Here is a 71,188-nt window from a genome sequence, read left to right on the forward strand (position 1 = left end):
AGTGTATCAATGTGTCCATATGACAGTGCTCTGGGCATAGTTTAATTTGAACTTTTAGTTTTGATCATTTTACTATGATTAAACACGTGACAATGATTTTGAGAAAGGAAAACGTTATTGTTTAAATTGAACTGTTCGAAGAAAATGCACATAAAAAAATAATCATAACTGGCACGCAGATCGGTAGAAACTCACGAGCTGCCTATGTTATTTAGTCTTTACTACTACATCCAATAAACGAATTGTGAACGCGCAAGTGCGTGCACACATAGGAGGTCCCGTGAAAAAGCGTGCCCCCCTATGGAAATCAAAGGCCCGTCCAACTGATTCGTTCTGTGGCCATGGACACCATTAACTCTATAGTCTAAAATTCACCTGGGAAATCCTCACGTGACTCATTGGGCGGTATAACGGGACAAGACCAAGGGACTCCGCTGCAATTACACTGAGATAATTAACACATGCCATACGGACCTGCAGAACTGCAATCAAGCGTAGAAGAAATCAGTCATGTACCTGTTGTTCGCAACAGTTGTGGTATTTACAGGTGCATTCAGCGCTCCGGTTAACCAACCAGTTGGAATAACGTGAAACTTAAAGGGTATTCTTTACAACTGAATCAACTTGCTAAACGTCTCTTAATTGAGGTAAGTTGATTATCATCAGTATTCCGTAGCTATTGATAATGGTAGGGTGATGATAGAACTGAATTGAAGTAGGCTAGGCTAGCCTAGTTCTTGATGCTTTTGTGGGACCTTGGTAGTCAGACAGTTTTAAGTAGAATTTAAAAGTCCCTGCCGCAGGTAGGTTACTTAAACGGAATTTGTGTCAAACTTTCCATCATGTCTTGCAGGAGCTCAGTCGTTTGAAAACGGTGGAAAGAGTTGTCAAATGGCCAAGAGTACTGGTGGAAGCCACAGACCAATGTGATCCAACAAATCTAAGAGCAGATTCAACGGTAAGTCACAACTTTCATTCTGTTGGTGGAATCCATGGACAAATGTGATACAAAGAAAATCTGATCATGAGTTAACTTGGACCAACAAGGTCAACAAGACACATACGTGGTCAATGGTTATACACATGCACATTTTTCAGAATTTTTAAAGCACTAACCAGTTCCATCATTTGTCACACACAAAATATGAATTGGTTGAGAAACACTTTTACAAAATGAAGACGATTAATAATATTTGGTCTTTTTACCATGATCCATAAAGCCTTGACTTAAGAAGATGGTTTCTGCTCTGAAGAACTACATGGTAGTATTTGGGATAATTAGTCAGTTCAAGAGTAGCTGTACAAAAGTTGGAGAGAAGTTGTGTAACATTCTTGTGTAATTTCGGCAAAGTATAGAAAGTGGCAATTTTAGGGTGTTGAATAGCCAAAAAATATATATTTTGGTTATCTGACCAGAACTTAAATACACATCTAGGATAGTAAAGATAGTATTCTGAAATTGGGAAGTAGGGTCACTTCTGAGTTTCTTGTAAAAGGTGTTGTCAAGCAGCTGTCTATGACACACATGTACATAAACTGTACATAATCCATGAGTACAACCGACCCACCCTTATCAGCAGGACGAATAAGGACTGACGTATCGGATTGTAAATCAAGCAAAGCTTGTTTTTCATCCTTAGGTAAATTATGGAAAGATTTGGACCCCTGTTTATTCTTAAGGAGATGTCCAACATCATTTTCCACAATTCTGCAATATAGAGTGATTGCGATTGGCTGGAGGTATAAAATAACTCTTGCTTCTAAAAGGAGTCGGAGTATGTGCAGGAGAGCAACCTACTGGTTCAATAGAAGTGTCAGAATTAGGGGAGCTAAAGTATTCCCTTAAACGGATATTTCAAAAAATAAAATAAACTTAAACATGTCTACCTTAACATCAACATCGTTGCACTGGGTTGTAGGCACAAAATATAACCCTTTATTAAGCAAAGAGACATGGGCAGGGCTCAATATATTGCTTGATAGATTAAAGACACTCAGTCCCGTGGGTTCTGGGACCGTATGAACGGTCTCCTCTGCCTCTGATAGTCGTTTCTTCTTACTCCGTCGGGTGCGGCATCTCGTCGATGCGCGTGCCTGCGGCCACCTCCGTCCGTCCAGTCTCTCGTTGAATAAAAAACGACTACTGGAAGCCGATGAGGCGCTGGTTGTAGAGCGTTGATCAGACAAGGGTGGATCGAAGTAAGCGGCATCCCTCCTGCGTCTGTCAGGGAGAGGGGGAGCAGGACCTCTTTTGTCAGGGTTTCTCCAGAAGTAGACTTTACCATTGTCTTTTTTGTCTTGGGTTAAAATTCTTGATTTTAAATTACTTTATTTCTGTAGACAACTTGTCCTGGAGCGCTTGGTTCGTTTTCATCAGTTCATTGAATATGCCATCATCAACATTAACAGCTGTTTGTAGAGCTGTGCGTTTGTCTTTAATCCTGTTTATCATTTCAATAAAATCCTTCTTCAACTGATCAACAATTAATGTCATTAAATCAATCGAGCATTTGTTCAGGATGGCACACCAGCGCTCACAGAAATCATCTGTGCGCTGTCCCAATGATGGTTCTTTTTGCCACCTGAGTCCCCGTTTTACATTTTACACTCAGAACTACACTTTTAATAGCCTATATTTGTTTAAATAGATGGTCTATGAAATGTTTGGTAGGGCAACAGTGGACAAGGGGGATTGTTTTATTTTAAAATATTATCAACAACCACCATTTGAATACAGTTATTTTGTATTTTCTTTTTCCCTTTTAACATTGGGTAAAAATATGTTTAATGTATATTTGGATTTTCTGTCCACTCATAATAACGTTATTATAACGGAAGATGTGTGATAAATAACGTGAAACCATTAAAGCTAATCCAAAACGAACAGGGGCGGGGTTGAACATGTTTAGGGATTTCCTGGTTACAACATAAGGTGAGTTTCTAACTAGCTAGGTGAGTTTCTAGCTACATTGTCAGGAAAGTTTGATATAAAATGCTAAATGTAATGGATTAGCACACGAGTTGACAGAATCTAACGCACTGTAAGTAGATTTTGCAGATGCATCTACGTTTTCACGGCGCAAACAGCTGTTGTTATTTAGTTAGCTAGCTAGTAACGTTAGCTAGTTTAGCCAGTTAATCGACTAGTGTTTCCAGTAGTTAAACTTGGCTATATCGTAAAGATCCATGAAAACAATAATGAGCTTTTTGGTCTTAATTGAAGGTTAGGGTTTGGCATAATGTTAGCAGTGTGGTTAAGGTTAAGAATCATATTTTAAGAAGATCAGTTGAAGAAATAGGCTGGGTTTATGACTTTGTGGCTGTGGTAACTAGTGACGACCCGAGTGTATTGGCCAAATCAGGCCTAAAGTTGCTTGAGCTACTCAGTCAGATGAGTTAAAGCTAGACCCACTTGCTATATATTCACAACAAGGTATTAGCTAACGTTAGTTTTAGACTTCTCTTAATTAGTCTGTGAGGGAAGCATTATGGCTGTGGGGATCAGTGGCAAAATTTAGGGAATTCTCAGTTTCCCAAATCCACTTTGATTGGAATTGGAAAAGATTTACAATATGTTAATAGCTAGCTACCTACAATAATAGTATGCAATCAAATATGGTCACTCACCTGGCCTAGTGGCTTACTGGGAATGAGAACTAAGCTAGATTTCTACTTCCCCTTGACATCAACTTTCTGTATCTGACATAGCCTACCTCATCTTCTCTTGTTGTGATCTGTGAAATGAGTAGTTGAGGGAACTCTGTGAAATATGCAAATTATGTACTCATTCTCCTTTTATTTTGTAAAATTTTAGGATAATTTAATTATAGATTTTCTGTTAACACCATTATCTGGCGAGGGACAAGCCATAGGCCTAGTTCCTTTAGATTCCTTTCCTCTATTAAGCATCAATGTTTTCTGTATCAAGCCTGTATCAAGCTTCAATGTCCAATGCCCATCATGTGTAATCCTCCCGTTCCCTCAAGATGAATGTGGGCGTGGCTCACAGTGAGGTAAACCCCAACACGAGGGTGATGAACAGCAGAGGGATCTGGCTGGCCTACCTGTTGTTGGTCACCGTGCTGCACGTCGTCCTGTTGAGCATCCCTGTCCTCACGGTGCCTCTTGTCTGGACCCTCACAAATGTCATCCATAATCTGGTCAGCCCAAGTATTTATAGTTTGTTTATCATTTTTCCAATCAAATGTTCTCATTTAAATACATTTCTATTTCAACTACATCATGAAAAATGAGGGCTTGTATTATGACATTGTAATGACTAATGAGTGTGTCTGTTGATCTAATAGAGGTGTGTTTATGTGTGATCTGTCCACCACAGGTGATGTACTTATTTCTGCACACGGTAAAGGGCACACCTTTTGAGACACCGGACCAGGGCAAAGCTCGCCTACTCACACACTGGGAACAGATGGACTACGGCATTCAGTTTACATCCTCACGCAAATTCCTCACCATCTCACCCATTGTGCTGTAAGACTGAAAATCTGTACATACTAGATTTTGTTATGTTAAGTTTTCCTTATGGCTTGCAATGATACATTAATGTGGAAGAGTAACTATTGAATTATTGCATCCTTGTTTGTTATCAGCATTGAATAATAACCCTAAACTAGCTGTTAATTCTTCAGGTATATTCTTGCCAGTTTCTACACCAAGTACGATGCCACACATTTCCTGGTCAATACAGGCTCTCTCCTCAGCGTCCTCCTTCCAAAGCTGCCCCTGTTCCATGGAGTACGAATATTTGGGATCAATAGGTATTGACTAACACAGGTGGATAATATCAGAGTTATATTCTATTTATGTGTACTTTACTTGTGAGGTCCAGAGGCGGAAGTGAATAAGAAATGTTTGGTAACTTTATGAGCTGTTTGAAGGGCATTGTTGTTTTTATTGCACAGTTCATTTTCGCTCTGTGACTAAAAACAAAGAACCAAAATGCACTGAACGCCAAGCTATATGATTAAGTTACTGAGTGCCTCTGCTTTATTTCATTTAATTTATTTTCGTGATGTATGTGTGCAATGTGCTTGTATCCTCAAACCATTACCATTACTTTCTCTCATTACTTTCTCTTTTTGTCAGATGACATGTATTTGACATTGTTTTCTAGAAAGAGCTATATTGTGAACGTCATCACCTTCAAACCTAAGTCTCTATAGGATGACTTGTATATGTCCACACATTGGAATGTGTGATTACATAGTTTAGGATAGTGGCATCCATATAAATATAATGTTGGATGCCATACAAATTGAATGTTGCCAGTCTTTGCAGTGCCTTAAATGTTTCACTTGGCTGATACATTTTTTCCATTTAGTTTGGTAACAATCAATCCATGTGATGACTCTTATTGGAGGTCAATTTCCATGTGAGCATTCTCAATAAATTATAGTGTCTAATAATAAACTTTCAATATCAGGATTGATTTGTCAGTGTAAATCTAAATACTTTGTCTTTGTATGGAAATTTGGGGTACATCCCGGGGCATACATCATTGTCATTTTGTGTACAAACACAAGTGCAGCAAATTAATAGATACACCCAAGACAAAGAAAATTGTTGCATTGATTGTTCTCATCTAATTCCATAATGCTCCAAGTGTGAAACCTAAGGGGAGTGTTCAGCAGTGAGTGACAACAGCAGCACAGGTGTAAAGTGACGTTGCAGGGGACTGAGGGGTCGGACCATCATGTAAATTCTCAGATTACTTGTGTAGGCGTGGCTGTGAGGATTCTGGGAAACTCCACACACTTTATATGAGGCCTGTGTGGAGGGATATACCAATTCCTATGATGTGCTGATAGACTGGAGGGATGCCCCCCGGTAATAAACCTGGTAATATTGAAGGCTGTCAAGGTAGAAATTGGAGTTAGACAAAGCGGGGATGTTTGTCCCAAAATACCAGAGGATACCCAATGATGACCCTAGTATCAGCCTTATACCAAGTAGCCATACCTCCTGGATACCATATACAGGGGTGTAAAGTACTTAAGTAGTTTTTGGGGGTATCTTTACTGTTTATATTTTGACTACTTTTACTCTACTACATTCCTAAAGAAAATATGTACTTTTGCCGCCCATACATTTTCCCTGAAACCCAAAAGTACTCATTACATTTCGAATGTTCAGACAGGACAGCAATATCGTCCAATTTACACACCTATCAATATAATGCTTTGTCATCCCTACTTCCTCTGATCTGGCGAACTTAACACAAATACTGTGTTTGTAAATTATGTCTGAGTGTTGGAGTGTGCCCGTCTGTAAAAATAAATAAAAAATAACATTTGGGCTGTCTGGTTGCATTTACTTTTTACTTTTGTTCAAGTATGACAATTGAGTACGTTTTCCACCACTGTACTTAGGTATGTTTAAAATGAGATACTTTGACCTTTACTCAAGTATTTTTTTACTGGGTGACACTTTTTCTTGAGTCATTTTCTATTAAGGTATCTTTACTTTTACTCAAGTATGACAATTGAGTACTTTTTCCACCACTGACCAGATACATGTAGATATCTCCATTTACAACCATATTACCTGAAGATTAGCCAATAATTTACCCTAAAACCAGCTAATAGAGCAATAGGTACTCGAAAATGGTTCTACTTCCAGTTTTTTAAATTTTACAACCATTGATTTGATGCATGCCTTTGAACTACTACATGCAAAAATCACCAAGCCGGTATTGACTATGGATATAAATAGCATTGTTAGATACAGTTTTCCATCATTATTGACAGAATTTCTGAGTATAGGTTTTTGTCTAAAGTATCCTAGAAGTTTCAAATAAAGCTGGATGTTCCTCTACGGTTTCTATGAAACCACAACTCCTTATAAAACTAGAGATATTTTCCCCAAATTATAAAATATTCAGTTTGCACATCATTTTCAGAAATCTGTGCACTTACTCATCAGTAAAACTTGGGGGATTTCATGTAACTGTCCTAGAGTAGCTTGAGAACCACTCAAATAAAAATAGGTGGGTAAAGATAAGTCTATGCTGCAAGTAATCAAACCAGAAAACTGAAGTACACGGTATATAGATAAAGAAAAGGTATATTGCACCCGCTGTTTGTGTACAGTAGTTTCAACATAACGCATAGAGACTACATCATTCTTTTGAGGTTGTTCTACTCTGTATTCCCCTTCTACGGGCAACAGGCTAGTGGAAATGTCTCAAGATTAAGTGGCGTTTTACAATATCATGAATTTATTAACTTCCACATGATTATTTACAGTTTCAACCTTTTAGTTGATAAAGAACAAGATGGACAGAGTGGTCCTGATCCTAGATCAGCACTCCTACTCTGAGAAGCTTTGGCCCAGATCTGTAAAGGTATATGCAAGACAAATTACACAACATAATACAGAATTGCAGCCAGGATACTAAAGTACAATATCTCATAGTATAAAAATATTATCCATTTCAACACGTTTTGTCTAAAATAAAAATAAAATAAAGGCAATGCTTGTGGTATGAAACCTAGAAATCTCAGTACAAATAAAACAAGAAAAAAGATTCAAGTTAAAAAGAACTAACAACCAATATGTGATGTGTCACACACGTCAAAGAACGATTAAACTACTTGCAATGATATCCTTAAACATTACATATATAAATGGTATCCTTAAACAAACATGTGTATATATATATATATACACACTCAATCAATGGCTGTAAACATGCTGCTTCAAATACCAAAATACACTGAACAAATATGTAAACGCAACATGTAAAGTGTTGGTCCCATGTTTCATGAGCTGAAATAAAAGATCACAGAAATTTTCCATACGCACAAAAAGCTTATTTCTCTCAAATTCTGTGTACAAATTTGGTTCCATCCCTTTTAGTGAGCATTTCTCCTTTGCCAAGAGAATCCATCCACCTGACAGGTGTGACTTATCAAGAAGCTCATTAAACAGCATGATCACTACACAGGAGACAATAAAAGGCCACTCTAAAATGGGCAGTTTTGTCACACAACACCACAGATGTTTTGAGGGAGTGTACAATTGGCATGCTGACTGCAGGAATGTCCACCTGAGTTGTTGCCAGAGAATTGAATGCTGATCCCTCTACCATAAGCCACCTCCAACATTGTTTTAGAGACTAGCAGTATGTCCAATCGGCCTCACAACCGCAGACCACGTGTAACCACGCCAGCCCAGGACCTCCACATCTGGCTCCTTCAACTTCAGGATTGTCTGAGACCAGCCACCCGGACAGCTGATGAAACTGAGGTGTATTTCTGTCCGTAATATATCCCATTTGTAGGGAAAAACTCATACGGATTGGCTGGGCCTGGCTCTCAAGCAGCCCACCCATGGCTGCACCCCTGACCAGTCATGTGAAATCCATAGCTGAGGGGCTAATGAATTTATTTCAATTGACAAATTTCCTGATATGAACTGTAACTCAGTAAAATTGTTATAGTTGCTGCATTTATATTTTTGCTCAGTACACTAACTTATTCCCAACAGATGTCAGCTACGAAATCATTTCCTGTTTTACGTCAACGCTTTTCACAACGCAAAGTCAGTTATTTCACATCAACAATAAGACCAAAGATTTTTTTTTTATACATTAAAACATCTCCAAAATTGTGCCCTGGCAATTTACTAATGAGGAAAGATAACAAAATAATGTTCTGTCATTGCTCCCAGAAAATGAAATGCCAAACATTCTTATTCTTCATAAACTTGCTCTTGCTGAGGAGTGTAACACAACAAAGCATGACCAATGACTTAGCAAGCTGATTTGCAAGAATATTCTGATATAACTTTATTTGTTTAGAAAGACTAGCATGAAATGTGCATTGTCTAATTGACTCAATAACCAAAACACATACTGTACCCAAGCTTAGCTTTCTTAATGAAACCGAAAATCTAGTTATTTCTGCTTGTTTATCAAGGTTAGCTAGCTACCTCATTAATCCTGCTTTGTAGTATACCCCTGTGGTCAAGTTTCTCAGCTGAAATTAAAACACTGGGATAAATCCAAACTTTATAAATATGCCCCTAACTCGAGGGAGTTCTCCACATGAATTAGATTTACATTTTCAGTTCAGTACATTGCACTCAGGGTCTGGCTTTAAGTGTCAATTTACAAAACTGGTGGTTGCCATCAGCAATCTACAGTAGGATCTATGCCTCAACTTGGATGCAAGACATTCTCACAGGCATACTAATGGCAAGATTCCACTATCTCCTGGTGATTCATGAACACCTGTCTTCGGGTTGGAGGAGAGCTGTGAGGGTTAAAGGCCAGTCAGCACTTTGCTCCATCAACCTTGCTGCTACAGGGAAAAACACCCATCTATGCATCATCACAAGTCTCTGTCATTCCACCCAAGGTCTCCTCTTTTCAAACCGTTCACCATATTCTCCTCATCATGGTCCTCATCGGTATCAAAGAAATCATCCTCAAAGAAGGATCCATATTCCTGTGCATGCACAGAAACCTCATTTGATATCAGGTGAGGTGAGCCCTCCACAAAATCTGCAAACCTGTGGATCAGACAAAGCATTGTCTTTATTCCCATGTACTGTACCACACTGACACACATTTTTAGTTAAAACAATGAATGGGAAAGAGAGTTATATGACTAGTTGACCTAAAAAGACAACCATCACCCACAGACCAGAAGCTAGCTTTTCGATCCAGCAGTAGCCAATGTACATTTGACTTGTTTAGAGCACAGACAACCAGGGGTTAATACCAGATCATTAAAAGCAGAATGAACATCATTAGTCAGTATTTCAATGCAACAAAGGTTCTAGGTTCTGTCACCTTTTTGGGGACTGAAGTCGAGAGACTGTCTTCCAGGTGCTGAAGTCTGGACTGCTGCAGTACTTTCTCAGCTCCTCCAGGGCATGTTGCGTCTCCTCCTCCCCCTGTTTCTGGAACTCTTCTTCAGTCAGCAGTCGACGAGGCTCTGGCTTCCAGCGTAGAGTTGGCTTGACCTTACTTCACAAGAGGATTGTACACTATAACAGCAGCAGACATGTCACTTGACACCAATACAGGAATGTACACATGTTACCTTGAGAGTAGTACTACAAACTAACACCTACTGCCATGCAAGAAGGAGCAATGAAACAGGGTACTCCAGGTTCTTAGAGCAGAATGTAGCAATGATGGTGGCCAACGCCACTTGCTGAACCTGGATACCAGCATAGATCAGCAGCAGGCCAAAAAACTGCAGCGTCCAGGACAGGATATTGATACTCCTCTCCTCCACAAGAGGGCCATGACGATAGCACACAGCAAAACTGATAAAACCAACCACTGCAGCATAGCCTAGGGCACACAGAAACAATTAATGTAACTGTTCCTATTACAAACATGGAGCAATGGTTGTGAACTAATAACAGATGTTAAAAGTTTGAGAGGCAATGTAGTTCTCAGAGTTTGTTGTGATTGTGTTTAATACAATCAATATTTACCAAAAGCCACATGCCAGTGCTCTTTCAGAATCAGCTGCAGGTTCCTGAACACAAGCTGGATGACGTAAACAGAGAAGGACCAGCCACCAACTATCACCACGTAAAATGGGCTTTTCTGAGAAAAGAAAAAGATGATATGGGTTGTGAAATCTAAACATATATTTGTATGACTCTCACACACATTATAGAAATCAGAAAGGTCACCAAAACATTAACTATCTGGGTACTCTGACTTGTTATTGCTTTGTTCAAATCAAACTGTTAGTAGTGGGTGTGATTAGCTATGAGACTTTGAAATAGAAGTGTTGACTTCTTACCTTTGGCAAAAACCGTGCCATGATGAAGATGAGAATGATGAGGGAGGCAATCATACCTGTGCTCATGCCAGCAGAGTAATAGAATACCTGACTCCTGTTAGATAGGAACAAAAAAACATAGCCAATATTATCTGGACCATGTCATTTATAAAGAGGGGGTAAAATGTGAACACAATCCATTTAGTTACCTGCTGAGCGAGTCTGCAAAGATGAACAGCAGCACTCCAGCCAAGAATGTCACAAATAGGAAAATGTCAAACTCTGTGGGAGTGAAGCACAGACAGCAAAGATAACAAAATGAATGGGTAATAGACATGTAACTAACAAAGCAACCCCACCTTTCCCTTCACTTACTTCGTGTGGGCTTTACAGTGTATATTGCTGTAGGGTCGATGGGTTTGATCTTGAAGCAGGTCTTTGGGCTGAACAGGCTGATGCTGAGGGTGGTTTCATTGGTCTGCTCATGCATTAGGTACTGCACCAGACCCCAGACACTGAAATGTTCTAGCTCCTGCAGCTTCTCCTCATCCTCCACAACAGTTACCTTCAGCTGTTTTGAGCTCCATACTCGAACCTATCGGCAATACAACACAAGTATTAGCTACACCCAAATACACACATTACATACATACATACAGGCTCGCTTTCAAATAAGAGACTTATCATCAAACCTTGAGGTCCGATCTGTTTGTGCCACCATGCCAACCCTTTTGTCACTCTAGCAATGGACATGACAAGAGCACAAATAGACCTGGGAAGAGGAAATTGTTCTCTTGCCTGGATTCTTGTCCATGTTTCCTTCCAACCTGGGACAATGGGGTTGAGATAGCAGTAGTGATTTGACCCTGTTTTGGCAGACTCTTGGCCATCTTTGATATTGACTATGTTGATCTTACTTCCTGTGAGAATGATAAGATGTTAGGGTCAGCTTCGTGCATTTACCATCCAGCAAATCAAATTGTATTTGTCAAATGCACAGGATACAGCAGGTATTAGTAGTACAGTGAAATGCTTAACCAGCTAGCAAACTCTCCTCAACAATGCAGTAATATTAAATCACAAGTCAGCACGGACTGTATTCACCAGTAAACTTCTGTATGCTTTACACATCTGCTAGCAAGCCAACTAAAGCTGGACATTGGCTTTCATAGGACTGGACTTAGCTAGTTATCCAGCTAGTAGTAACTACTACTAGCAAGTGGTAACTAACGTTACTACTAGGTTATGTAACGTTAGTGAGCCACCAGAAATAAACCACGAACTATTTGGCTAACGAGGTTAGCTGACTAGCTAGAAAAGCAAGCTGACGTTGTGGAAAGTGAAGGGCGACACCAGCTGGCTAGCTAACTAGTTTCTGGTAACAGCTCAACTTTCAATTAATCTCTTAGAATTAAAATGTATTAGTTCATGTCTAATCACCTGGCTACTGACAGACTAGCTAACGTTAGCAGACTGGCTAGATAGTTCACCTGGGACAGTTAACGTTTGCTAGCTCAGTTCATTTAAGCCTTGTTAATGCCTTGGGTCTCAAGAACAACAGTAACTACGCTAGCTGGCCTCATCGTAAACGAAAAGTTCGCCTCTCACATTTCATATTGGCTATCAAATTCCCTGAACAAAATGACCTAGCTAGAAACAACTCTACCTGAGGTTTGTTGCGTACTTAATATACAAAAAAGCACAATTATAAAAACTATTTCGGAGAGAGGTCCATTTTTCCACTTCAGGAATCCCGCCATGACAGACGACTATATGGAAGTCACATGGTTCTTGTTACAACAACTAACCAATCACATAAGTAAACTGTTCCGATACGTTGAAGATGCGAAAATGGCATGGATGTTTATGAAATTGTAAAAAAAAATATATGGGAAATAAGACATTATGGGGTATATTTTCTAATTAGGATGAATTTATTTGAAATAATTTAGGTAAATAAATCACACGTCTTTGTGTGAAATAAATACTTTAAAGAAATCTCGTATGCATCATAATCCAGAAATGACAACATTTCCGGTTGTCTCTTTCTGCCACAGGAGGCCCTCCCCGTAACGTTAAAATAACCGCGGGAAAGCAATCCCCGGCAGGCGAGGCAAACAAAGGACAGTGTGTGCCGGTTTCCAATGGCAGTAGATGCAGCATCTAATAAGCGTGACTAACAAAAATTGAATAATGTCTCCCTGAACAAAGGGGGATCAAATTAAGAGTAACACTCAGTATCTGGTGTGGCCACCAGTTGCATTACTCTCCTTCCAGACCCATATCAAACATCTCCAATCTTAAATTAAATCTAGAATTGGCTTCCTATTTCGCAACAAAGCATCCTTCACCCATGCTGCCAAACATACCCTTGTAAAACTGACCATCCTACCAATCCTCGACTTTGGCGATGTCATTTACAAAATAGCCTCCAATACCCTACTCAACAAATTGGATGCAGTCTATCACAGTGCAATCCGTTTTGTCACCAAAGCCCCATATACTACCCACCATTGCGACCTGTACACTCTCGTTGGCTGGCCCTCGCTTCATACTCGTCGCCAAACCCACTGGCTCCATGTCATCTACAAGACCCTGCTAGGTAAAGTCCCCCCTTATCTCAGCTCGCTGGTCACCATAGCATCTCCCACCTGTAGCACACGCTCCAGCAGGTATATCTCTCTAGTCACCCCCAAAACCAATTCTTTCTTTGGCCGCCTCTCCTTCCAGTTCTCTGCTGCCAATGACTGGAACGAACTACAAAAATCTCTGAAACTGGAAACACTTATCTCCCTCACTAGCTTTAAGCACCAACTGTCAGAGCAGCTCACAGATTACTGCACCTGTACATAGCGCACCTATAATTTAGCCCAAACAACTACCTCTTTCCCAACTGTATTTAATTAATTAATTAATTTAGCTCCTTTGCACCCTATTATTTTTATTTCTACTTTGCACATTCTTCCACAAACTACCATTCCAGTGTTTTACTTGCTATATTGTATTTACTTTACCTCCCTTCTCACCTCATTTGCTCACATTGTGTATAGACTTGTTTATACTATATTATTGACTGTATGTTTGTTTTACTCCATGTGTAACCCTGTGTCGTTGTATGTGTCGAACTGCTTTGCTTTATCTTGGCCAGGTCGCAATTGTAAATGAGAACTTGTTCTCAACTTGCCTACCTGGTTAAATAAAGGTGAAATAAAAAATAAATAAAAAATAAGTACTGCTCATGGACTGCACCAGAGTTGTCAGTTCTTGCTGTGAGATGTTACCCCACTCTTCCACCAAGGCACCTGCAAGTGCCTTGGTGGGGGGGGGGTGGGGGGGGGGTCACAGCATCATTGGACTGAGCCTAGCCCTCACCCTCCGATCCAACAGGTCCCAGACGTGCTCAATGGGATTGAGATCTGAGCTCTTGCCTGGCCAAGGCAGAACACTGACATTCCTGTCTTGCAGGACATCATGCACAGAACGAGCAGTATGGCTGGTGGCATTGTCATGCTGGAGGTTCATATCAGGATGAGCCTGCAAGAAGGGTACCACATGAGGGAGGAGGATGTATTTCCTGTAACGCATAGCGTGGAGATTGCCTGCAATGACAACAAGCTCAGTCCGATGATGCTGTGACACACCTCCCCTGGACATGACTGACCCTCCACCTTCAAATCGATCCCACTCCAGAGTACAGGCCTCGGTGTAACGCTCATTCCTTCGACAATAAACGTGAATCCGATCATCACCCCTAGGTGAGACAAAACCGTGACTCGTCAGTGAAGAGCACTTTTTGCCAGTCCTGTCTGGTCTAGCGGCGGTGGGTTTATGCCCATAGGCGAAGTTGTTGCCGGTGATGTCTGGTGAGGACCTGCCTTACAACAGGCCTACAAGCACTCGGTCCAGCCTCTCTCAGCCTATTGCAGACAGTCTAAGCACTGATGGGGGGATTGTGCATTCCTGGTGTAACTCGGGCAGTTGTTGTTGCCATCCTGTACCTGTCCCACAGGTGTGATGTTGGGATGTTCTGATCCTGTGCAGGTGTTTTTACACATGGTCTGCCACTGCGAAGACGATCAGCTGTCCGCCCCATCTCCCTGTAGGTCTGTCTTAGGCGTCTCAAAGTACGGACATTGCAATTTATTGCCCTGGCCACATTTGCAGTCCCCATGCCTCCTTGCAGCATGCCTAAGGCATGTTCACGCAGATGAGCAGGGACCCTGGGCATCTTTCTTTTGGTGTTTTTCAAAGTCAGTAGAAATGCCTCTTTAGTGTCCTAAGTTTTCATAACTGTGACCTTAATTGCCTACCGTCGGTAAGCTGTTAGTGTCTTAACGACCATTCCACAGGTGCATGTTCATTAATTGTTTATGGTTCATTGAACAAGCATGGGAATCAGTGTTTAAACCCTTTACAATGAAGATCTGTGAAGTTATTTGGATGTTACGAATTATCTTTGAAAGACAGGGTCCTGAAAAAGGGGCGAAGTTCATTCATGCATTTTTTTTGCTGAGTTTACCACATCCCCGTTTGATGTTGTAAATTATCACATCACATAACATAAAGGCCTTTATTCACAGGCACTTCATTTTCTGCTCCTATGCTGACCAGTTGGTCCCTCAACTCAGATGGTAACTACCACGGATTAGTCCTTTAATGTAGGCCTAAGTGGTCATCAATGAAAGACCATAGAGCTCGGTAGAGCTCACTCGTCCTAAAACCTGGAAATGAGTTACCTCTGGTTCGTTCAACCATCCCTATGGGGAAAATGAATGGGGAAAGAATAGGGTTTTGGGATGAACGCCAAAAGTAAGTCCAAACCAGGCTTAGGAGATCTCCTATGTTTTGTTCTATTAGATAATATCAGTCAGTTAACATGACCTTTATGAATGATTAAGCCTTTATGTGCTTTTTCAAAATGACATAAATGCTTAAAATTCACAGAAATGTACTATAGCTGATGGCGATTATCTCATAGAACAAAACGTATAAGATCTCCTAAACCTGTTACCGCAGACCTTATTTTTCGCGTTGATCCAAAAACCCTACAAAAACATAACTCATTTCTCTATAGACCTTGTCCAACGAACCATGGCGGAGTTAGTGCCAACAAAAAGATGCCATTAGCCTAGCGGTTAACTGCTTCCCTGGGCACGGATGATGTTGATTAAGGCAGCACCCCGCACCTCTCTGATTCAGAGGGGTTTGGTCAAATGTGGAAGACTGAATGCAGTTGTGCAACTAACTAGGTATTCCCTTTTTGGATTTAAACATTTATTATATGTACACTTTGATTCTTGAAGAATATCGCTTATAAATTTCTCATGAGCTTAGTTCAACTGTTTATATTGGTGGCAAATCTGATGACCGAATGGTAAAGAACATCTCGTCGCTCGAGAGCTCCCTTACCTGCCGAACTATAAATGATGTCTCTGTAATCTAGCATGGGTAGGATGGTCATCTGAATCAGGGTTAGTTTGGCAGCTGGGGTGAAAGAGGAGCGATTACGATAGAGGAAACCAAGTCTAGATTTAACTTTAGCCTGTAGCTTTGATATGTGCTGAGAGAAGGACAGTGTACCATCTAGCCATACTCCCAACTACTTGTATGAGGTGACTACCTCAACCTCTAAACCCTCAGAGGTAATAATCACACCTGTGGGGAGAGGGGCATTCTTCTTACCAAACCACATAACCTTTGTTTTGGAGGTGTTCAGAACAAGGTCAAGGGTAGCTTGTTGGAAAGCTTTGTTGTAAAATCATTTAAAACAAAATCTGGGGAGGGGCCAGCTGAGTATAAGACTATCATCTGCATATAAATGGATGAGAGAGCTTCCTACTGCCTGAGCTACAGGAAGTCCCATTGCTTTAGGACTTGGTCAGGTGGTTTAAGCATGTCCTAGTTTAGGTCACCTAGCAGGACAAATTCAGACTTAGTGTAAGGGGCCAGGAGAGAGCTTAAGGGCAGGTAAGGTACAGGCGGGTGCTGATGGAGGACGATAGCACCCAGTAACAGTCAAATATCTATTTGAAATTGTAATATTTAAAACCAGAAAATCAAATTGTTTGGGGACAGACTTGGTGGAGACAACCGAGCACTGAAGGTGATCCTTGGTAAAGATTGCCACTCCCCAACCTTTGGAAGATATGTCTTGCTAAAAAAGGTTATAACAAGAAAAGGTTAACATCAGTTTTCAAAACACTCTTCCTTACCCACGTCGCAGTAATGAAAATATATCATATATGCATAGTCAATTTAACTATACATTAATGTACATACTACCTAAATTGGGCCGACCAATAAGTGCTCCCGCACATTGAACTAAAATAAATATTTCAGATATCTGCATTTGAAATAAATAGTGCTTCACCTTAAAAGAGTACAGGCTCCGCTCAACTGATAACTGCTACTGTGTGTTGGTGTACTGTAGATGAAAGTGAATCTTGGCTTGTGTTGACTTCTCGGTCATTTTCCACGATCATGTTAACGATTGCTGGATCAGACGTAGAGAGGGAGGGGCTTATAAAACGGAGAATTGCGTCGCTTACTTCACCAGTTTGTTTCCAAATTTCAACCATTGCCTCGAATTATTTTGACGCCTCTACTATTTTCTTGTTGGGAAAAAGGTAAATAGTACACCTATTTAATCCATATATTGTTTTGGTTAACGTTGTAGCCTATAGTCATTATGAAATTACATTTAAAAAAAGAAGGTACGAGAGATAAATAGAGGTTCGTTTTGAGAATGCGCAATCGACACGTTGAACTAAGATTGAAGCCTAATATAATAACCTTCTGTCTTTACGGTTACTTAGTAGTAATTGAATTTAGCTACAAAAACTGTACAACAAATCAAATTTGGCTACAACAATAGTTAACTTCGTATCCTCTGCCCCGGTGTGTTTTGTTGTGTGGTTGGTGGTTCACTGCTGTGGCGAGCAATGGATGTCGCAGTCTTGTAAAGTAAACTTTCAGTCAAAATGCTATAAGGCTTCTCACGTAGTAATCGTTACAATATCCATTGCTTTTTCCCATTGTTGTTTTGTGTCCATTTGTCATATTAATTAATAGCAGGCCTACATAGCTAATGCAGATAATTAGATGTGAATTGAACTAATCTGAAACAGGAAAGCAAAAAAGCAAAATATTTTTATGAACCTGTCACCCACTATTAGAACCAACATTATTTTTATGAACCATAGCCTAAATTACAGACCATTCTGGATGCTAATCGAGCACAAAACAGGGGATTTTTCATGTTGCCTAATGAAATCCAATGAGATTACATTTACCCCAGATTTGAACGCATATAGTGTTGCGCACTAAACTCTTGAAACAAATGTGGTTTTATGGTGTAATGTTAATATGATGCGGAAAAAGGCCTTTAACTGTCAGCAAGCCTGTGATTCTCAACTGTCGATCAGACATCACACCCTTGTGAATTTATGAGTAATATTTGACTGGACAGTTTCTATATGTTATGTGTGTTGACTCACTTTTCCCTTAGGTGACAATTTAAAATGTTCCCCCACACATCAACTGATTCCTTTCATTGACACTCTTTAAAAAATGTTTTTACATCAAATGATTACTGGCCTACCCGTCAATATTTTCCTTTCATTCGTACATATTCTCAGCATACCATGCCAGTTTTCTGTCACCATTGGCACTATAAAATGTGAGCCGAGCTAAACACACTAGGCCTAGACGATGCAGCAACAAGCGATAACCTGAAACTATATCACACTATTTGTAATAAAGTTATTTAATGTCTCTGGTTCAAATGGATTTTTCTTTGTGTTGATCCAGGGACTTGATACGGACTAACCATGGGTGTTGAGGGGGGAATGAAATGTGTGAAGTACCTACTCTTCTTTTTCAACTTCATCTTCTGGGTGAGTAATGCAGATGGAAGTTTGGAATCCCGACTGGCTAGGATGTGCTGCTTCTGTCCTGTGACGTCTGTTAAGTGTTAACTTGTGGCTCTAATACAGCTCAGCATCTGAATTGATTGTGAAATGACACTTGGTTAAGCCATCTCATGAGTAATTCAGGGAGTTCAGTTCCTCAAACTTCTGCAGAGCAATTCCATGGTTACGTAATTACGCTGAGATCAGATTTGTCAATGAAAAATGTATACCAAACAAAACCCCTGGATTTAAGAGTTTAACAAACCAAAGAACTCTATGCACTTGGACTACTTTTAATATTTTCCACTGAACATTTACAGGAAGAACTGTACAGATAACAAATCTTTGTAGCAGAATAAAACTGAGGGAGATTTGACTAATTCTGACTTTCAGATGAGCCTGAATTAAGATGACGATTAATATTGACTGCTATTGATGTAAGATATTACTAGGTCTTTCAGAGTTTATTCAGAAGATAACAGCTCTATAAATATTATTTTGTGGTGCACGACTCTCGTTAATTACATTTACATGATTAGCTCAATCAGGTAATATTAATTATGGACAAAAAGCATGTCATATCACTTAATCTGGCATAGCCAAAGACACCACACAGTGGTTAGATTCACAAGAAGTTAATCTTTAAACCTATGTAAAATATGTTTTGTTTTCTGAATTTTTATGAGTATTTCTGTATTTGAATTTGGCGCTCTGCAATCTCACTGGATGTTGGCCAGATGGGACGCTAGCGTCCCACATACCCTAGAGAGGCTAATGATGGTGTTGGAGTCGTGTTTGGCCACGCAGTTGTGGTGAATGGAGTACAGGAGGGGACTAAGTACACACTGCTGAGGGGCCCCAGTGTTGAGGATCAGCATGGCAGACGTGTTGTTGCCTACCCATACCACCTGGGGCCGGCCCATCAGGAAGTCCAGGATCCAGTTGCAGAGGGAGGTGTTTAGTCCCAGGGTCCTTAGCTTAGTGATGAGCTATGTGGTGTAGTTAATGAACAGTATTCTCACATAGGTGTTCCTTATGTCCAGTGAGATTGCGTCATCTGTGGATCTGTTGGGGCGGTATGGGAATTGGCGTGCGTCTAGGGTATCCGGGAGGATGCTTTTATCAGATTTTAACACTTCATGGCTACCAACGTAAGTGCTATGGGGCTGTAATAATTTAGGCAGGTTACATTTGCTTCCTTTGCCACAGGGATTATGGTGGTCTGCTTGAAACATGTAGATTTTACAGACTCTGTCAGGGAGAAGTTGAAAATGTCAGTGAAGACATTTGCCAGTTGGTCCGCGCATGCTTTGAGTACACGTCCTGGTAATCCGGCTTTGTGCTTGTTGACCTGTTTTTTTTATTTTTTTGTTTTTTTTGTTTTTTTAAAGGTCTTGCTCACATCGGCTACCGAGAGCGTTATCAGTCATCCACAACAGCTGATGCTCTCGTGCATGCTTTGGTGTTGCTTGTCACTGGACAGCTCACGTCTGGGTTTCCCTTTGTAGTCCGTAATAGTTTTCAAGCCCTGCCACATATGAAAAGGACTCAATTTTAATACTGTCTTGACACTTTGCTTGTTTGATGGTTCGTCTGAGGGCATAGTGGGATTTCTTATAAGTGTCTGGATTAGTGTCCGGCTCCTTGAAAGTGGCAGCTTTTGCCTTTAGCTCGATGAGGGTGTTACCTGTAATCCATGGCTTCTGGTTGGAATATGTACGTACGTCACTATGACTGAGGTGGTACTCAACCAACTCGATAAGGCCATAAGCAAACAAGAAAAGTGGCACTCCTATGCAGGCATACTTAAATCAGTTACCAGCATGTCACATGTGCAACCAGAGGGGGGAAAAACAACCATCTTTTCTCCACACATGCATGCATACATACAAAGCTCTTCCCTGCAAATCGGACCATAATTCTATCCTCCTGATTCCTGCTTACAAGCTAAAAAACTAAAGTAGGAAGTACCAGTGACACTCAATACGTAAGTGGTCAGATGACGCAGATGCAACCGGACTGTTTTGCTAGCACAGACTGGAGTAAGTTGCGGAATTCATCCAATGGCGTTGAGGTACTCCTTATAGCCTCATCGAGTTGGTTGAGTGTGGTCTTAGTGCCAGCATCGGGCTGTGGTGGTAAATAGACGGCTACGAATAATATAGATAGTGTCGTCTACAGCTTACCATAATGTACTCTACCTCAGGCGAGCAATACCCTGAGACTTCTTTAATATTAGACATCGCGCACCAGCTGTTATTGACAAACCCCCACTCCTCGGTTTACCAGACGTAGCTTCTCTGTTCTGCCGGTGCATGGAAAATCCCGCCAGCTCTATATTATCTGTGTTGTCGTTCAGCAACGACTCGGTGAAACATAAGATATTATAGTTTTTAATGCCCCCTTGGTAGGATAATTGTAATACATTTTATATATATATAATTGTCCAATGATTGCTTGTTAGCCATTTAGAACGGATGGCAGTGGGAGTTTACTCGCTCTCCTACGGATTCTTAGAAGGCAAATGATGGGGATTTGGACCTGTTCCCGGGAAGGCAGTATATCCTTCTCGTCGGACTTGTTGAAGGAAAGCATATTCCAGTTTGTGTTGATTAATCGCTGTTCTGATGTCCAGAGGTTATTTACGGTCATAAGAGAGGGTAGCAGCAACATTATGTTCAAAATAAGTTACAAATAACGCAAAAAAACAACCAACAAAATAGTAGTTGGTTAGGAGCATGTAAAACGTCAGCCAACCTATTCGGCACCATCTTAAAACCAGCATATCAAGATCCGGATATGGACCTCTGCCAAGAGAAGCATATCTGGAATCAATATAGCTTAATCTATTGAATGTGCTAAGAACACATGCAATGTATTTGTCACCATGCAACATCCTATTTTCTCTCTTCATATCTCAGGATATTGAACAAGTCCATATCCTGCCATAGGAAATGTCCATGTGTGATATTCGGAGTAATCCCAATATCATGTGTGTAAAGGAGAAAGGGGGTGTGGTGGTGAGGAGGAGAGAAAATCAGAGGCTAAAAGTGGAATCTGAGTCTTGTGACCATTTCAGTGTTATGACAATATCATGTGACTTGTTCACTGATACAAAGCGTTTGTGTGAAAAGTTAAGATCGCTGGTCTAATCCCTTACTGTGTAGATTTCCAGACTAATTCTGGGTCTTCTCTCTTCTTGAGAGAAGGCATGTACATAGTCAATGGTAGGCTTCGACGGGGCCTCTTATGGTAGGTACACCTATAGCTCATCTACTTTATCACTGACCTCAACCCAGAGTCTCTTAGGGGTGTCAGAGCATTCAATTCAGTCAGTCCACTATCAGAACATAGCAAAATCACACTACTACTTGAACAGAGCTCTGCTCAATCATGCAGCATCAATGCCAAATGAACTGAATAATATTAAGAAATGCTATAGATGGAAGGAAAGTAATGTGGAAATCTACCAAACAACATTCAATCCATTCAAGACAATTTCTTGAGCAAAATATTTCACTGTAATAGGGAAGGTAGAAACTTGGCAGTAGAAAACCTAAACAGTATATTTGACCTCTCAGCTTCCCTATCAAATCTAAAAAATCTCAAATAGAAAACTGAAGAAAATTAACAATGATAAAGAATGGAAAAACCTAAGAAAGCAATTGAGAAATCTATCCAACCAAAAACGGGGAGACAGAACCTGAGCCTACTTCTTAACTATGGTCAATCACTAAAACAATACAGAAATACAGTATGGAAAAGAAGGAACAGCACGTCAGAAATTGGCTCAATGTAATTGAAGAATTCATAGACTCTAACCACTTCTGGGAAAATTGGAAAACATATATCTATCCAAAATGGAGGTGTATGGATAAACCACATCTCCAATCTTTGTGGCTCTATAACCAAAGAACAGCAAAAACATATACATGATCAAATACAAATCTTAGAATCAACTACAGTTGAAGTCAGAAGTTTACATACACCTTTGCCAAATACATTTAACTTTATGGCTGCAGGGGCAGTCTTGAGTAGCTTAGATGAAAAGTGCCCATATCAAATTGCCTGCTCCTCAGTCATAGTTCCTAATATTTGCATATTAGTATTGGATAGAAAACACTCTGAAGTTTCTAAAACTGTTTGAATGATGTCTGTGAGCATAACACAACTCATATTGGCAGGCATAATTCTGAGTTGAAATCAAAACAGGAATTCAGAAATCTGAGTTTGTATGTATTCACCAGAGTCCCCAATGAAATCCCCTTGAGATATGAATGATGTTGCACTGCCTAGGGGTTACACTAGATGTCAACCATCAATATAAATTATAATGAGGCTTCTATGTTGTTGTGGGAGTAAATGAGAGCAGAATATATCTGATGTCCATCAAGCAGCCATTTTGATCGCATTTGTTCCTCATGGTAGTCACTTGCGTTCCATTGCTCACGGAGACGAGAAGGAATACTCCGGTTGGAACTTTATTGAAGCTATATGTTAACATCCTAATGATTTGATTCTGTACTTAGTTTGAAATGTAATATCACTTTTTGAAGTTTTTGTCCGATATAACGCTGAACAGAAGAAGGTATTTGGACATAAATAAATAACGGACATTTTCGAACAAAACAAACATTTATTGTGGACCTGGGATTCCTGGAGTGCTTTCTGATGTAGATCATCAAAGGTAAGGGAATATTTAACATGTAATTTCTTGTTTATGTTGACGCCATCTTTGCGGCTGTGGTGTTTTTACTTTTGAGCGCGTTCTCAGATTATTGCATGCGTTTCTTTTTTCCGTAAAGTTTTTAAAAAATCTGACACAGGGGTTGCATTAAGGAGAGGTATATATGTATATCTATAATTCCATGTGTATAACTATATTATCATCTACATTTATGATGAGTATTTCTGTTGAATGATGTGGCTATGCAAAATTACTTCATGTTTTTGGAACTAGTGAATCTAACGCGCCAATGTAAACTCAGATTGTTTTATATAAATATGAACTTTATCAAACAAAAAGTCCTATGAGTGTCATCTGATGAAGAGAATTAATCACTAACATTGAATTATCTTTATTTCTGGTTTTTGTGAATGCTATATTTTGCTGGAAAATGGCTGTGCTTATTGTGGTTTGGTGGAGACCTAACATGATCGTTTGTAGTGCTTTCGCTGAAAAGCCTATTTGAAATCAGACACTTTGGTGGGATTAACAACGAGAATAGCTTTCAAATGATATAAAACACACGTATGTTTTAGGAATTGTAATTGAGATTTCTGTGGTTTGAATTTGGCGCCCTCTATTTTCACTGGTAGTTGTCATATCGATCCCGGTATCGGGATTGCAGCCATAACAGGTTAAACTCAGTTTTTCACAATTCCTCACATTTAATCCTAGTAAACATTCCCTGTCTTAGGTCAGTTAGGATCACCACTTTTATTTTAAGATGTGAAATGTCAGAATAATAAGAGTTATTTTATTTCTTTAATCACATTCCAAGTAGGTCAGAAGTTTACATGCACTCAAATAGTATTTGGTAGCATTGCCTTTAAATTGTTTAACTTGGGTCAAATGTTTCAGGTAGCCTTCCACAAGCTTCCCATAATATGTTGGGGGAATTTTGGCCCATTCCTCCTGACCGAGCTGGTGTAACTGAGTCAGGTTTGTAGGCCTCCTCGCACATGCTTTTTCAGTTCTGTCCACAGATTTTCTTTAGGGTTGAGGTCAGGGCTTTCTGATGGCCACCCCAAACCTTGACTTTGTTGTCCGTAAGCCATTTTGCCACAACTTAGGAAGTATGCTTGGGGTCATTGTCCATTTGGAAGACCCATTTGCGACCAAGCTTTAACTTCCTGGCTGATGTCTTGAGATGTTGCTTCAATATATACACCATTTTCTTCCCTCATGATGCCATCTATTTTGTGAAGTGCACCAGTCCCTCATGCAGCAAAGCACCCCCACAACATGATGCTGCCACCCACGTGCTTCACGGTTGGGATGGTGTTCTTTGGCTTGCAAGCCTCCCCCTTTTTCCTCCAAACATAACGATGGTCATTATGGCCAAACAGTTCAATTTTTGTTTCATCAGACCAGAGGACATTTCTCCAAAAAGTAAAAAAAGTTTTTATCCCCATTGTAGTTGCAAACCGTAGTCTGGCATTTTTATGGTGGTTTTGGAACAGAGGTTTCATCCTTGCTGAGCGGCCTTTCAGGTTGTCGATATAGGACTCGTTTTACTGTGGATATAGATACTTTTGGACCTGTTTCCTCCAGCATCTTCACAAGGTCTTTTGCTGTTGTTCTGGGATTGATTTGCACCTTTCGCACCAAAGTACGTTCATCTCTAGGTGACAATGTGTCTCCTTGCTGAGCGGTATAACGTCTGCGTGGTCTCATGGTGTGTAAATTTGCGTACTATTGTTTGTACAAATGAACGTGGTACCTTCAGGCGTTTGGAAATTGCTCCCAAGGATGAACGAGACTTGTGGATGTCTACTTTTTTTGTGGCAGTCTACGTCAAATATTTCTGAGGTCTTGGTTGATTTTCTTTTGAATTTCTGATGATGTCAAGCAAAGAGGCACTGAGTTTGAAGGTAGGCCTTGAAATGCATCCACAGGTACACCTCCAATTGACTCAGGCTAATTGACATCATTTATCTGAAGCCATGACATAATTTTCTGAAATTTTCCAAGCGGTTTATAGGCACAGTCAACTCGGTGTATGTAAACTTCTGACCCACTGGAATTGTGATACAGTGAAATAATCTGTCTGTAAACAATTGTTGGAAAAATTACTTGTGTCATGCACAAAGTAGATGTCCTTAACCGACTTGCCAAAACTATAGTTTGTTAACTTCTTATGGCTACCATCCCGTTAACGGGATAATTGTCATCAACAACCACTGAATTGCGTAGCACCACATTCAAATAATATTACTAAAAATATTTATATTCATGAAATCACAAGTGCAATCTAGCAAAACACAGCTTAGCCTTTTGTTAATCCACCTGTCGTGTCAGATTTTGAAAAGATGCTTTACAGCGAAAGCAATCCAAGCGTTTGTGTAAATTTGTCGATCGCGCGACAAAACATTATGTACACATATCAAGTAGCTTGGTCACAAATCAGAAAAGCAATCAAATTAATCGTTTACCTTTGATCTTCGGATGTTTTCACTCACAAGACTCCCAGTTACACAAATGTTCCTTTTGTTCCAAAAATATTATTTTTTATATCCAAAATACCTCAGTTTGTTTGGCGCGTTATGTTCAGAAATCCACAGGAAAGAGCGGTCACGACAACAGACAAATTCCAAATGGTATGTATCCGTAATGTCCACATTTTTAATAATCAATCCCCAGGTTATTTTTAAAATATATAATCGATAATATATCAACCGCAACTGTATTTTTCAGTCGGAGAGGGAATGGCCATGGCTGCCCAAACTCTGTTACGCATACAAAAGGCTGCTGGCACACGGCCATACAATGACGCGATGTTATCTTTCTCGCTCATTTTTCAAAATAAAAGCCTGAAACTGTCTAAAGACTGACACCTTGAGGAAGCGATAGGAAAAGGAATCTGGTTGATATCCCTTTAAATGGAGCAAAGGAGGCTATGGAACATGGAGTTTTCAAAATAAAAGCCACTTCCTGTTTTGATTTTCCTCAGGGTTTCACCTGCAATATCAGTTCTGTTATACTCAGACAATATTTTGACAGTTTTGGAAACTTTAGTGTTTTCTATCCAATAATAATATGCATATATTCGCAACTGAGACTGGGGAGCAGACCGTTTTATAGTTTGGGCAACTTATTCATCCAAGCTACTCAATACTGCCCCCCAGCCATAAGAAGTTAAGAAATGTGTGGAGTGGTTGAGAAACTAGTTTTAATGACACCAACCGAAGGGTATGTAAACTTATGATTTCAACTGTATTAGGCTCCCGGAACCCACTGGATTCTGCAATTACATTGAATGAACTACAGGACAAAATGCAAACCCTCCAATCCAAAAATGCCTGTGGTGTTGATGGTATCCTAAATTAAATGATAAAATAGACAGACTACAAATTCCACTTGGCTATATTTAAACTCTTAACATCCTCAGCTCTGGCATATTCCTCTATCTGGAACCAAGGACTGATCACCCAATCCACGAAAGTGGAGACAAATTTGACCCCAATAACTACCATGGGATATACGTCAACAGCAACCTTGGAAATATTCTCTGCATTATCATTAACAGCTGACTCGTACATTTCCTCAGTGAAAACAATGTACTGAGCAAATGTCAAATTGGCTTTTTACCAAATTACTGTACAACAGACCACGTATTCACCTTGCACACCATAATTGACAAACAAACCAAAGGCAAAGTTTTCTTATGCTTTGTTGATTTCAAAAAAGCTTTCGACTCAATTTGGCATTAGGGCCTGCTTTACAAATTGATGGAACGTGGTGTTGGGGGGGTAAAAACATACGACATTATAAAATCCATGTACACAATTTATTTAGCTAGTCAGTTAAGTACAAATTCTTATTTACAATGACTGCCTAGCCCGGACGACGTGGGGTTAATTGTGCACCCTCATATGGGACTCCCAATCACAGCCGGTTGTGATACAGCCTGGAATCAAACCAGGGTCTGTAGTGACGTCTCTAGAATTGAAATGGAGTGCCTTAGACCACTGTGCCACTCGGGAGCCCACAAACAACAAGTATGCGGTTAAATGACAGTGGGTGAGACAGGGATGCAACTTAACACCCACCCTCTTCAATATATATATCTCAACGAATTGGCGAGGGAACTAGAACAGTCTGCAGCACCCGGCCTTACCGTACTAGAATCTGAAGTCAAATGTCTACTATTTGCTGATGATCCTGTCTCCAACCAAGGACGGTGTACAGCAGCACCTAGATCTTCTGTGCAGATCTTGTCAGACCTGGGCCCTGACAGTAAATCTCAGTAAGACAAAAACAGAAGTGTTCCAAAAAAGGTCCAGTTTCCAGGACCACGAATACCAATTACATCTAGACACCATTGTCCTAAGAGCACACAAACTATACATACCTCAGCCTAAACATTAGCGCCACAGCTACCTTCCACCAAGCTGTGAAAAATCAGAGACAATGCAAGAAGGGGCTTCTATGCCATCAAAAGAAACATAAAATTTGACATACCGTTTAGAATCTGGCTAAAAATACTTGAATCAGTTATGGAACCCATTGCCCTTTATGGTTGAGGTCTGGGGTCTGTTCACAAACAGAGCCCCAGGACAGCAACACAATTAGACCCAACCAAATCATGAGAGAACCGAAAGGTAATTACTTGACACATTGGAAAGAATTTACAAAAAAACAGCGCAAACTAGAATGCTATTTGGCCCTAAACGGAGTACACAGTGGCAGAATGCCTGACCATTGTGACTGACCCAAAATTGAGAATCTTTGTGTACAGACTCTGTGAGCATAGCCTTGTTATTTAGAGAGGCTGCTGAAGACAGACCTGGCTCTCAAGGGAAGACAGCCTATGTGCACACTGCCCACAAAATGAGGTGGAAGTTGAGTTGCACTTCCTAAAATCCTGCCAAATGTATGACCATATTAGAGAAACACACTTCCCGCAGATTACAGACCTACAAAGAATTTGAAAACAAACTCCAGCTCAAATAACCTCTCATATCTATTGGGTGAAATGCCACAGTGTGCAATTACAGTAGGATGTGACCTGTTGCCACAAGAAAAGGGCAACCGGTGAAGAACAAACACCATTGTAAATACAACCTATATTTGTTTATTTTCTAACTATTTGCACATCATTACAACACTGTATATAGATAGGCATTACATTTGAATGGTCTTTTATTCTTTTGGAACTTTTGTGAGTAATGTTTACTGTAAAAAAATATATATATATATTTCACTTGCTTTGGCAATGTAAACATATGCTTCCCATGCCAAGAGAGCCCCTTAAATTGAGAGGGAGATTTCCCTCCTTCTTTTTAGGTGTTTTAATAGCACACAGTTCATTTGATTTTTACATGATAATCTTAGTGAGTGATGTGTTCTATTTAAAAAAAAAAAATAAACATTTGTATTGACATGTAGGCCTATTTTAGTTTCATGGCCTCTCTCCTGTGTTATCATGTTTGTGTCTGTGTACCTACCTCTGAACTATATAGAAACCAGGCAGCGAATAATCCTAATCATAACCCATGTCAAGTATTTACATTGGTGTTACCAATGATGAAAGGACCTAAGTGGGGGCTGGATGTACCTAGATAAAAATATATATATATATGGCAATGACTTCACAGAACTGACCTGCCATTGTGGGAAGAAGTAGATTTTGTTGGGTTCTTCCTCCTGTATCTTGAATCACAACTTTAATTAATGATGATCCATAATGGTAGCATCCACGATTTGTGACTCAAATTACACAACATTATTCAACATTCAGTTCCTATTGAGCAAAGCACAATCTGAAAAACAAACTGGAAATGCATCCAACAAGTTTGTAGAGTCACAAGCTTGATGTAGTCATTGCATGCTAGGAATATGGGACCAAATACTAAGGTTTTGAATTTGTCTAAATACTCTTCAAATGGGGGGAGAACTAAGTACTAATTTTCAAATGATTACCATCTATTTTAAAGTAAAGATGCAGCAAATGTGACTACATGGTTACCTCAAAGTATTTTCTCGTTTGTGTCCTGGATCCATATTAGTTCATTTGAATGCTAATTTAGGACCCAGTAACCTGACTGGTTCCAGCATTCCTGAGTGACAAGGGGTTACTAGAAGTTGCTCTGGGTCTGAATGCTATTCTGAACCCATTACAGGACCTGAAACATCTTTTGATTGAGACTGGGTTAAGCCAGGATCTGATGTACATTAGTCTTACATACACTTTAGTACTTTCTTGCCATTTTAAAATTATGGCCTCTTACAATAACAAATGTATAATTCAGTTGTACAGATTATGAAATTGTCTTCACATGCTTTGGTTTAGACTAGGATCCTATTCACATATTTCAAAACGTTTGAATATCTTATGTTGTACAATGGTTGTAGAAAACCGTGCGTGAAGATGTCAATTTGTGACTTCTAATCATGTACTCTATCTCTCCGCTTCTTTCTCTTTAGCTGTGTGGTCTGACTCTAATAGTTCTGGGAGTCTTGGTTCAGGTGGCTGTCCACAACACCGTAGTGATCAATAATGTCTCAGCCTCGTCAGCCCCCATTGTCCTCATTGTGGTGGGGGTCGTTGTCTTCTTCATCGCCTTTTTCGGCTGCTGTGGAGCCTGGAAGGAGAGCTACTGCATGGTCACCATGGTATGTTCACGTATAACACGCATGACACGCATGATAGACACGCATGACACGCATGATAGAACCTCTATGCCGTAGAACTGCTGCATAGTGGTCACCATGATATAACCTCTATGCTGTAGAACTGCTGCATAGTGGTCACCATGATATTCCAAACAAATGTGTTGTATACATGTTTGATCTTGTGTCCACATAGGGCTGTGGCGGTCATTCAATTATGTCGGCTGGTGATTTATCAAGCAAACAACTGCCAGTCTCACAGTAATTGACTGTTAATTAACATAAACACATTTAGCATCTCCTGGCTTCTCCACACAGCCTGCAGACCATAGGAACATCTACATTTTTTAAGTCTAATAAATCCATGTAATATAGCCTACACCTTCACAATAAATCCATTTATTTCAGACGGGTCTAAAGAAACTTTATATGAAGATAATGTAGTCTATTTCAGAAGAACAGAATAGCATACTCTGATTTGTCCTTATGTTAGGCCCTGATCTGGCTATGCCATTTGGCTGTGGGCTACACTAGTTAATATAGCAGACGAGATTTGCTTATAATTCTGTGGCATTTTATAGTATGAAGAATATAATTGAACATAGCTGAATAAAATAGGAAGCATACTTTCTCCAAACGATTTGAGGGGTTAACAAAGCGACAGGTCCTCATATGCTTAATTTAGAGATTTATTTAACTTTAGTTGTGATAAAAACGCCGGGCTATATGTTTTAGATTTTCAAATCATTGTCAGGCTGCATGATGTGACTGATTTGGAAAAAGTGTACATGAAAAGTACACGACGTGGACACCCCTTCAAACTAGTGGATTCTGCTACTTCAGCCACACCCGTTGCTGACAGGTGTAAAGAATTGAGCACACAGTCATGCAATCTCCATAGACAAACATTGGCAGTAGAATGGCCCTACTCGAGCTCAGTGATTTTGAATGTGACACCTTTTTATAGGACGCCACCTTTCCAACAAGTCCGTTTGTCAAATTTCTGCCCTGCTAGAGCTGCCTTGGCCAATTGTTAGTTCATGTCCTCTGTTACAGCTGTCCTCCGTTGCAACACTCACTAGAGTTCCAAACTGCCTCTGGAAGCAATGTCAGCACGATAACTGTTGAGAGGGAGCTTCATAAAAAAAATGGAAGCCATTTTAATGTGTTTCCATGACCGAGCAGCTGCACACAAGCCTAAGATGACCATGCACAATGCCAAGCATCGGCTGGAGTGGTATAAAGCTCAAAGCCATTGGACTCTGGAGCAGTGGAATTGCGTTCTCTGGAGTGTTAAATCACACTTCACCATCTGGCAATCCGACAGACAAATCTGGGTTTGGCGGAAGGCAAGAGAATGAATAGTGCCAAATGTAAAATTTTGTGGAGGAGGAATAATGGTCTGGGGCTGTTTCATGGTTTGGGCTAGGCCCCTTAGTTCCAGTGAAGGGAAATAAATGATATCCTAGACAATTCTGTGCTTCTAACTTTTTGGCAACAGTTCGGGGAATGCCGTTCCTGTTTCAGCATGACAATACCCCCGTGCACAAAGAGATCCATACAGAAATGGTTTGTTGAGATTTGGTGTGGAATAATTTGACTGGCCTGAACAGAGCACTGACCTCAACACCATCGAACGAACACCTTTGGGATGAATTGGAACACCGACTGCAAGCCAGGCCTAATCGCTCAACATCCGTGCCCAACACTCTTGTGGTTGAATGCTGCAGGGCCTTGCTTCCAATGTTCCAACATCTAGTGAAAAGCCTTACCAGACGAGTGGAGGATGTTATCGCAGCAAAGGGAGGACCAACTCCATTAATGCCCATGATTTTGTAATGTTAAGAGCATGAGTCTACATACTTTTTGCCATGTAATATATTTTACAATAGCTCAATCTAAATCCGTATAAATTTTTTTGCTTATTTGTTTAAATCCTTTAATCTTCCAAAAATAGCTAATATTTTTCATCTGTATATTTTCTCCCAAGTTCTCTCTCCTTCTGGGTCTGATCATTATCACGGAGATTGGTGCGGCCATCACTGGATATGTCTTCAGAGGCAACGTGAGTATACTCGTATTTCAGGCAGCTTTTTTTTTTCTTTTTTTACATGTCTAATTATCTATACTGTAACGTATGTACAGTCTACACCTATCAACTTAATTTTGTAATTACACAAGTTAACCATGTTTTTCTTTATTTAGCTGACAGTCATTGTCCATGAGAGTCTCAATGACATGGTCACCAAATACAGCAACGGCACCGCCGAATTCCAGAAGGCCCTGGATAACCTGCAGATTGATGTTGGTATCAACCATTAAGTATTGGTAGATGCTAGATCTATATACTTTGGAACAAAAGAAACAATTGACATACCCTAGCTAGTTTTCCATCCAATTGGAGATTGGTTTTCATGCGAATATTCAAAAATCTGCATAATGACAATGTACACACTTTTATACCAGAGATGTTTCCATCAAATTGACTTGTTGCAGATAAAAGGCTGTGCGTGAGGACGTAGTGCACATAAAAATACATTTTTCGGTTAAATTCCCCAAAATAAAAAGGTTAAATGGGTTTCCATCACATTTTCAACTCTACTGATATTTTCTTCACAATTTTTGTGCCCACTCTGGTATTGGCACCTGTGCTCTAGCCAACAGCTGGCATGTAGTGCGGTTATAGCCTACATGAGATTATTACACACAAGTGTTTTTGTTTGTCAAATGACAGCCAAGCATCGACGATCACCAGAATAAGACGCTCAATATTTATTGGAAAGGAACATCAAGCTCATCACATTGCACATTCACCACCTTGTGAAGTTCATCATAACTTATTTCATCTGTAGCTGAATAAACTGCATGCTTTCCCAACGAGTCATAGTTGGCGGACCACAAATGTCATCGCATGACTCCAAGTTTACTTCGAATTGATGGTTATATAAATATTTCCACATTAAAGCATTTCCACTGACATTTCATGCTAATTCATTTTACCGTTTTGTCGACGTTTGGAAAGTTTACCGACAAATGTTTCCATCAGGACTGTCATTACATTTTTTTGTTGTTGAGCCAACGTACTTTACTCACATAAAGTTGAATGGAAACCTACTTACTGACACTTGTGACGCCACCTTCAGGGAAGTTGCAACATACTACTGCAAATCTAGACATTTTACTGCACTCGATCCTGCATCTTACATTTGTCGTAAATGTGAAGAGTTTGCATTCTGTGTGTCTTAATTTATTTGCTTAATTTGGCACCTCGTGTAACATGACTATCTTGTTAGTGTGTCTACTATGCCACAATGTTTATCTTGTCTTTATCTTCTGTTGACATTGAGGAATATCCTGGCCTGATCCGGTCTGTTTCCCCCGTTGAACTTACTAACCTTACTACCTAATTTTGCTGTTGTCTCTTCCTCTATCTGGCTTTCCCTGTATACCTTTCATGTTCAAACTCATTCTCAACCTTCTTGCTGTTCTTCATCCAGCTGAAATGCTGTGGAGTGATCAACGCCACTGATTGGAGAGGAAACTTTGGGCCTGGCACAAACTCTGTGCCAGACTCCTGCTGTGTCAATAACACCGCTGGCTGTGGTCAGGGGGCCATGGAGGATTCAAGTAAGGTGCACCAGATGGTAAGGTTCAACCCAGTGGTTGATTTGTTTGTTTTTTGCGTGAAATGAAAACACCAATTCATCCAAGCAAAAAGACCTCCAGAACAGTGTATTGGAGTCGGGAATGACATTTCTCTGATTGCTATCTAGGGGTGTCAGACTGTTGTGGAGGAGCTGTTGAAGAAGAACATCATGTGGGTCATTGTAGCGGCACTGGTGATCGCTTTCCTGCAGGTAGGAACAAACACAAAGCATATACATTTGCACACACACACATCCTGGGCTCAGAAGACTCATAGATTGTAGATGCTAGTTCAACACACACACAGTGCCTTCGGAACATATTCAGACCATGACTTTTTCAACATTTTGTTAGGGTACAGCCTTATTCCTCAATCTACACACAATACCCCATAATGACAAAGCAAAAACTTATTTTTTTCATGTTTTTAATATATAGCAAATACAAAACTGATCACATTTACATAAGTATTTAGACCCTTTACTCAGTACTTTGTTGAAGCACCTTTGGCAGCGATTACAGTCTTGGGTGTGACTCTACAAGCTTGGCACACCTGTATTTGGGCAGTTTCTCCCATTCTTCTCAAGCTCTGAGGTTGGATGGGGAGTGTTGTTGCACACAACTATTTTCTTGTCTCTAGTAGATGTTTGATTGGGTTCAAGTCTGTGCGCTGGCTGGGCCACTCAAGGACATTCAGAGACTTGTCCCAAAGCCACTCCAACGTTTTGGCTGTGTGCTTAGGGTCGTTGTCCTGTTAGGTGACCCTTTGCCCCAAGTCTGCTCTGGAGCAGGTTTTCATCAAGGATCTCTCTCTGTACTTTGCTCTGTTCATCTTTCCCTCGATCCTGACTAGTCTCCCAGTCCCTGCTGCTGAAAAACATCCCCACAGCATGATGATCCACCACCATGCTTCACCGTAGGGATGGTGCCAGGTTTCCTCCAGACTTTGGCATTAAGGCCAAAGAGTTCAATCTTGGTTTCATTAGACCAGAGAATCTTGTTTCTCATGGTCTGAGTTTTTAGGTGCCTTTTGGCAAACTTCAAGTGGGCTGTCATGTGCCTTTTCAGTGAGGAGTCTCTTCCGTCTGGCCCCTATCATAAAGGCTTGATTGGTGGAGTGCTGCAGAGATGGTTGTCCTTCTGGTAGGTTCTCCCATCTCCACAGAAGAACTCAAAAGCTCTGTCAGAGTGACCATCGGGTTCTTGGTCACCTCCCTGACCAAGGCCTTTCTCCTCCGATTGCTCAGTTTGGCTGGGCGGCCAGCTCTAGGAAGAGTTGGTGGTTCCAAACTTCTTCCATTTAAGAATGATGGATGCCACTGTTCTTGGGACCCATGCTGCAGAATTATTTTGGTACCCGTCCCCAGATCTGTGCCTCGACACAAACCAGTCTCTGAACGCTATGGACAATTCCAAGGCTGCAACACATAGCTGCAGCCTTGGCAGCAGCTAATGGGGATCCATAATAAATATAATCAAGTTGTAAAAACATCTCAAAGTTGATCAATGGAAACAGGATGCAGTTTTGAGTTTCATAGCAAAGGGTCTGAATACTTATGTAAATATGGTATGTTTTTTGTTGAGTAAATTTGCAAAAATTTCTATACCCGTTTTAACTTTGTCATTCTGGTGTATTGTCGATTGCTGAGGAAATGGTTATATTTAATTCATTTTCGAATAAGGCTGTAATGTAACAAAGTGGGAAAAGTCAAGGTGTCTGAATACTTTCCGAAGGCACTTTATTTATTTAATATATATTATACTGTGTTTTCTAACAGATTTTGTGTGTTTTCAGATCATGGGCATCATATTCGCCTGTATGTTGATGAGGGGCATTCGCAGTGGCTACGAAGTCATGTGATCATTCTGCCAATGAGGGGAGTGGCTCAGTCTGCTGCTCTCTTATGTCAAATTATGTTCCAATATTTGTGATTGAGAGTAACATCTATCATTTCTTTACAAATGTCTTATTCTCAATGTAAACAAACAACAGGTGACTTTGCATTGAGGCCAAAATGTAACCTGCCAAGAATATCAATGTTGAGTCATTTTGAGAAAATTATGTATTTAAATAGAGCAGCATTCTGAAATTGGAGTTTGCACTTGTTTTTGTTGACTCACATTTTTAACCTTGATTTTATCAACATTTTTCTACTCAATACTTTTTCTGATAAATACATTCTAGTCTAATGTTCTTGCTGATTCACATTAAAGATTTCAGTTAATGTTTCACCTTTGTTGATTGACTCCGATGCGCTCTAGTGTTGTCCAATTGGAACATTCTTTGTGGCTCCTCACTGAATCTACACTGAACAAAAATAAACGCAACATGTAAAATGTTTTCATGAGCTGAAATAAAAGATCCCAGTAATGTTCCATTGGCACAAAAAGCTAATTTCTCTCAAATGTTGTGCATACATTTGTTTACATCCCTGTTAGTGAGCATTTCTCCTTTCACAAAATAATCAATTCAACTGACAGGTGTGGCATTTCAAGAAGCTGATTAAACAGCATGATCATTACATGTGCGTGCACCTTATGGTCTCCAGCACAAGGCCACTTTAAAATGTGCAGTTTTGTCACACCACAATGCCAGAGATGTCTCAAGTTGAGGGAGTGTGCAATTGGCATGCTGACTGCAGGAATGTCTACCAGAGCTGTTGCAGGAGTTTAATGTTAATTTCTCAACCATAAGCTGCCTCAATGTCATTTTAGAGACTGGCAGTACGTACAACCAACTTCACAACCATGTGTAACCATGCCAGCCCAGAACCTCCACATTGGGCTTCACCTGCAGGATCATCTGAGACCAGCCACTAGGACAGCTGATAAAACTGTAGGTTTGCACAGCCCCAGAATTTCTGCACAAGCTGTCAGAAACTGTCTCCGGAAGCTCATCTGCGTGCTCCTCTTCCTCAACAGGGTCTTGACCCAACTGTAGTTCAGTTTTGACTTCAGTGGGCAAATGCTCACCTTCGATGGCCACCGGCACGCTGGAGAAATGTGATCTTCAGATTCCCGGTTTCAACTACCGGGCAAATTGCAGACAATGTGTATGGCGTTGTGTGGGCAACTGGTTTGCTGATAACATTGTGAACAGAGTGCCCCATGGTGGTATGGGCAGGCATAAGCTACAGACAACACAATTGCATTTTATCCATGGCAATTTGAATGCAGACACCGATCCTCAGTGCCATTCATCCGCTGCCGTCACCATGTTTCAACAATGCACAGCCTCATGTTGCAAGGATCTGTACACAATTCCTGGAGGCTGAACATGTCTCAGTTCTTCCATGGCCTGCATACTCACCAGACATGTCACCCATTTGAGATGTTCTGGATCAACGTGTACGACAGTGTGTTCCAGTTCCCGCCAATATTCAGCATACAGCCATTGAAGAGTGGGACAACATTGCACAGGCCACAATCAACAGCCAGATCAACTCTATGCAAAGGAGATGCTGCATGAGGCAAATGGTCACACCAGACACGAATTGATTTCTGATCCACGCCCAAACCTCTAAGGTATGTGACTGATTTCCTTAAGAACTGTAACTCAGTGAAATTGTTGCATTGATATTTAAGTATGTTCAGTAAATTTGCATTCAAGGACAAGGCTGTAGGTTTATTTAAATAATTGGTGATGACAATGCTTGTAAACATGCAATGTGCAGGTCAACTGGTTCTTACTGTAAATAAGAGCATTTCTCTACATTGACAAGTACTTTAGGTGGTACATTTTATTTCAGAAACATGACCTTAATACACCAGATAATGGATTCCAAAGCCCCAAAGGAGTTGAATAAGTAGATCAAATGCATTTTGTAAAAAATACAAAACCGTTTGCATATTTATCTGAGAATCTTATTGGCAACTTCAAAATGACTGACTAGCATTCCCATACATTTTTAAATGGATTGCACCCATCCACCAGCAAGGCACATTGATTGAGAGGGCATTTGCCATCTACTGTAGCTGTGCAGTTTGTCACTGGTTGGTGAATAAAGTTCTAACAATATTTCCAACATGAAATGCATTTCCTATCAACTAAACAATGCTTGAACAAGTAAAGTGCCATCATAGCTGAAACATTTTTAAATATGTCTAATGGCCTGTTGAATTGCAGTGATTATTCACCAGTATCACCTTACTACAGCATTGGCAAGCAACATTAGGTGCTAATGTAAAGCAACATTCTATAAAACATTGCACTTACTACTCTACTATCAGTAGTTGCTCTTTGCTTTTCCCCAATGTCAAAAGCATCCTTATTACAACCCACTGTACAGGGTTGGGTAGGTTACTTTCTAAATGTAATCTGTTCGTTACTGGTTACCTGTCCAATTGTAATCGGATTACTCCCCTCAAACTATTTTGGTATTTTTTTTCTTCATTAGTCCACTGAGTTTTTCATGTCAGCAGTCAAATTAAAGATTTGATTTGGAGCCTGAAATTATCGACCAGTTTGAGACTTTGCAATGTTATCACATTTGTCACAATCACCACAGAAATGCAATGTATCAAGTAAGCACTTTGCCCTAAAAGTGAGATGAGTTGTAAAGCTTGGTGTTTATTCCATTGCGTTGGTAGACTGCAGATGTTGACGGCCTATAGGAAAGTTGCCCTGCCCAGCATGGTGAGAGATGGCTGAATTAATGGAAGTGGCAGATCACTCCTTGTTCCTTCCTGTTAATGTTGGTAGGGCTTTGGGTAGTTGGTAGAGAGCAAGACCATGCTATGCACAAGCAGAGAGACCTCTGACTCTGGGACATAGAGGCATGAGGACAATAAGCCATATTTACATCGGTCTCCCCACAAAGAAAGAAAAACACTGTCGGGAGAGGGACACAGAGAGAGAGAGAATAGATCCCTTTCAGACGAGAGGAGAACTGGAGCCACTGAAAGCCATTCCAGGCACTGGTTGATGCTGAGACTGCCAGAGTCAAGCCCCTTGACAGCAGGCCTGACAAGAACAGGGTTGAGTTATCAATTTAACTAGTGGCAAATTACTAGTATTTGATCCATTTGGGTTTTTGCTGACAGAGTGCATTCTGAAAGTATTCAGACCCTTTGACTAGGGCTGTTACGTTGACCGTAATACCAGTGACCGTTTAGTGACGATAATTAGGCTTCTCCAAGCTCTGATGCTGCTGATGGTCATTAGTACCCTACCAAACTTGCTAACTGCCTGGTACTCAGCACCCCATTGTCCCTGTAATCACTTGACATCAATGCAAAATTAATCTAAAATCTAAAACACTTAGAGCTCATGTTGCGCAACATTTCTATAGGCTATGCAATTGCTGAGAAAACAGAGTGATGACCTCTACTAAAAAGAGGATCCCATCAGCTTTTTAATAGGCTAGACATACTATTTATTTCTCAACTTCTCTAATATTAAGCACATTGCTTACCTTTACAACAGGAGTATAGCCTACCTACCTGGCTGGCATGAAAATGAACCACGGGTGCATAAGTGCATAGATGACATGTCTTTTTTCCCCCCATGCCCCTGTTTCGAGACGGGTGCATGATAATGGTCCATTCTAAAATCAAAACAATTTCACATGATTTAGTATATGTAAAGACAAGATTAAATCAAGAACAGTCTGATGGGTCTGATGACAATATTAGCCTATCACTTGTGAATGACGCCCAGCATAAGAAACAATGCCTTTTTGCAACTTTAAAAAAAATCAGTCACACATTTCATGTAACCTAGCCCATAGGCCTATATGTTTTGATAAGGTTATCAAAACTAAAGTGGCCAAAATTACTTTAAAATTAGGCACATTTCATCTGCTTTACAAGGGGCATAGAGCCTGACTGGCATACATAAGCAGTGCGTGAGTTTCAAGTTTGGGGAAGATTATTTTCACCATAAATGTACCTTATTTATAATAAATACATGCATAATTGCATTTATGGTGTTTTCCAATGGAACATTCACGCTTATAGCCTAGTGCCATGTGTGAATTGCTGTGCTTATAAAGTGAAGAAATAGCCTAAGTTTAAACGTTCTGATCTGTTGCGTCAGCCACATTGCTTAAAAAGTTTGATGCTAGTGGTTGTATTAATTTGGGATCGATCGCATCCCACAACTGTCCCAGACGGTTTGGAATATTTATCTCGCACAGAAATGAATAGAGACTTTTGTACTATGGAGGATAGATTCATATTGGCTAGTGATTTTGCTGTTCGTTAGGCCTACTTATCTTGTTGGCTGACAAAGTAAATGTGGACAGTTCTTCCAATATCTTCACTACGCTCCTTGGAATTGGATAAGGATGCGTGCAGTGGTGTCCCCGATCTGTCTGTCTTCACCTGTAGCCTGTGAGAGAGACCTGATCACGTGATGGAGAGCCATGCGAGTGAGCGGCGCTTCGAGGCGCGCACCACTCTGGAATAATAGCGCAATGCAGCACTCTGGGCCAAGGGCACAATGGCCACTGGCTACAAAAGGCATGGCTTTTTTGGGGGTGCATTACGGCCACACAAAGGGGATGCCTCCATCATTTAAGGCATTATCAAGTGCTTGTCAAATTGGGAATGAGAGACTTATGACGTGTGTGTATAGTCTGCTCAAAAAAGAAAGCAGAGCTCATGCAATTCAAGCGATTTTTTTCTAATCATCATTAGTCACATCATGCAGCCTTACAATGTATTAAAAATCAAAACCTATAGCCCAACGTTTGTAGAACTAAAGTTACATAAATTCTAAATTAAGCAGGAATACCTGTTTTTGTTAATTGAAATTTCCACCACACCATTCAACAGAATAGCCACACTCCCTCAAATCGTTTGGAGAAAATATCCTTTACTTTATTCAGCTTTGTTCAATTGTATTCTTCATAATATAAAATGCTACGGAATTCTAAGCAAATCTTGTCTGCTAAGTGAACTAGTATAGCCCACAGTTATTTGGTATAGCCAGATCAGGACCAAACATAAGGACAACTCAGAGTATGCTATTCTGAAATGGACTACATTCTTTATATCATGCTACTTTAGACCTGTAAAATAAATGACAGATTTATTGTGAAGGTGTAGGCTATATTACATGGATTTATTAGACTGTTTAAATATAGATGTTCCAAAGGTCTGCATCAGTGGCTTGTAGGCTCTGTGTGGAAGCCAGGACATGCTAAATGTGTTTGATAATTACTGTGAGACCGCCACCCTTGACTTTTTCCACATTTCATTACGTTACAGCCGTATTCTAAAATGGTTTACAAGTGTTTTCCCCCCTTCAATCTACACACAATACCCCATAATTACTTTTTTCATTTGTGCAAATTTATAAAAATAACTGATCACATTTATTCAGACCCTTAACTCAGTACTTTATTGAAGCACCTTTGGCAGCGATTACAGCCTTGAGTCTTCTTGGGTATGACGCTACAAGTTTGGGCCACCTGTATTTGGGGAATTTCTCCCATTCTTTTCTACAGATCCTCAAGCTCTGTCAGGTTGAACGGGGAGCGTTGCGGCACAGCTATTTTCAGGTCCCTCCAGAGATGTTCGATCGGGTTCAAGTCCAGGCTCTGGCTGGGCCACTCAAGGACATCCATAGACTTGTCCCAAAGCCACTCCTGCGTTGTCTTGGCTGTGTGCTTAGGGTCGTTGTCCTGTTGGAAGGTGAACCTTTGCCGCAGTCTAAGGTCCTGAGTGCTCTGGAGCAGTTTCATCAAGGATCACACTGTACTTTGCTCCATTCATCTTTCCTTCGAGCTTGACTGGTCTCTGTCCATGCCACTGAAAAACATCCCCACAGCATGATCATGGTCTGAGAGTCCTTTAGGTGCCTTTTGGCTAACTCCAAGCGAGCTGCCATGTGCCTTTTACTCTGGAGTGGCTTCCGTCTGGCCACTACCATAAAGGCCTTATTTGGTGAAGTGCTCAGAGATAGTTGCCCTTATGGAAGGTTCCTCCATCTCCACAGAGGAACTCTGGAGCTCTGTCAGTGGCCATCAGGTTATTGGTCACCTCCCTGACCAAGGCCCTTCTCCCCCGATTGGTCAGTTTGGCCTGGGCGGCCAGCTCTAGGAAGAGTCTTAGTTGTTCCAAACTTCTTCCATTTAAGAATGATGGCGGTCACTGTGTTCTTGGGGACCTTCGCTGCAGACATTTTTTGGTTCCCTTCCACCAATTCCTTCAACTTCATTGCTTGGTTTTTGCTCTGTCAACTGTGGGACCTTTTTATATAGACAGAGATGTGCCTTTCCAAATAATGTCCAATCAATTGAAGACTCCAATCAAGTTGTAGAAACATCAAGGATGATCAATGGAAACAGGATGTACCTGATCTCAAATTCGAGTCTCATAGCATAGGGTCTGAATACTTAATAAAAACACCTTTTATTTACATGTTTTAATAAATATGCAAAAATGTATACAAACCTGTTTTGCTTTGTCATTGTGGTGTATTGTGTGTAGATTATTTGAAAAATGAATGTAATCCTTTTTAGAATAAGGCTGTAACATAACAAAATGTGGAAAAGGGAAGGGGTCTCAATACTATCTGAATGCACTGTATGAATCCGATTACATGTAGATCTTAAGAATGAGGTCCAGTGATGTGCACTGACCTGTCTCAGCTCTGAGTCATCCAACTGGTGCAGGCCATGTCTGCTGAGAGCACGGTCCAGCTGTAGTAGCTCTATGCCGTGGCTGTTCAGTCGAGTGGCAATCATGGGAGTTGGGAAGCGGGGAGTCAGGAAGAACAGGGGACAGAGTTGCCTCTGGAGACAAAGAGTATGGATGAAAATAACTTCAAATTAAATCTGACAGTCGAAACTTTAACCTCAGTCATTGTATTATTTCAAATCCAAAGTATTAGAGTACAGAGCCCCAACAATAAAAGTGTCACTGTCCTAATACTTTGAGCTCACTGTATGTTGTGTATTTCTGACGAGGCAAATCCAGTAGGATTGATATCCATTCCGTAAACTCAGGAAATTTCTGAATAAAAGGAAGCACTGACCATCTGATCTGCGTTCATTCTCTTGATACCCAGGGGAGGTCCAGAAAACAAGTCTCGAATTGCCTGGATGTCAGATATGTACCCCAATTTGCACCTAAAAACACAAGGACCGGTCAGACATCAATGTCTGCATTACAGTCACCCATGGAAAAACATATCCATATTTGCCCAACAAAATGTTGGACAGTGAACACATTGGAACATGGGAGTAACATTATTATATATATATATATATATATACACACTGCTCAAAAAAGAAAGGGAACACTAAAATAACACATCCTAGATCTGAATGAATGAAAAATTCTTATTAAATACTTTTTTCTTTACATAGTTGAATGTGCTGACAACAAAATCACAAATTATCAATGGAGATCAAATGTATCAACCCATGGAGGTCTGGATTTGGAGTCACTCTCAAAATTAAAGTGGAAAACCACACTACAGGCTGATCCAACTTTGATGTAATGTCAAAATGAGGCTCAGTAGTGTGTGTGGCCTCCACGTGCCTGTATGACCTCCGTACAACGCCTGGGCATGCTCCTGATGAAGTGGTGGATGGTCTCCTGAGGGATCTCCCAGACCTGGACTAAAGTATCCGCCAACTCCTGGACAGTCTGTGGTGCAACGTGGCATTGGTGGATGGAGCGAGAAATGATGTCCCAGATGCGCTCAATTGGATTCAGGTCTGGGGAACAGTCCATAGCATCAATGCCTTCCTCTTGCAGGAACTGCTGACACACTCCAGCCACATGAGGTCTAGCATTATCTTGCATTAGGAGGAACCCATGGCCAACCGCACCAGCATATGGTCTCACAAGGGGTCTGAGGATCTCATCTCGGTACCTTTTGGCAGTCAGGCTACCTCTGGCGAGCACATGGAGGGCTGTGCGGCCCCCCAAAGAAATGCCACCCCACACCATGACTGACCCACCGCCAAACCGGTCATGCTGGAGGATGTTGCAGGCAGCAGAACGTTCTCCACGGCGTCTCCAGACTGTCACGTCTGTCACATGTGCTCAGTGTGAACCTGCTTTCATCTGTGAAGAGCACAGGGCGCCAGTGGCGAATTTGCCAATCTTGGTGTTCTCTGGCAAATGCCAAACGTCCTGCACGGTGTTGGGCTGTAAGCACAACCCCCAAATGTGGACGTCGGGCCCTCATACCACCCTCATGGAGTCTGTTTCTGACCGTTTGAGCAGACACATGCACATTTGTGGCCTGCTGGAGGTCATTTTGCAGGGCTCTGGCAGTGCTCCTCCTGCTCCTCCTTGCACACAGGCAGAGGTAGCGGTCCTGCTGCTGGGTTGTTGCCATCCTACCGCCTCCTCCACGTCTCCTGATGTACTGGCCTGTCTCCTGGTAGCGCCTCCATGCTCTGGACACTACGCTGACAGACACAGCAAACCTTCTTGCCACAGCTCGCATTGATGTGCCATCCTGGATGAGCTGCACTACCTGAGACACTTGTGTGGGTTGTAGACTCCGTCTCATGCTACCACTAGAGTGAAAGCGCCGCCAGCATTCAAAAGTGACCAAAACATCAGCCAGGAAGCATAGGAATTGAGAAGTGGTCTGTGGTCACCACCTGCAGAACCACTCCTTTATTGGGGGTGTCTTGCTAATTGCCTAGCATTTCTACCTGTTGTCTATTCCATTTGCACAACAGCATGTGAAATGTATTGTCAATCAATGTTGCTTCCTAAGTGGACAGTTTGATTTCACAGAAGTGTGATTGACTTGGAGTTACATTGTGTTGTTTAAGTGTTCCCTTTATTTTTTTGAGCAGTGTATGTATATGCAAGGGAGTGGTTTAATTATTCTGTATCATTCACCCACCTTGTGGCAGAGGTCTAGTAGGCGGCTGTCTTTGACATGTGAACCTGCACTCTCAAGCCCCTTCACCACTGCCCAGTGGTGTTGGACCCTGTGGGAATGGTTCACTTCCTGGAACTCTGTCTGCTGCTGGCGGGTCCAGAAGTGGCGGATCAGGAGCTGGCGGGGGAAAAGGTACCTGGTCGTAAAAAGGAGAGGGAAGCAGAGAGAAGAAACATGACACATGAACAAAGAGGGTTTCAATACATTGTAGAGGGGGCACAATGTATTATCATTGAGGGCATAAATGCACAATTATTTGACCTTTTAACTGCCATTTAGTTGATCATTAAGATATTTGCTAACTGAATATGAGTCAAGAGGAGGATGTTGATGACTTAAGTGAACTCACATTAGGACAAACACCAGATAGTTGGCAAATGGAGGAATAGAAATTAAAAGCAGCGGAATGGCTTTAATCATGTCTCTGCGAAACTGAGAAAAACAAACATCGAAAAAGTTACCATTTACATACTAAGGAGAACTTTTCAGACAATACTATTAATACTACTACTACTAGGCAGATTATAAAGAAAGACTGCTAACCACATAAGAACTTTCCTTGTTATTCAAGTGTATGCCCTAGCCTCCACCGACCTGCCAGAGTTTCTCCATATCACGATAGGTTAAGTCCTGGACTTTGACACTGTTGGTGAGCATCCTTGTTTTTATCACCTTCACCTCTTTGGCATCTTGGAAAAAGAGCCGAAGTCCTGAAGAATGGTAATACAAAAGATGGCTTCATTGTAATGGCAGCACAGAAGCTGCCAGAAGCCAAATTAACTAGGCTACATCTTTGTGTTTCTTTTGCCTTCAAACGTGAAGTCTTATTGGTTGACCGAATCCAAATAATTTTGCTACAGTATGGTAGATCTGTATAAATAGAGATGCCAAACAAAGGCTTGATGACAAAACAACACATTTACATTTACATTTAAGTCATTTAGCAGACGCTCTTATCCAGAGCGACTTACAAATTGGTGCATTCACCTTATGACATCTAGTGGAACAGCCACTTTACAATAGTGCATCTAAATCTTTTAAGGGGGGGGGGGTGAGAAGGATTACTTTATCCTATCCTAGGTATTCCTTAAAGAGGCAATTTATGTACCCACTTATGAGAGTTTAACATGGTGCTGTGGCGAGCTGAGTTTTTACCTTTCGTAAAAGTGCTATAGAGAACATAAAAGCGAGGAACGTCTTTGGAGGAAGTGCTCATATTTGGCATTGACCCTTTGAAGCCTGGACACAACTTGCTGGCCATTCCCTAGCCTGGATTTGGAGGATGAGCAGTGTCTATACAGCCGCAGTCTAAAAGACACAAAAAAATGGTAATGAAAGTACATTACATAACCAAAAGTATGTGGACACCTGCTTGTCGTACATCCGATTCCAAAATGATGGGCATTAATATGGAGTTGGTCCCTCCTTTGCTGCTATAACAGCCTCCTCTTCTGTGAAGGCTTTCCACTAGATGTTAGAACCTTGCTGTGGGGACTTGCTTCCCTTCAGCCACAAGAGCATTAGTGAGGTCGTGCAATTAGGCCTGGTTCGCAATCGGCGTTCCAATTTATCCCAAAGGTGTTTGATGGGGTGAGGTCAAGGCTCTGTGCAGGCAGGCCAGTCAAGTTATTCCACACCGATCTCGTCAAACCATTTCTGTATGTTCCCCACTTTGTGCACAGGGGCAATGTCATGCTGAAACAGGAAAGGGCCTTCCCCAAACTGTTGCCACAAAGTTGGAAGCACAGAATAGTCTAGAACAGGGGTTCTTAAACCTTTTCAGCCTGGGACCCAAATTAGAAATGTGTTTTCCTGGCACCCAAGCATAGGAAAATATGGCACCCAAGCTTAGGAAAATGACTATATGTAAATATCAGTACAGTTCATTGCCCTTACACCGAAAACAAATGCAATATAGACAAAAACAAATAATGAAATATCTATTAATGTTTAATTTCCCCGTTAAAAACACTTACATACCTGTCTCGGTTGTAACTGTTGCTGTTAAAATACAAGCAATTTCCATTCTGAACAGGAATAAACTGATTGATCACATCACACAGATGAACACACTCACAGGCTTTTTGATAGGGTTGTACTAACAGTACAGTACTGTAGAAATTATTGTTGAAAGAGATGGAACTGTTGCTGTAAAAATACAATACATATGTTTTTATTCTGAACTGAAATAAACTGATTGATCACATCACACAGATGTAGAACAAAACACACACACAGTCCTAATGTGAGGTGTGTGGCTGGTTGAAGTTTTCAACAAGCATTTCTAATCTGGGATCAGTTTTTGACAGTGCAACACTGAGGTGATGCTCAGCCTTAACTGTTTCTGTACTTGAGAACCCTGACTTGCATAGGTATGTGGTGCCAAACTGGATCTGAACATCTACTGCTTTCTCAGTCAGGCAGGAGATCGCTTCCTGCTGAAGATGAGCAACCCAGAACTGTGTTAGTCTCAAAAAACATCTTGCTTCAATCAGTTTATTCCAGTTCAGAATAAAAAGTAGTATTGTTTTATTTTAAAACTGCAACAGTTCCAACCTAGACTAGTTTAACAATTTCTACAGTAAGATGTACAGCAGGCCTAATTTTCCATCTGTACAGTTACCGGGGATTGCATCAGTAGCTAGCTAGGTTGCTTTGGCTAATGCTAGCTATTAGCTGTGTACAAGTCCTGGGGACTGATGGAAAGAGAAACTCATATCTACTACTATGAGAGATAGTACTCCCTTATTTATGCTTATCATCACCTGTTATAAAATGACAATGCCTTGCTAGCTGACTTAGTTTTCCACTGTCAAAGCACTGAAGCATTCTGCCCTGTTCTGAAAGTATTCCCTGGGTTTAGCAATATGCTGTGGATATTAGGTCAGGACGTGTCGTTTTTATTAATTTGTTCGTTTTGAGATACTGTTGGATCCTGTATTTTACATTATAGCCATTACCATATATATGATTGAATATTATCTTCTGTTGGATGGTGTGGATGTATGTATGTGTTATGCAACATAGCTGATTTGAAACATTGTTAAAAGTATCAGGGCCATGGGCCTTTCTCATGATGGAAAAATACAGAGTAGCATGACGACGAACTGTTCAAATGAGTTGGGAGGGGGGCACATTCAGAGCAGGGTGTTGCGAGAACAAGCGGTCTTTTGTTAGATAACAGGAGCCATGTGCGAGATAACGGTATGGAGCATGAGCGCATGGATGTTCTTCACAGCAACACTTACATCTATCAACAGAAGCGCCAAGAGGCGGGGACCCGCCTGAGCGCCTGCAATAGGCTGAGCAAGTTTAAACCACGCCCAGTCTCTACTGTGATAGACATAGTTCCAACCCGTCTGTTGGCCTATCACAGTATAAAGAATACGGTTTTACATACGTCTTGTCAGTTCTCTGTTCTGCCCTGCGTGGTATTACAGTGAGCCCGTATATACGAAAGTTGCATTTGCCATTTATTACTTAGCTAATAAAAAATACATAGTATAAAATCGGTGACTCATTGTTATATTTATCCTGATACCAGATTTGAATTTACGCAACTAACAATACTCATTACTAAACTCTTCCCCACCCACATTGTGGGCGCTCCTCGTTATTTCTCAAAGTTTGTATGAAAGCGAGAAACTCATCATTGTAATGAAACGCAATCGAGCTCAGTCAGAATTCGTGGCTAACATAACGCCATTTGATTTATATAAAAATATATATTTTTAAAGTCCATATGATGAGTGATGGAGAGTGGGAATGACAAGTCAGTGGCTGAAAGCGCACGATCTGCAGCTGAACGACAGCGCTGCATCGAGTGTGTCACGGAGTGATCTTCAAGAAAACTGCAGAAAATGGATCCGGTAAACCTCGAAGCACAAGGGCATCTCCCACTCGCGCAGCTGCCAAACTGAGCTGAGACCGCTGCTAAGCAGAGAGCGCAGATGCCAAATCATTCCAGTAATTAATTAGGCAATTAAATGTATTCTGACACGTCGCGACAGACTTTGTGTCGTGACCGATACTTTAAGAAAGGCTGGTCTAGAATGTTATTGTATGTTGCAGCGTTAAGATTTCCCTTCATTGGAACTAAGGGGCCTAGGCCGAACCATGAAAAACAGGCCCTACGCATAGGGGTAGTTAGCGTTCTCCTGGCATCGTCCAAACCCAGATTCGTCTGTCAACTATCATATAGTCACTTTAACAATGTTTACATACTGCTTTACTAATTTCATATGTATATACTGTATTTTAGTCAATGCCACTCCGACATTGCTCCTCGTAATATTTCTTAACTACATTCTTTTACTTTAGATTTGTATGTATTGTTGTGAAGGGTTAGATATTACTGCACGATTGGCGCTAGGAAACAAGCATTTTACTACACCTGCAATAACATCTGCTAAATATGTGTATGTGACCAATAAAATGTGATTTGATGAAGCTTGATTCATCACTCCAGATAACCTGTTTCCACTGCTCCAGAGTCCAATGGCAGCAAACTTTACACCACTCCAGCCAGCCGACACTTGGCATTGCGCACTGTGATCTTAGGCTTTTGTGTGGACGCTCGGCCATGGAAACCCACTTCATGAAGCTCCTGACAAATAGTTATTGTGCTGACGTTGCTTCCAGAGGCAGTTTGGAACTCTGTAGTGAGTGTTGCAACCGAGAACAGATGATTTTTACGTGCTTCAGCACTCGGCGGTCCAGTTCTGTGAGCTTGTGTGGACTACCACATGGAGGGTGAGCCGTTGTTGCTCCTAGACGTTTTCCCTTCACAATAACAGCACTTGCACAGTTGACAGGAGCAGCTCTAACAGGGCAGACATTTGACGAACTGACTTGTTGGAAAGGTAGCATCCACCCCTCATCACTGTCAAACGCTCCCTAAAACACTTCAGCGAGCAGGCCTTTCTAATCGACCTGGCCCGGGTATCCTGGAATGATATTGACCTCATTCTGTCAGTAGAGGATGCCTGGTTATTCTTTAAAAGTGCTTTCCTCACCATCTTAAATAAGCATGCCCCGTTCAAAAAATGTTAAACCAGGAACAGATATAGCCCTTGGTTCACTCCAAACCTGACTGTCCTTGACCAGCACAAAAACATCATGTGGCGTACTGCATTAGCATCGAGCCCCCGCGATATGCAACTTTTATTAGGAACCAATATACACAGGCAGTTTGGAAAACAAAGGCTAGCTTTTTCAAACAGAAATGTGCATCCCTTAGCACAAGCTCCAGGAAGTTCTGGGACACTAAAGTCCATGGAGAATAAGAGCACCTCCTCCAAGCTGCCCACTGCAATGAGGCTAGGAAACACAGTCACCACCGATAAATCCGCAATAATTGAGAATTTCAATAAGAATTTTTCTGCGGCTGGCCATGCTTTCCACCTGGCTACCACTACCTCGGTCATCAGCCCTGCACCCCCCACTGCAACTTGCCCAAGCCTCCCCATTTCTTCTTCACCCAAATCCAGATAGCTGATGTTCAGAAAGAGCTGCAAAATCTGGACCCCTACAAATCAGCAGGGCTAGACAATCTGAACCTTCTCTTCTTAAAATTATTTGCCGAAATTGTTGCAACCCCTATTACTAGCTTGTTCAACCTCTCATATCGTCTGAGATCCCCAAAGATTGGAAAGCTGCCGCGGTCATCCCCCTCTTCAAAGGGGGAACACTCTAGACCCAAACTGCTACAGACCTACATCTAGCCTACCCTGCCTTTCTAAGGTCTTCGAAAGCCAAGTTAACAGATCACCGATCATTTCAAATCCCACCGTACCTTCTCCGCTATGCAATCTGGTTTTCCGAGCTGGTCATGTTTGCACCTCAGCCACGTTCAAGGTCCTAAACGATATCATAACCGCCGTCGATGAGACAATACGGTGTAGCTGTATTCATCGACTTGGCCAAGGCTTTCGACTCTGTCAATCACCACATTCTCATTCAGACGACACCATTCTGTTAATTAACTAACCTCCAGACAATCTTCAATGCCATACAACTCTCCTTCCGTGGCATCCAACTGCTTTTAAATGCAAGTTAAACTAAATGTATGCTCTTCAACCGATCGCTGCCCACACCTGCCTGCCCGTCCAGCATCACTACTCTCGACGGTTCTGACTTAGGTATTTGTAGTTGTCCACATATTCTAGGTGTCTGGTTAGTCTTTAAACTCTTCTTCCAGACTCACATTAAGCATCTCCAATCCAAAATTAAATCTAGAATCGGCTTCCTATTTCGCAAACAAAGCATCCTTCACTCATGCTGCCAAACATACCCTAGTAAAACTGACTATCCTATCGATCCTTGACTTCGGCGATGTCATTTACAAAATAGCCTCCAACACTCTACTCAGCAAATTGGATGCAGTCTATCACAGTGCCATCTGTTTTGTCACTAAAGCCCCATACACTACCCACCACTGCAAGCTGTATGCTCTTGCCTGCTGGCCCTCGCATCATATCCGTCGCCAAACCCACTGGCTCCAGGTCATCTATACGTCTTTAAAGCCCCGTCTTATCTCAGCTCACTGGTCACCATAGCAGCACCCACCCGCATGCGCTCCAGCAGGTATATTTCACTGGTCACCCCCAAAGCAAATTCCTCTTTTGGCCACCTTTCCTTCCAGTTCTCTGCTACCAATGACTGGAACAAACTGCAAAAATCACTGAAGCTGGAGACTCATATCTCCCTCACTAGCTTTAAGCACCAGCTGTCAGAGCAGCTCACAGATCACTGCACTTGCACATAGCCAATCTGTAAATAGCCCATCCAACTACCTCATCACCATATTTATTTTGCTCCTTTGCACCCCAGTACCGCTACTTGCACACTCATCTTCTGCACATCTATCACCCCAGTGTTTAATTTGCCATACTGTAATAATTTCACCACTATGGCCTATTTATTGCCTCATCCCCCTTATCCTACCTCATTTTCACACACTATATTTATTGTATTATTGACTGTATGTTTGTTTATTCCATGTGTAACTCTGTGTTGTTGTTTGTGTCGCACTGCTTTGCTTTATCTTGGCCAGGTCGCAGTTGTAAATGAGAACTTGTTCTCAACTAGCCTACCTGGTTAAATAAGAGGTGAAATAAAAATAAAATTATCAGAGTATTTATAGTGCATGGGACACAACTTAACCACACATTCAAGTCCATTATAAAGTAGTATTGTCTATGACAACTCAAGACAGAAAAGTAGCCTATAATACTAGTCTGGTCAAACAACTGTTTGTGCAGTATTTTTTACCAACTGCTCCCATGATGGTTGTCGTGCCAAACATCTAGAAATGGCAAGTCAGCTGTGACAGCACTTGGACAGATCTGGAACCAGGCTAGTGCTTACTTTCCCTATGTTGTTGTCAGTATCTTTGGTTGGGCGTTACCAAAGATTTGCCAAGATAGGACTGTTAAGAGAAGTGCCACAAAACAGTGGCTCGACAATGACTACACAACATTAAGATACATTTATATAAAGTTTTGAACGAGTTGGCAATACCTTGCTCGAGAGGTGGCCTTAAAAGAGGAGCATATAACTGTAACCCCATTAGGTCGGATTCCGTAAAATGTCACAGCCAACCCACGGCACACCCCAACAAAGAACAGCGCCATTTTTAGGAAGCGCAAATGGCCTTACTGAAGAGCTCAGTGATTTAACGTGGCACAGTCATGATGCAACCTTTCCAACAAGTGAGTTCGTCAAATTTCTGCCCTGCTAGAGCTATCCACCCAGTCAACTGTAAGTGCTGTTATTGTGTAATGGAAACATTTAGGAGCAACAACGGCTCAGCCGCAACATGGTAGGCCACACAAGCTCACAGAACGGGACCACCGAGTGCTAAAGTGCGTAAAAATCATCTGTTCTCGGTTGCAATACTCCAAACTGCCTCTGGAAGCAACATCAGCAAAATAACTGTTCGTCGGGAGCTTCATGAAATAGCTTTCCATGGCTGAGCAGCCGCACACAAACCTAAGATCACCATGCGCAATGCCAAGCGTCGGCTGGAGGGGTGTAAAGCTCGCTGCATTGGCCTCTGGAACAGTGGAAACGGGTTCTCTGGAGTGATGAATCACAATTCACTATCTGGCAGTCCGACTGACGACTCTGGGTTTGGCGGAGTCTAGGAGAACGCTCCCTGCCCCAATGCATAGTGGCAACTGTAAAGTTTGGTGTAGGAGGAATAATGGTCTGGGGCTGTTTCTCATGGTTTGGGCTAGGCCCCTTAGTTCCAGTGAAAGGAAATCTTAACGCTACAGCATACAATGACATTCTAGATGATTCTGTGCTTCTAACTTGCCTGTTTCAGCATGACAATGCCCTTGTGCACAGAGCGAGGTCCATACAGAAATGGTTTATCAAGATTCCATCAAACACCTTTGGGATGAATTGGAATGCTGACCGCGAGCTAGGCCTAATCATCCAACATCAGTGCCCGAGCTCACTAATGCTTGTGGCTGAATGGAAGCAAGTCGTTGCAGCAATGTTCCAACATCTAGTGGAAAGCCTTCCCAGAAGAGTGGAGGCAGTGATAGCAGCAAAGGTGGGACAATGATTTTGGAATGAGAGTTCGACGAGCAGGTGTCCACATACTTTTAGTCATGTAGTGCATATACTGAACCAAAATATAAACGCAACATGTAAATTATTGGTCCCATGTTTCATGAGCTGAAATAAAAGATCCCAGAAATGTTCCACACACTAAAAAGCTTATTTCTCTCATTCGTTTACATATTTTTTTGTCAGCATTGATCCTTTGCCAAGATAATCCAGGTGTGGCATATCAAGAAGCTGATTAAATGGCATGGTCATTACACAGGTTCACCTTGTGCTGGGGACAATAAAAGGCTCTTCGTCAGGTCAAACAGAGTGCTCACTTCCCATAATATACACATTTCTCTTCACATGACCATTCCGCAAATGCAAAATCATGTGTGGAAACAATTTGATTCATTTTTGTGCACAATAAATCATAATTAATCACAGAGGTACATATGGTCATAAAGGATTACATGCAGTGCATTCGGAAAGTATTCAGACCCTACATTGTTACGTTACAGCCTTATTATAAAATGTATTAAAAAAAGAATCCTTTATCTACACACAATACCCCATAATGACAAAAACAGGTTGACATTTTTGCAAATGTATTAAAAATAAAACATACCTTATTTACATAAGTATTCAGACAATTTACTATGAGACACGAAATTAAGCTCAGGTGCATCCTGTTTCCATTGACCATCCTTGATGTTTCTACAACTTTATTGGTCCACCTGTGGTAAATTCAATTGATTGGACATGATTTGGATGCCAAGAATCACGTCTGGAGGAAACCTGGCCACATCCCTATGGTGAAGCATGGTGATGGCAGGATCATGCTGTGGGGATGTTTTTCAGCGGCAGGCTAGTCAGGATTGAGGGAAAGATGAACGGAGCAAAGTACAGAGTGATCCTTGATGAAAACCTGCTCCAGAGCACTCAGGACCTCAGACTGGGGCAAAGGTTCACCTTCCAACAGGACAACAACCTTAAGCACATAGCCAAGACAATGCAGGAGTGGCTTCGGGACATGTCTCTGAATGTCCTTGAGTGGCCCGGACTTAAAAATCTCTGGAGAGACCTGAAAATAGCTGTGCTCGCCATCCAAACTGACAGAGCTTGAGAGAAGAAGGGGAGAAACTCCCCAAATACATGTGTGCCAATTTTGTAGCGTCATACCCAAGAAGACTCAATGCTGTAATCGCTGCCAAAAATGCTTCAACAAAGTACTGAGTAAAGGGTCTGAATACTTAAATAAACGTAAAATCACATTTACAATTTTTTTTTTTGCAAAAATGTCTAAACCTGTTTTTGCTTTGTCATTATGGGTTATTGTGTGTAGACTGATAAGGGAGAAAAAAACTATTTAATCAATTTTAGACCAGGGCTGTAACAAAATGTGGAAAAAGTCAAGGGGTCTGAATAGTTTCCAAATCCACTGTACATACAAATGGGACCTCCACATCCGGCTTATTCACCTGCTGGATTGTCCGAGACCAGCCTCCAGGACAGCTGATGAAACTGTGGTTCGTGCTCGTTGTCCTCACCAGGGTCTTGACTTGACTGCAGTTCGGCATCGTAACTGAGTTCAGTGTGCAAATGCGCACCATCGATGGCCACTGGCAAGTTGGAGAAGTGTGTTCTTCACTGATGAATCCCGGTTTCAACTGTACCGGGCAGATGGCAGACAGCGTGTATGGCGTCATGTGGGCGAGTGGTTTGCTAATGTCAACATTGTGAACAGAGTGCCCCATGATGGCGGTGGGGTTATGGTATGGGCAGACATAAGCTACAGACAACGAATACAATTTCATTTTATCGATGGCAATTTGAATGCAGAGATACCATGGCGAGATCCTGGAGGCCCATTGTCATGCCAGTTATCTGCCGCCATCACCTCATGTTTCATAATGATAATGCACAGCCCCATGTTGCAAGGATCTGTACAGAATTCCTGAAAACTGAAAATATCCCATGGCCTGCATACTCACCAGACATGTCACACATTGAGCATGTTTGACATGTACTACCCGCCTGTTCCAGTTCCCACCAATATTCAACAACTTCGCACAGCCATTGAAGAGGAGTGGGACAACGTTACACTGGCCAACCCAGCCTGATCAACAATGGGAAGGAGATGTGTTGCACTGCATGAAGCACATGGTGGTCACACCAAGTACTGACTGGTTCTCTGATCCACGTCCCTACCTTTTAAGAATTTGTTCTTAATTAACTGACTTGCCTAGTTAAATAAAAGGTTAAATAAAATATTTTGAATATCTGTATTCCCAATTAAATACATAGATGAAGTCAAATGAATTTATTTAATTTCCTTATATGAACTGTAACTAAGTCAAATCTTTTGAATTGTTGCGTTTATATTTTTGTTCAGTGTATATTCGCTGAGCGTCACATATGTTGTGGCAACGTGATTGACAGCCAATGACATGGCTGATTGACATTGTAGGACACACCCACTGGATCAAACCATGTTGTGCCGTATTTAAAAGTTGAAGTCAATTTCCACTACAGCTATCTACACGCGCTCTTCCAAGTTCAGTTTACTAAAAAGGTGAATATTTGCTAAATCTGGTTATTTTTAAAGACGTTGCTTGTTTTACTTTTGAAAAATCTGTTTATTGCCAAGAGAAAGGCAAAGTTTAAGAGCTATCATTATTATGCAGAATCATTATTTAAACGTTCCTAGCTAGTGAGCTGGCCATGCCACATGTTATTAGCTAGTATCAGGAAAATAAACGTACAAATTAGAAACGCAAACTGTAGGCAGCGGTTGATTGCATGATCACGGTGGTAACATTGTAAGCTACCTAACGTTACCTGAAAGATAATTTAAATCTTCACGTGCCACGAGCTTGTTGAGTAAATTAGCTCGGTAACCTGGCTTCAGCGACCACCAGGCCATACTTCGAGGAAAGATGTCTACCATCCGATTTGGATCAACTTGTAGTCCTTCGAAGACTACTCTAGCTGAGACATTGCCACGCTGGAACGATGAGGAAGGGGAGAAGGCTGGTAAGAGTCAAATATATTGCCTTTTGTATTTCAATCAATTCCCATTTTTGATTGTTGGCTCCTAGGGACTTCACACTTTAATTAACTTTTCTCTGTCTGCAGTGACCTAATTGTCCTGCACGGATGTGATCAACTGACAGAGGCTTGAATACTGCACTAGCACCAAAGATTTTTATAATTAAACCAAGAGACCACAGGTTGTTGTTTCCAATGGGACAAATGAGTCATGGTGGGCAGAGCCAAGCACGCGCTAGCATTATCCCATTGGCGCGTTTTAGTGTGCATATTTCTGTTAGGGAACGCCTACTGTGAATAGTGCATTTACATTAACTCAATTTGAGTTTGTGCTCCTAAACAGCTTGCTTTTAAAAATAAAAAAAACTTTTGCAAATGGTAATGTCTATAAAACTTAGTCCACTCTGTTTATAACAGATTATAGTATTTTGGAACATAACTTTATTGAGATCAAATGTTTAATTGATGAGAATTTGCAGAATGTTGGCCAAAATCCACTGCCTGCCAGTGAGTGGAACCACCAACTGGATGCTTCATGTTTATACATCCAGTGAAATATGTCTCATTGTACAATCTGCCTAGGCCTAACTATCCCTTTTTGATTGGATCCATTTGGGCAGAGTGCGAATTACGCAATGACATCCGGGGGGGTCTCTATTTATGAATTTAATAAGACGTCATTTAAACAGAGAAAATATTACATTTTTAAAGTGGCATGAACACAGTCAGTCATATTTTCATTTGATTGTCAAATAAATCACTTCAAAAAGTAGGCTACCTGTGCATGTTTGTCCACTCTAACCCGGAAGCTTACGAGAAATTCCGCTATGCCCTCCGACGAACCATCAAACAGGCAACGCGTCAATACAGGACTAAGATCGAATCGTACTACACCGGCTCTGATGCTCGTTCGGATGTGGCAGGGTTTGCAAACCATTAGACTACAAAGAGAAGCACAGTCGAGAGCGCCCAGTGACACCAACTGGCAAGTGTCTTCACTGACATTTTCAACCTCTCCCTGTCCAAGTCTGTAATACCAACAAACAGACCACCATAGTCCCTGTGCCCAAGAACACCACTAAGGTAACCTGCCTAAATGACTACCGACCTGTAGCACTCACGTCTGTAGCCATGAAGTGCTTTGAAAGGCTGGTCATGGCTCACATAAACAACATTATCCCAGAAACCCTAGACCCACTCCAATTTGCATACTGCTCCAACAGATTCACAGATGATTCCATTTCTATTGCACTCCACACTGCCCTTTCCCACCTGGACAAAAGGAACACCTATGTGAGAATGCTATTCATTGACTACAGCTCAGCGTTCAACACCATAGTGCCCTCAAAGCTCATCAATAAGCTAAGGACCCTGGGACTGAACACCTCCCTCTGCAACTGGATCCTGGACTTCCTAATGGGCCGCCCCCAGGTGGTATGGGTAGGTAACGACACATCCGCCACACCGATCCTCAACACAGGGGCCCCTCTGGGGTGCGTGCTCGGTTCCCCTTCTGTACTCCCTGTTCACTCGTGACTGCACGGCCAGGCATGACTCCAACACTGTCATTACGTTTGCTGATGACACAACAGTGGTAGGTCTGATCACTGACAAGACAGCCTATATGGAGGTGGTCAGAGACCTGGCTGTGTGGTGCCAGGACAACAACCTCTCCATCAACGTGATCAAGACAAAGGAGATGATTGTGGACGACAGGAAATAGAGGACCGCGCACTCCCCCATTCTCATCGACAGGGCTGTAGTGGTGCAGGTTGAGTGTCTACTTCACCAACAAATGAACATAGTCCAAGACCGTTGTGAAGAGGGCATGACAAAACCTATTCCCCCTCAGGGGACTGAAAAGATTTGGCATGGGTCCTCGGATCCTCAGGATTTTACAGCTGCACCATCAAGAGCATCCTGAGTGGTTGCATCACTGCCTGGTATTGCAACTGGTATTACAACACTGGAGCCAAGCTTCCTGCCATCCAGGACCTCTATACCAGGAGCTGTCAGAGGAAGGCCCTAAAAATTGCCTAAGACTCCAGCCACCCTAGTCGGACTGTTCTCTCTGCTACCTCACGCCAAGTCTTGGTCCAAGAGGCTTCTTAACAGCTTCTACGCCCAAGCCATAAGACTCGTGAATATCTAATCAAATGGCTACTGAGACTATTTGCATTGCCCCCACCCCCTCCTACACTCCTATTACTCTCTGTTATCATCTATGCATAGTCACTTTAATAACTCTACCTACATGTACATATTCCCTCAACTAATTGTAGCTCCTGCACATTGACTCTGTACCGCTACACTCGCATTAACATCTGCTAACTATGTATGTGACAAATAAATTTGATTTGACTTGGTACCCCCTGTATATAGTCTCGCTATTGTTATCACTGCTGCTCTTTAATTACTTGTTGCTTTTATTATTTTTTTTACCCATATTTTTTTCAGCTGCATTGTTTAAGGGCTCGTAAGTAAGCATTTTACTGTAAGGTCTACACCTGTTGTATTCGGCGCATGTGACTAATAACGTTTGATTTTGATTTGACACCTTGCCTACATTAGTCTACTTTTAGCTCATTCTAACTAAGTAATTTCCTTGGTGTTAACTTGGCTCTATGGCATTATTTTCTCTGTTGTCAATAGATCCAGAAGATGCCTGTGATCCAAATAAACTACTTCAGTGTCCATACGACAAGAACCATCAGATCCGTGCCTGCCGCTTTCCATACCATCTAATCAAGTGCAGCAAAGTTAGTAGCTACAGGAAGGAATGTTGTTGAAGGCGCAATATGACGTTGTGCCATGTCATCTTAAATGTTGCGAATTTAGTCACTTAGTACATGGGAAAACAAGTTATTCAGCTGTCCTCTTGTCCTTTCCTGTAGAACCACCCTAAACTGGCCAGTGAATTAAAAACGTGCCCTTTCAACGCCCGCCACCTGATGCCCAAGCATGAGCTTTCACACCACATTGCTAACTGTGTTGACAGAATATCTGTGAATGCAGAAGACTGTGAGCCTTTTTTGTTTTGTTTTACCCTTTCTGTATTTGCATTATTCAATGATAAGCCTATTTGCACCCTTTAGTGAGTCTAACCAGGTTCTGTGATTTCCAGTGGGCAGCGCTGAGGTGCAGAGCAAATGGCAAGTACCTGTTAGCACCTGGACGAACACCAACTGTGATGAGGACTGGGATAAAGGTACTCTCTCAAACTGCTGATTATGCGTGTGTACTCAAAGCAAAGATGCCATGTATGCATTTATTTGTTTCACAACTTCTGCACACTCCGTGGACTGATGCAGTGAATGCAACTTTTCAGATTTTTATGCTGGAGATTTTCCATTGATTTCCATCGGCAGCATTTTATTTAAATGCAGCCTTTTCTTTTTGTAGAAGCTGATATTTCTTCGGTGCCTTTCGTATGGGGAGTGTCTACAAACCTGATCAGTCAGAACAGGTCAGCTAACCACACAAAGTTTGCAGTGGAGTTCATTGCTACTAGATATATTTGAAACAGAGCTGGTTAATATTTTCAAATTTAAAACAGTTTTAAGTGTCGTCTTTTCTTCTTTTTTTAGGACTGAGCCATGCACTACAAATAATCTTACTCCTGGACTCCGAGCTCCAAGAACTCTGCCCTGGAAAATGTGTAAGTCATGTTTGATCTGTTTTATGTTACAGCATTCTGTATTTCTTATGGTTTGGAGCCATGCTGTCTTTTCTTGCTGTACTGTCTCACTTAAAAGCTTGTGTTCACTTGTCACTCTTAGGCTCATTGTATTTCTCATTATTTTTGTTCAGGACTGACAAAGGGCAGAATGAATGACAAAAGTTGGAAGTCAAGAGGTTATCTTGCAGTTAAGTTTTATATCATAGATGCATGTTTTATCTCACTTTGACTTGATTATGGACACATTTGAGAAATCCCATTGACTATTTTGTTTGACTATAAATGCATGCTTTGTAACCTAACCTTAGACATGGTGATTGGGGTTTGTGTCCCCTTTTTTGTTATTAAAAGGCTTTTTTGCAGAAGTGTTTCCCTATACTAACTCTGCATGTATGCTGTTGATGTACTGTATGTTCCTGATGCCCTACTGCAGATGAATATATTCTCACTGTATTGCACATATCAGATACAGTGCCTTGCGAAAGTATTCGGCCCCCTTGAACTTTGCGACCTTTTGCCACATTTCAGGCTTCAAACATAAAGATATAAAACTGTATTTTTTTGTGAAGAATCAACAACAAGTGGGACACAAGCATGAAGTGGAATGACGTTTATTGGATATTTCAAACTTTTAACAAATCAAAAACTGAAATTGGGCGTCCAAATTATTCAGCCCCCTTAAGTTAATACTTTGTAGCGCCACCTTTTGCTGCGATTACAGCTGTAAGTCGCTTGGGGTATGTCTATCAGTTGTGCACATCGAGAGACTGACATTTTTTCCCATTCCTCCTTGCAAAACAGCTCGAGCTCAGTGAGGTTGGATGGAGAGCATTTGTGAACAGCAGTTTTCAGTTCTTTCCACAGATTCTCAATTGGATTCAGGTCTGGACTTTGACTTGGCCATTCTAACACCTGGATATGTTTATTTTTGAACCATTCCATTGTAGATTTTGCTTTATGTTTTGGATCATTGTCTTGTTGGAAGACAAATCTCCGTCCCAGTCTCAGGTCTTTTGCAGACTCCATCAGGTTTTCTTCCAGAATGGTCCTGTATTTGGCTATATCCATCTTCCCATCAATTTTAACCATCTTCCCTGTCCCTGCTGAAGAAAATCAGGCCCAAACCATGATGCTGCCACCACCATGTTTGACAGTGGGGATGGTATGTTCAGGGTGATGAGCTGTGTTGCTTTTACGCCAAACATAACGTTTTGCATTGTTGCCAAAAAGTTCAATTTTGGTTTCATCTGACCAGAGCACCTTCTTCCACATGTTTGGTGTGTCTCCCAGGTGGCTTGTGGCAAACGACACTTTTTATGGATATCTTTAAGAAATGGCTTTCTTCTTGCCACTTCCATAAAGGCCAGATTTGTGCAATATACGACTGATTGTTGTCCTATGGACAGAGTCTCCCACCTCAGCTGTAGATCTCTGCTGTTCATCCAGAGTGATCATGGGCCTCTTGGCTGCATCTCTGATCAGTCTTCTCCTTGTATGAGCTGAAAGTTTAGAGGGACGGCCAGGTCTTGGTAGATTTGCAGTGGTCTGATACTCCTTCCATTTCAATATTATCGCTTGCACAGTGGTCCTTGGGATGTTTAAAGCTTGGGAAATATTTTTGTATCCAAATCCAGCTTTAAACTTCTTCACAACAGTATCTCGGACCTGCCTGGTGTGTTCCTTGTTCTTCATGATGCTCTCTGCGCTTTTAACGGACCTCTGAGACTATCTCAGTGCAGGTGCATTGATACGGAGACTTGATTACACACAGGTGGATTGTATTTATCATCATTAGTCATTTAGGTCAACATTGGATCATTCAGAGATCCTCACTGAACTTCTGGAGAGAGTTTGCTGCACTGAAAGTAAAGGGGCTGAATAATTTTGCACGCCCAATTTTTCAGTTTTTGATTTGTTAAAAAAGTTTGAAATATCCAATAAATGTTGTTCCACTTCATGATTGTGTCCCACTTGTTGTTGATTCTTCACAAAAAAATACAGTTTTATATCTTTATGTTTGAAGCCTGAAATGTGGCAAAAGGTCGCAAAGTTCAAGGGGGCCGAATACTTTCGCAAGGCACTGTATCTTCAAGATGCTCATTATGCTGACTGTAAAGTTGATTTAGCCTCATAATGAATCTTGCTTTGATCTTTTGCCAGTGTGTTGTATATTATTGGATTTTGGCCTGTAATTATACAAAAAAATTGAGGTAATGTTCTGTCCTCATGAAGGTTTAAATGTCTACAATTTGCATGTTGGGCACAAGAGAACTGAAAGGTTGAAAATGGATTGGGCATTTAAGCAGATTGGACTAGAGTTGGACATTTAATCCTATCCGATAGGCAAAATCCAGATCATTTTTGAAAAACTGGGCCCAATTTATCTCTTGTTAAAGCGTCAATAGACAAATTCATCCACGCAGCTGTTCTTAATTGCAACGATCTCCATAGATGGATTAGCTGGCAGTGTCCCAAACGATGCACGTTCATCAAATGGGGCAGAAGTCTTGTGTTTTGTGATTCTGGATGGAAACAATGACAAGAAGCTACCATTAGGGGAATCGTATTGTATGTGGTTCGTTTCAGCTTGTATCTTGTTACAATGTCTTGTTTTGACCGACGCCACCTATATGCTAATATGGCTGAAATTCGCTTGCTAACCGACAACTGTGACAATGTATTTGTGACAAGTGCTCGTTGTGCAACGTTGGTTTAAAATAAACATTAGAGACAAAATATAGTTTAATAATTTAAGACAACCCTGTCTGTTTTGCTCCATAGTTGCGCATGTGTTGGTTTTGTTGCTAAACAACCAACCTGTCTATTTGGATTAGTCAACGTTCTACTACTTCTGAGGTGGTAAACAAAGGGTGCGTACTGCCATCTGGAGTGTGTTGTTTGAACAAGTATAAAGCCAAGTTTGGTAACTCAAACTGCAGATAGAGGTATAGGAACTAAATTCAAATTGCCATAATTCACATTAGCAACGGGAATGTCACGAGCCTGAGGGGGTTTGGCTCAAATCTACCATACATGGTGTGCTCGTAAATTCACTGGAGTGCCAGAGTGCGCTCAAAAGCGTTTGTAAATTCAGAGCGTTCAGTTCACACTGGACGCTCTGGCCGGGGAGTAGGGTTGGTCCGAGCATTCTGACATTACAACCACAGTCGATTACCAAGCTAACTGGCTAAAGTTGGCTAGCTAATTTACTTCGAGACAAATGACTGAACCTCAATCTGACAATTTACTAACACAGCTGGTTCTGCTCTTTTCATGTTATCTAGAGTGTTTGTAAATAAATATTTACTGCTGGCAACACATTTAATTGTTTTAATGCCGACGTTTACTGACACGGTCATAACAGGTGTTGGGTGTTTGTAAATTCATCAGCTATTCTGCGCTCAAGCACGCTCTGACGAATTCTCTGAAATCGGAGTAGATTGCCTACTGGACTATGGCTAAACAGGGAAACTATTCAACTAGCTATGCAAGCAACTTTTCATGCATCTATCATACTAGACTCTTGAATAATGCAACATTCCAAAACCATTTGAAAACATTTGTTTATTTTCTCAGCCATAAACATTAATTTAGCAAGACAAAGCGTAAATCATAGTCCAGATGCGATAGTCTGGCATCCCATTGTAACATAGCAGTGCGGCTCCTTCAACTGTTTGCCATTGGGGAATTATTATTTTTAAATGGGCCAATGCATTAGCAGCAGGGTCTGGTCTGCTTAGTTCATTGACTATATATGAACCACAAAAAAAAAAACAGTGGGATGTCTCGCTTCCTATTCCATCTTGGTTACTGCCACCTGCAGTTATGGAATGTTTGCTCATAGAATTCATTGGCTTTATCCCTCTTGATGACCTGGATGGAATTGTGTGGTCCTTCCTAAACCCATAGGAAGTCCCACCCAGTTGACTATGTTAAAATGGTGGAAGTCCTCAATGCAATGTCCATGCCAAAACTGGTTATTTCCAAGTAGTGATCTCTGGTGTCACCTTAGTCCTGCTTGCTGCCATAGTCTTTGAAGATATGTTTGCCCTCAGAGAGTAATAGGATACGGCGCGTGTCAAATTTGATTGATTGCTGACCTGATGACATGTACAGAATATGTGCCCCCGCCCCGCCCCCCTGTTCGTGTGGTCATGTGTTAGAGGGTGTTTGAACTTTTGGGGCCCATGCCCCCCCTACACCCCCCAGTTTTATCTCCCTTATGGTTGTTATCTATGAAGCAGGAATGTCTGGGGCTATAGATAGCGCTGGGGCCTCAGCATTATAAATGGCCAGAACAAGCCATTTTTAACGTTGTAAATAGAATCCGGTTACCGTTTTGTGTTGTCTTTATTTATATATGTGTTCATAATAAATACTTAAAGATTGTGGATATTGTATACTGTACAATACATCTTCCTTTTTTAAAGAAAAGTAAATGTTTATTTCCCACAGTTTGTTGTTTTCTTGTGGTGTTATAACGTACATTGTTAATCAATTGGTGAAAACCTCCCTAAAAACCTGATGGTATAATAGCGTTGGTCTATTGATTATGAATAGGCCTAATTGTTCATTCTTCTAAATCATTTATTACAGAAGAGCTCTGCCCATTTCTACACAAATATATATTAGTTAACTTTTTTTCACATCTTATTTTCAACTAACCAAGGGTGTGGTGCTTTTATTCAAACCGTTTTTAATCCAATTAAATCACATTTTATTGGTCACATGCACACATTTAGAAGGTGTTTATTGCGGGTGTAGCGAAATGCTTGTGTTACAAGCTACAACAGTGCAGTAGCATATAATAATTCACAACAATACATCAACATCTAAAAGTAAAATAATGGAATTAAGAAATATATATAACGTCCTTAACAGGTTATTTAGAAAGTTCCAGAATATCCTAGCATTTTTGGAGCGTATGGCAATGTTAGTGGACACGGATTGTGGCCTATTTAATTGCCAGTAAGATGCTTGTTGACAAGCAACCGTGGTCCACTTATCTTTAACCTCTATAGGCAGGTGTCATGTATCGATAGGACCTTAGGACACTTACAATTAAATAAACACTGAACTAACTCACTAAACTGGGACTTCTCTTCTTCTGTGAAGGATGAACTCTTGTTAACTCAAATATGAATGATATGTTGAGGTTGACAGTTAGGCTACTCTCCTCTTCCTCATCAGACAGTTTCTTTCCTCTTCCTCATCAGTTACTCCTCTTACTTATTAAAGCATATGTACCAGCATAAACATGCTGGAGGTTGCTTTTCTATGAATTGACGATTTTTAATGGCTATTGAAAGTTGAAAAAAGAAAGAAAGTCACACTCCCAAATACATATTATTCATTATAACTCATTGCTGAACTAATGTTTTGGCATCCTTCTGGGTGAAGTACAGATGTAAGACCTAAAACTGACCACCCTGTTGCAGGATTACAAAAATTTGTAGTGTGTGAGATTGAGATTGTGTGAGATTGTGAGAATGTGAGATTTAAAAACACTTCTGAGTTTGTAATTTTCACTTTTAAATGTCAGGCTTGATTTTTCCTTACAAAAATCTATCACCCCTACCAACATTTCCATTAATTATAATCCACATAATAATTCACATTTCCTGTTGCTGCAGTATTATTTTCCAGCTGTAGTGTACAGGCTCAAATTAAGATCCTACATATTTATCAATGCTTTTACTAAGTTATTTAAAGGCAGTGCATCAGTGCAACCAATGGCTATAGTGAGAGGTGTTGTCTTGTTAAGTGATGGGATAATAATATATATATATATTAAAATCATTGAGTAAAATAATAGCACATTATGAAATATGATTATGAAAATATTGATGACAACATATTAGGTCATACACAAGCTCCATCATATACTTCTGCCAGATTTGGGCTACACATTTTTTAAGATGGGGTCAATAAGGTATTGTGCACTTCTTCTTGGTTAAACACAAATTAACAAGCTGATCATATTATCCATCAGAATAGGTGATTGGAATAAGTGTAATTTTATGCAATGGTCTGTTGAACTCCAACACCATGATTGACATTAAGCTTCTTTCCTGGGTGATCCATTAATAACAGTGCATATTCACAGTGCACCATCCATCCCTAGTTTTCTCCACCTATATTTAAATCAAATGCAAATAACAAAATATAGCTGCAAGCAGCAATGCCGGGGTTCAAGCTGTGGGCCCAATGTGCCACCATCAGGACAAATTTGACACACCACCCTAAAATGAGCTAAATCTGTGCTCCTTATCGCGCTTGCCAATTATCCAAACTCCAAATTAAACAAATCATGCAATATGCACATTTTGGACTATTTTTAATGATGTTGACTCTTTAAAAGTCTTTTCCAGAACCACTAAAGTCAGCACCACTACAGTGCCTCAGAAAGTCACACCCCTTTAACATTTTTTTTTAAGTGATTAAAATGGATTTAAATCAATGAAACACTAATATAACTTTTTTTTTTTTGGAAAATTTTGACATTGGAAAATAAAAGATAAGTATTTTTTCAAATTCCCCTAAATCATTGCATGTTAGAATCATTTTTGCAGTGATTACAGCTGTGAGTCTTTCTGGGTAAGTCTCTAAGACTTTTGCAAACCTGGATAGTACAATATTTTCCCATGATTATTTTTAAAAAGTCGCCATAGATTGCCATAGATTTTCAAGACAATTCAAGTCAAAACTGTAACTCAGCCACAGGAACATTCAATGTTGTCTTGGTAAATAACTCCAGTGTGCATTTGGGCTTGTGTTTTAGGTTATTGTACTGCTGAAAAGTGTATTTGTCTGGAAAGCAGACTCAACCAGGTTTTCCTCTAGGACTTTGCCTGTGCTTAGCTCTATTCCTTTTCTTTTTATGCTTAGTCCTTGCCAACGACAAGCATACCCATAACATGACACAGCGTCAACAATGCTTATAAATATGAAGAGTGGTACTCAGTGATGTGTTGTGTTGGATTTGCCCCAAACATAATGTTTTGTGTTCAGGACAAAAAGTTAATTACATTGCCACATTTTTTTGCAGTATTTAGTGACTTATTGCAAACAGGATGCATGTTTTGGAATATTTGTATTATGTGCAGGCTTTCGTCTTTTCGCTCTGTAATTTAGGTTAGTATTGTGGAGTAACTACAGTGTTCTTTATCCATCCTCAGTTTTCTCCTATCACAGGCATTTAATTCTGTAACTGGTTTAAAATCACCATTGGCCCCATGGTGAAATCCCTGAGTGGTTTCCTTCCTCTCCAAGTTAGGAAGGACTCTTGTATCGACTCTTGTAGTGAATAATTGTTGACTCAAGACATTTCAGTTTTTAATTTGACTAAAAACATAATTCCATTTGATATGTGGTATTGTGTGTAGATCAGTGGCATAAAAAAACTATTTGAAAGTCAGGCTGTAACACAACAAAATGTGGAAAAAGTCCAGGGGTGTGAATACTTTCTGAAGGCGCTGCTGCTATCTATGGATGCACATCTTCAAACACAACATTTTACAACACTCTTGCTCAAACAATATGGCAGCAATAAGCCAATGAATCTGCATTACTGTTTTTCCCTGTCCAATAATGTCACCATGCAGCCAAACTGAGCCATACTTTAATTGACAAATTAGCTAGACTCATATCCCTTAGCATGTGTGCTATATAATATTGCCTTGAGAGAGCTTGGTCCATAGATGCTACAGACACAGTTTCATCTACAAATCCATCATGGTGGACATTATGGGTCCTTGAGGTGTCACGTTCGTCGTATAGAGGAGACCAAGGCGCAGCGTGATGAGAATACATACTTCTTTTTAATAAACGAAGAACACTTAACAAATGTGCCGCTATATAAACTAAGTGCTGACACAGGCAACTACACATAGACAATAACCCACAGATAAACCAAGGAATATGGCTACCTAAATATGGTTCCCAATCAGAGACAACGATAAACAGCTGCCGCTAATTGAGAACCAATCTAGGCAACCATAGACATACATTTACCTAGACAAACCAAAACCCCATAGATGTACAAAAACCCCTAGACAAGACAAAAACTAAACAAATTTGCCTCATGTCAGCACTTAGTTTATATAGCGAAAAATTCTTCTTTCCTGGGTTAACTTTTTTTAAATATAGGTGGAGAAAACTAGGGATGGATGGTATTGAATTTGTTTTAATTTCACCCAGGAAAGAATTAATTTTGGTTTGAGTTCAACAGACCATTGCATAAAATTACACTTATTCCAATCACCTATTCTGATGGATAATATGATCAGCTTGTTAATTTGTGTTTAACCAAGAAAAGTTTACCTTTTGACCCCATCTTTTGTCAAATCTGTGATGGAGGGTATGACCTAATATGTTGTCATCAATATTTTCATAATCATATTTCATAATGTGCTATTATTTTACTCAATGATTTTAATATATATATATATTATCCCATCACTTAACAAGACAACACCTCTCACTATAGCCATTGGTTGCACTGATGCACTGCCTTTAAATAACTTAGTAAAAGCATTGATAAATATGTAGGATCTTAATTTGAGCCTGTACACTACAGCTGGAAAATAATACTGCAGCAACAGGAAATGTGAATTATTATGTGGATTATAATTAATGGAAATGTTGGTAGGGGTGATAGATTTTTGTAAGGAAAAATCAAGCCTGACATTTAAAAGTGAAAATTACAAACTCAGAAGTGTTTTTAAATCTCACATTCTCACAATCTCACACAATCTCAATCTCACACACTACAAGTTTTTGTAATCCTGCAACAGGGTGGTCAGTTTTAGGTCTTACATCTGTACTTCACCCAGAAGGATGCCAAAACATTAGTTCAGCAATGAGTTATAATGAATAATATGTATTTGGGAGTGTGACTTTCTTTCTTTTTTCAACTTTCAATAGCCATTAAAAATCGTCAATTCATAGAAAAGCAACCTCCAGCATGTTTATGCTGGTACATATCTTTAATAAGTAAGAGGAGTAACTGATGAGGAAGAGGAAAGAAACTGTCTGATGAGGAAGAGGAGAGTAGCCTAACTGTCAACCTCAACATATCATTCATATTTGAGTTAACAAGAGTTCATCCTTCACAGAAGAAGAGAAGTCCCAGTTTAGTGAGTTAGTTCAGTGTTTATTTAATTGTAAGTGTCCTAAGGTCCTATCGATACATGACACCTGCCTATAGAGGTTAAAGATAAGTGGACCACGGTTGCTTGTCAACAAGCATCTTACTGGCAATTAAATAGGCCACAATCCGTGTCCACTAACATTGCCATACGCTCCAAAAATGCTAGGATATTCTGGAACTTTCTAAATAACCTGTTAAGGACGTTATATATATTTCTTAATTCCATTATTTTACTTTTAGATGTTGATGTATTGTTGTGAATTATTATATGCTACTGCACTGTTGTAGCTTGTAACACAAGCATTTCGCTACACCCGCAATAAACACCTTCTAAATGTGTGCATGTGACCAATAAAATGTGATTTAATTGGATTAAAAACGGTTTGAATAAAAGCACCACACCCTTGGTTAGTTGAAAATAAGATGTGAAAAAAAGTTAACTAATATATATTTGTGTAGAAATGGGCAGAGCTCTTCTGTAATAAATGATTTAGAAGAATGAACAATTAGGCCTATTCATAATCAATAGACCAACGCTATTATACCATCAGGTTTTTAGGGAGGTTTTCACCAATTGATTAACAATGTACGTTATAACACCACAAGAAAACAACAAACTGTGGGAAATAAACATTTACTTTTCTTTAAAAAAGGAAGATGTATTGTACAGTATACAATATCCACAATCTTTAAGTATTTATTATGAACACATATATAAATAAAGACAACACAAAACGGTAACCGGATTCTATTTACAACGCATGTTGCGTACTGTGCAAACTGAACGCATTCGCGTGCGGGTGGCCGTTGAAAAAGTTGAAGTAGTGATGGTCAAGTCCTTGCACTGGTGACAGGTAGCCACCATGGTGCTGTTGCGTCGGTGCGGAAAGCGGCACCGTTGGGTACGAGATGGTCGGGCTGCGCGCCGTGCTGTGCCAAGAGAAGTGTCCGGGTGGGCTCTGCTGAAACACGGAGTCGTTGGGGCTGTGACTCTGGAGTGACTCCGGGGAGGAGTGCAACTGGCACAGATAATCTGCCTGGTCTGGAAACGCGCCCAGTGAGCCGAACACCGGCTCGGTGGCGACCCGGGACTTGGACTGAAGAAAGGCCAGGATCCTTGCGTACTTGATGTCTTTGGTCTCAACCCTCTCCTCCGTGGTCAGGTAGTGCACCAGGTTCTTCATGCACTCGTGGTAGCCGTAGTGGAAGTAGTTGGCGAACTCCCCCAGTAGCTCACCTAAAAGGAATAAAACATTCCTCGATTTCAAAGCCCTGGAAAATAATGTGAAAAACCTTTCTTGTTCGTCTGCAGGTATTGAGGCCGTAGAATTGACTGGGTCTATAAGGTTGGCCGCATCACAGAATAGCTGGTCATCAACATCTGACATGTCATTAAAAACAGGTCTCTTGGGTGTTTCATTCGGAATGCTCGGGGCGCCGGAATCCCCCAGCTCTAGATTTATGTGGTCGTCTGTGCCGTTTTTCGCCGGTACTGAGTCTGAATGAAAATAATACATACATAATTACGTTATTAGATATAAAAATATATATGTTAGCTACATACAAATGTCAAATACCTTTCCGTTATAATAATATATATTAACAGTACATAGTTAAAATACCTCGGCTTTTTTGGCGCTTGTTGTGACGAATCGCCGAAACCGGGGGTGTGTGACTTTTTCCCTCTAGCGTTCCAGATTCTGCTGGGTCTGTCTCCGGGCAGTCTGAAAAAACATTATTTGTCCTTGTTTTAACATAGGCTATCAACAGATCTATAACTAATAAAAAGGCTGATAACTAATAACAAAGCTGTATAATGGTCCCATACCTTGTCCCTGGAGCGCCGGCTCGTGAAGCAGCAAGTTCCCGGCCCAACAGTAGTTTTCGGGTGGGCTTGATTCTGAGCAGTGTACTTGGGCCACAGTGAACGGTAGAATTGCATCAAAGTCCTGCGTGTCAGCTGTCCGTAACGCATCCTTTATCATAAAGGGCTGTATGTCGGCTGTAAATACATAAAAAATAGTTTAAAAAATAGTACAACCTATTTTTAAAATGTTTATATATAAATATTTCTTGGGTATGTGTTTAATTATAAGGACTTACAACGAAAAAAGGCCGTTGGTGATTGTCTGCCAGACTTTTGCTCCTGCGAACCCCCATCATGTTCCAGATCAGGTAAATCGCGTAAAAGCTGCGTAAATGTCGGGGATCCTAGATTCCATTAG

General features: G+C 40.8%; 5 protein-coding genes and 1 pseudogene across 9 annotated transcripts in view; 3 read left to right on the top strand and 3 right to left on the bottom strand.

Annotated features, from left to right (window-relative positions):
* Positions 1–2,868: 2,868 nt before the first annotated feature.
* LOC115132386 (ORM1-like protein 2) lies at positions 2,869–6,315 on the top strand. 2 transcript variants are annotated; one of them, XM_029664984.2, is made up of 4 exons: positions 2,869–2,932; positions 3,987–4,160; positions 4,340–4,491; positions 4,650–6,315. In XM_029664984.2, the coding sequence occupies exons 2-4, from the start codon at positions 3,987–3,989 to the stop codon at positions 4,783–4,785; spliced, it is 462 nt and encodes a 153-aa protein (XP_029520844.1). In that variant the 5' UTR covers positions 2,869–2,932; the 3' UTR covers positions 4,786–6,315. The 2 variants fall into 2 exon arrangements, with proteins under 2 accessions (XP_029520844.1, XP_029520843.1); XM_029664983.2 differs by lacking the exon at positions 2,869–2,932 and adding an exon at positions 2,953–3,041.
* Positions 6,316–7,214: 899 nt separating this feature from the next.
* LOC115132387 (nuclear envelope integral membrane protein 1-like) lies at positions 7,215–12,553 on the bottom strand. The gene is made up of 9 exons (XM_029664985.2): positions 12,436–12,553; positions 11,568–11,689; positions 11,145–11,364; positions 10,979–11,051; positions 10,791–10,884; positions 10,474–10,588; positions 10,102–10,327; positions 9,818–9,994; positions 7,215–9,534 (listed from the first exon to the last, which is right to left on the bottom strand). Exons 1-9 carry the CDS (start codon positions 12,527–12,529, stop codon positions 9,354–9,356), a joined length of 1,302 nt encoding a protein of 433 aa, XP_029520845.1. The 5' UTR covers positions 12,530–12,553; the 3' UTR covers positions 7,215–9,353.
* A 4,733-nt stretch (positions 12,554–17,286) lies between these two features.
* Positions 17,287–36,038, top strand: LOC115132388 (CD63 antigen-like). The gene is made up of 8 exons (XM_029664987.2): positions 17,287–17,395; positions 18,579–18,664; positions 29,832–30,020; positions 32,008–32,082; positions 32,223–32,321; positions 33,515–33,661; positions 33,791–33,874; positions 35,458–36,038. Exons 2-8 carry the CDS (start codon positions 18,599–18,601, stop codon positions 35,521–35,523), a joined length of 726 nt encoding a protein of 241 aa, XP_029520847.1. The 5' UTR covers positions 17,287–17,395; positions 18,579–18,598; the 3' UTR covers positions 35,524–36,038.
* Positions 36,039–36,402: 364 nt separating this feature from the next.
* On the bottom strand, positions 36,403–54,662 carry LOC115132637 (LETM1 domain-containing protein 1-like; annotated as a pseudogene).
* An 898-nt stretch (positions 54,663–55,560) lies between these two features.
* zgc:56699 (uncharacterized protein LOC405758 homolog) lies at positions 55,561–60,177 on the top strand. The gene is made up of 8 exons (XM_029665580.2): positions 55,561–55,657; positions 55,958–56,118; positions 58,786–58,892; positions 59,028–59,154; positions 59,258–59,341; positions 59,536–59,599; positions 59,721–59,791; positions 59,944–60,177. Coding segments are annotated over exons 2-8 (552 nt in total). The 5' UTR covers positions 55,561–55,657; positions 55,958–56,021; the 3' UTR covers positions 59,946–60,177.
* A 9,404-nt stretch (positions 60,178–69,581) lies between these two features.
* Positions 69,582–71,188, bottom strand: part of LOC115132389 (uncharacterized) — a 3,722-nt gene continuing 2,115 nt past the window's right edge. For 2 of the 4 annotated variants that reach the window (XM_065020813.1, XM_029664992.2), the window contains exons 2-5: positions 71,067–71,154; positions 70,792–70,965; positions 70,586–70,687; positions 69,582–70,461 (exon numbers count right to left, since the gene is read on the bottom strand). In XM_065020813.1, the coding sequence (XP_064876885.1) occupies positions 69,716–70,461; positions 70,586–70,687; positions 70,792–70,948 (1,005 nt within the window). In that variant the 5' untranslated portion in view covers positions 70,949–70,965; positions 71,067–71,154 and the 3' untranslated portion in view covers positions 69,582–69,715. Of the gene's footprint in view, positions 70,462–70,585; positions 70,688–70,791; positions 70,966–71,066; positions 71,175–71,188 lie in introns of all 4 variants that reach the window. The other 2 variants (XM_065020812.1, XM_029664988.2) reach the window with 1 other exon arrangement.

Source organism: Oncorhynchus nerka, linkage group LG7 (genome assembly GCF_034236695.1).
Source record: "Oncorhynchus nerka isolate Pitt River linkage group LG7, Oner_Uvic_2.0, whole genome shotgun sequence".
NCBI lineage: Eukaryota > Metazoa > Chordata > Actinopteri > Salmoniformes > Salmonidae > Oncorhynchus > Oncorhynchus nerka.

What these genes read in the sequence shown, in the direction of transcription:
- LOC115132386 (XM_029664984.2), top strand. Translation starts at nt 3,987, where the DNA reads ATGAATGTGGGCGTGGCTCACAGTGAGGTAAACCCCAACACGAGGGTG. An exon ending in CAAATGTCATCCATAATCTG is followed by an intron (nt 4,161 to 4,339) that starts GTCAGCCCAAGT and finishes TGTCCACCACAG; the next exon opens with GTGATGTACTTATTTCTGCA. An exon ending in ACCATCTCACCCATTGTGCT is followed by an intron (nt 4,492 to 4,649) that starts GTAAGACTGAAA and finishes TTAATTCTTCAG; the next exon opens with GTATATTCTTGCCAGTTTCT.
- LOC115132387 (XM_029664985.2), bottom strand. Translation starts at nt 12,529, where the DNA reads ATGGCGGGATTCCTGAAGTGGAAAAATGGACCTCTCTCCGAAATAGTT. An exon ending in AAGTACGCAACAAACCTCAG is followed by an intron (nt 11,690 to 12,435) that starts GTAGAGTTGTTT and finishes TCATTCTCACAG; the next exon opens with GAAGTAAGATCAACATAGTC. An exon ending in CACTGTAAAGCCCACACGAA is followed by an intron (nt 11,052 to 11,144) that starts GTAAGTGAAGGG and finishes TCACTCCCACAG; the next exon opens with AGTTTGACATTTTCCTATTT.
- LOC115132388 (XM_029664987.2), top strand. Translation starts at nt 18,599, where the DNA reads ATGGGTGTTGAGGGGGGAATGAAATGTGTGAAGTACCTACTCTTCTTT. An exon ending in TTTTCAACTTCATCTTCTGG is followed by an intron (nt 18,665 to 29,831) that starts GTGAGTAATGCA and finishes CTTTCTCTTTAG; the next exon opens with CTGTGTGGTCTGACTCTAAT. An exon ending in CAAGTAAGGTGCACCAGATG is followed by an intron (nt 33,662 to 33,790) that starts GTAAGGTTCAAC and finishes ATTGCTATCTAG; the next exon opens with GGGTGTCAGACTGTTGTGGA.
- zgc:56699 (XM_029665580.2), top strand. Translation starts at nt 56,022, where the DNA reads ATGTCTACCATCCGATTTGGATCAACTTGTAGTCCTTCGAAGACTACT. An exon ending in ATCTAATCAAGTGCAGCAAA is followed by an intron (nt 58,893 to 59,027) that starts GTTAGTAGCTAC and finishes CCTTTCCTGTAG; the next exon opens with AACCACCCTAAACTGGCCAG. An exon ending in ATCTGTGAATGCAGAAGACT is followed by an intron (nt 59,155 to 59,257) that starts GTGAGCCTTTTT and finishes TGTGATTTCCAG; the next exon opens with TGGGCAGCGCTGAGGTGCAG.